The sequence below is a fragment of the Pyrus communis genome, chromosome 11 (assembly GCF_041283825.1).
Source record: "Pyrus communis isolate YQ-2024b chromosome 11, ASM4128382v1, whole genome shotgun sequence".
NCBI classification, from domain to species: domain Eukaryota; kingdom Viridiplantae; phylum Streptophyta; class Magnoliopsida; order Rosales; family Rosaceae; genus Pyrus; species Pyrus communis.
This window is the reverse complement of record NC_142575.1, coordinates 6247150-6306321: the sequence shown is the minus strand read 5'-3', so window position 1 is coordinate 6306321 and position 59172 is coordinate 6247150. Positions and strand designations below refer to the sequence as shown.

Genomic DNA, 59172 nt, shown 5'->3' with positions numbered 1-59172 from the left:
ATATTGCAGCCAGCTTCGTAATATGAGATGAGCTTGGCTAAGAGGCTAGAAAGATAAGTTGGCGCATAAAAAAAGTTGGGTTTTAGGCTAAATTGGTAGGGGAAAATGACTAAAACAAAATTGGCCAACTGCATGGTTTTTGGTGTATTTACTTACAAGGAATTCATTTGCAACGATTTAGTATGACTCATATTCATGTGTCTGCTAACAACCAAAGAAATTATAAAGAAAAGAAAAAGTGAGTCTAATTGGTTTTGGATATGACATACCCAACAAATAAAAGTACGAAGTAACAAAAGAGGGTTGTTGTAAAGTCTAGTTTTAAGTATTTGATTTTCCTCGTCAAATATTGTAATTAAACCTCACATGTGCTCAATCTAGCTATAGGATATACTCAAATTATGGGATGTTGCTGCTGGAGTAAAATGTTCAAAATGTGGCACTTTCACCTCAAAAGGTTTGTTCATGTAGGTGCACTTCATACCTATATTTGATTTGCATTTTGTCTAGTTTGATTGTCTAGTCAGTTATGCGCGCTGACTTCCAGTTGTCTAGGCACACAAATTAAGACAACTCATATGGGTTGACTAACACCTTTCTGCTAGTAGTCAGTTTTTGGCCATTGATCTGCCTAGATTTCTTTTGCAGCTGACAAGTGTCCTTGGGACAAGTTAGCTGATGAAAAATCTGATTTCCGTGGGTATATTTATTCTCTAGGGTTTCAGTTTGAATTTGGCGGTTTAGAATTTGTTTTTAGAGAGAAAGAGTTTCTTCAAGGCTTTGAGCTTGCATTTTCTCCATTTATGAAACCCTGACTGCCAAACCTTTCTCATGCATTAAACACCCAATCATTGTGTATTAGGGTTGCATTGTTTTAAGGTTTGCATTTATGTCTTGGTCTGGTTTTATGATTTAAATTTAGTTTTAGATCAAGCTTTTGGATTCAAGTTAGATTATTCTTTCAACTGTTTGACTAGAGAATCTGACTGGCCATTTGAATCTAGATTTCATATGCATATCATAAAATCATATCATATCATTGATTGTTTTGATCTCAGTGTCACAAGGTGATGAACTTAGGAGTAGCTGCCATTTCGTGAAGACCGAAGGAGTCCATCTCGTGTAAGGCAATGTTATACAAAGGTAAAGCTACTCCATAGATAGAGATTTAGGAATTCAGCTTGTGTGATCTTTGTATGAACTTTTGTTTACACTAGTGGTTTTTTAACTCAAAGGTGGGTTTTTACCAGCCAAAAATATCTTGTGTTCAAATTATTTTTATTGTGTCACACATCTCAAATACACATACATGATACATATATCTATTGATCATTTAAATGATATGTGCTCACAATCTTGCCCACTTGACACATTAATAACTTGCAACAAACTGCAACCTTGCTGACTAGGATAGTTTTTGGGAATTGAAATTGGTAATTGAATCTTCGACATATTGATTAACAAATCTATCTTAGTTGACTAGCAGGCTTGACTAATCAATCCAGTGGATTATCATTTTTATATACAAGATATTCTACCTGGTACCAATTTTAATTGTTTATCACATGCACATTCATTTTCATTCATATTTCTTCTTATCCCCATACTAACTAAGGAGATGTACAACGATTTGGTGATATTCATCTTTACTGGTAAGTGAGAGATCTTAGGTTCGAATTCTTGTGGATGGCAAATTCGATACCAAATTAGGTTGCCCATTGCGTGGCTTAGCCGAACTCCCTTTCCCCCTTAGTGTAAAATATATCGTTGTACTAAAAAATAAAAAAACTAAGCAGGTGTACTCATTTGAGGTTTTGAAGGTTTTTAAAAGAGTTACAAATCCATGAAGTATGATGGAGTTTCATAGACTCCATGTGAATTCATTCAAAAATCTTAGGGATAGGCCTGATTTCCTAAATAAATATAAATTCATTATAAATCCATCAAAGTCCTTAACTTTTTAAAATACTTTAAAATCAATTCCTAATTGAATACCCATGAAGCTTTATGAACTATTTTAAGATCCTAATTGATTACATTCTGATTTTTATGGAATTTTATGAACTTCTTTATAATTTTGATTGAATACCCATGACCTTCTATGAATTTATTTAAAATCTTGATTAGATCCCTTAAATTGTACTCTTTAAGATCTTCTAGAATCTTTTAATTGAATACAACCCCTAAATAAAACAATATAAACACACCGTAATAGTGTGGCGCACGATTGGATGCTTAAGCTATAAAATTGCTAGAAATTGAATTTCTGGACAAAAATGACAATAGGAGTGAATCACATGGGTAAATGTAATAATATTGAAACCACGGTACCTAAATTAACAATTAAACCGTGCACAATTACTACTTTTTATCTTATTTATCATATTGACTACTGAATTAGGATATATAAACACGTAATTAGTAGTACCATATATCCAAGAATAGATGGTGGATCACTCATAACACCTACCAGATTTTGTAGTTTTGACTTTCTATTGTGGCCAAGGCCCCTCCACTTCACATGCTACTCAATAATTATCACAAATACAATTAGAGTAAACTGCATTTTATCCCCTTAATTTTGCATCCGAATTCAATTCCATACACTCCTGGTTTCGTACCAATATCATACAATCATTAAAAAATCTAAATTAACTATTAAATGATGACGTTACATCAAATCTGACCATATAAATAAAAGGACAACAATTTTTGTACTAAAAAAAAATAAATAAAAACGAGTGAGCCCTACCCCTTCAATCATCCACTCAACGTCATGCCTTTCTGCCCTCACAAAAATTTGCACCATCTCCGTTAGAAAGAAAAAAAAATGTGACATAAAATCGATCCCAAAATCAAAACTATACATCTTCATCTAGTATGGGAAACAAAGTGTTTTTGGGTCATGTTTGGGTTTGCTGATTTATATTCATGTGAACACAATGTTGAACAACGCGCAAAATAATAATACAATAACTCATACTATTCTTAAGAAAAACAAGAATAATTATAGCTTACCAATATAATTTTAGTTGAACAATGTTAGTTGGTTACATATTGAGTCTTATATTTGTACCGACTTCAAATTGAGTAATGCGTTGCATGTTGAACTCTCTCTTACGTTTGAATACCTTAAATCTTGTTAAAATCCACAATGCCAACAGAATGTGATCCTTTGGTAAAGGGGTGTGTTTGTAAGTGTATTTTAAAACTAGAACCGCTTTTGATGAAAGTGTTTTTGGAACCAATCCTTAGTAATAATATAAATGATCCTAAAAAAGCACTTGAAGTGCTTATTGCAAAAAATGCATAATTAATACATCTTACAAATGCACTTCAATTGTTTTTGAAACCCAAAAACACTTTCATCAAACCGCGCTTTTAGTTTTTTTTAAAACACTTTCAAATAACCCTAAAACCGTTTGTCTTCATTTTGTTGAAAGAAATAATTAATGTTGGACTATAATTGTTGGATAATAAAAGAGAAACAAGTGAGATGCCCATTGCCCAACTACTCTTATAATTCACTAGCAACATTTGAAGAATTCTTGTTTTGGTCAACAATGCCATGGAGCAGCAAAGGAAAGAGCCAAGTAAAAGGCCAAAGCTGCTGCTTCGGCCCCAGCCGAGCAAAACCCCTGCAAAGCTACAAGCAAAATTGACAAAAACTTTTGTTTTGTTGTAACTTAGTGACAAATTGGTTCAATTCGGTGGCACGGTTTTGGATGAGCTAATTTATTTATATTTTGGTCAAGGATGAGCTAATTAAATATTAAAACAAAAACTATAACCTTCAGACAAAAAAAAAAAAAAAAAACAATTAAAAACCCAAGGACCAAAACTTTAACTGTGTAATGGTACCATTGCACACTAAATGCAAATAAGTACACACATTTATTAATAGGAGTTTTAGTTAGAAAAGTCGTTTTTTCAGTACATCAATGTATGACATGCATTATCATTTTAGAGAAATTTAATAATTGGTTTTGACGAAGTAGGTTCAACTGCCCATTTGCCGGTGTATGCAACGAGATCAAATCTTTTGCACCTAAAATAGATGTGGCCTCTCTATGGTTCAATCATTGTTTGACGTATATTAAGTTTACGACAATAAAGTTAAAAAATGTTAGGTTTATAAAGACGTCCTCAGTTAATAATTGAGGCTAGAGAGATGTCACACTCATTTTAGATGCAGAAGATTTGATCTCGTATGGAACACATCAATGTAGTTATTGTTGTAAATGGGTGTTTGGTTTAGAGTTAAAGTTGGTTAATTACAAATAAAACACTCTGCCTAAAAATTAATTGCACGAGGGGACCAATTTAAACAGTTTAATTAGAGTATTTATAATGGACATGTGTAAATTTGAGATGTAAAAAGGGATGTGCTATCCACACATCTTATTTTACTTCTCACACACCTTTGATAATTTCTTTCCGTTGACCTTCTTCAATGCATCCGATCCGACAGCCGAAAATTAAAAAAGTGTGTGAGAAGTAAAATGGGATGTGTAGATATCACATCCCATGTAAAAAATATATTTAGACCTCATAGTCCATACATCTTATTGATATTTCCAGAAAATAATTCTACTAGTTTAATTTGAGAACTCATTGGCTCTCTCTTTAACTTAGGGCCAAAATAAGTATTTTAATCATCTTTAAATTATCTGTTGGCGACTAACAAAAAATATAAATTACTCGTTTCACAGCATTTCGCATGGATGCTAATAGAATCTAATTGAAAAAAAAAAAAAAAAAAAAAAAAAATAAAACTCAAAGAGAAGAACACCAATCCTAGAAAACTAATGGAAGCTGCAAATCTAAATTACCATTTTGCACCCGAAGTTTGGGTGAAATTGCAACCACATACATTATTATTATTATTTTTTGAGTATATCGATATTTTTTACATTAAGGGGATGTGGAGTTTAGTTAAACCACACAATAGACAGCTTAATTTGGTATTGAATATGACATATATGAGATTCGAACATAAGATCTTTTACTTCTAAGTGAAGAGGAATACTACCAGACCGTAGTATTTTGGTTGTTAACCCACCCCACCCCACCCCAACCCCCCCCCCCCCCCCCCCCCCCCCCCCCCCCCCCCCCAGTTTCCCCTCCGTCGTCACCCCTTGACGGTCCTAGAATCCAACCCCCCACCGCCAGCCTTCCCCAATCACCATACCCGACCCTTAACACACTCTAACTCGCCCGCAGATCCCAACCATGATGCCAGAGCGAGCAACATCCAGTCAAGTTGTCTGCACCACTCCCACCCCTCACCAACGACAACTACAACACCGAACCAAAGTACCTACCAGATCATTGACCCTCCTATCTTTCTCTTTCCCTATATATATATTTTGTGTATATATATCTTCCTCCTCCACCTCTCTCCTTTCCTATTCCTTACTTCAAGGCTCGCCCTTTTACTTCGTCTTGACCAGACACCGACGAACCCAGATTTGAAACTGCATGAGAATAACCGTGTGCATGTGTAGAATCCAGATCTGACGGTGAAATAAAGAAAGGAAAAAAAAGAGACGAGAAAGAAGATAAGAGATAGATGAGGAGGATGGGGGACAAAGAAGGAGATGAGGGTCGATGATCTGGTGGGTACTTTGGTTTGGTGTTGGAGTTGCCGCGCGACGATGGGTGGTGGAGGTGTTCACATGGGCTGAGGCAGTGAGGTTTCAGATATATTTTTTTCCTTCTAAAATCTTGTTAAAAATTTAAATTTTAAAGTAAAGGGAATGGGAAATCACACATAATCTTAATTGGTTGTTTGTCCATGTAGCACTAATTGACAAGCACAACAACACAATAGTGAGACTCGCAGGTACTGCATCATCATTTAACAGTCAAATTGACAGTTTAACTAATATACATTTTAATTGAGAATAGTAATCATATATAATCTCTCATGGTGTAGGACGTTCTTTTTCCCTTCATCCGTGTTGAAATCCTCAACAAGGTTTTTATCGAAGCTCACTGTATGCACCCTATCTTGTTTGTACGTATTCAATTTCTTATCAATGAATATCGTACCTTCACTCAAAAAAAAAAAAAAAAAAAAACTAATAGATCTATGAAATTGCAACAAAATCTAAATTTATGTATAACATGGCAATATTTTAAAGATGATCAATGAGATTACAATTGCATCCAAAATTGAGACTGAAACATGTAATTTAACAAAAATCTAACTTATTTACCCAATAGATGTGCAATGATCTGCACTTCCCTTTTTAATAGAGGAGGATTCTCTTCCCTTTTCATCTTCTCTTTTTCTACTTGAACGTTATGATTAAATCATGTCAACATGTTATATTGATTTTTTTTTTTACAGAGATAATAAGCCACGTTAAAATCTTATATGGATTTCATACATAGGATTTCGTTTGAACCATAATAATTGTTCAACACTTTAACTCTTGATGTAAACATTTTTATTCGAATTTAATAAATTCCTTCTTTTCCAAAAAAAAAAAATCCAACTTATTTTCCCAAAAACAAGCAAGATAGATTTTTACTATTTAAGTCGAAATTTTAGCTGTGCAATGGACTGCACTTTGCCCTTTCTAACTGCCTACATATGGAAAAGGCAGCGAATCTAATAAGGTGACGTGGCAGTCAGAGATTCTTCTATTGGACTCGAGAAAAACTAAACCAACACGATTATCATTTATCATTATTTAATATTATTAATTGTGTTTCGCAATTAAAACATTAGTCAGTTATCACTTGGTCAATTACCCTATTTTTAGGCACATTAATTAAAAAAACCCTAAAAAAAGTAAGTAAAATTTTTTTTTTTTTTTTTTTAATGACAAATTTATTTTGCTTTTCATTTTTTTATTAGTTTGTTTCCTGCTTTTCTTTCTCTAACTCTCACTGTATTTAATCCGCCCCTTGAACTGCAGAAAAACCCTAACAAGGGTTCTTCTTGTAAGAACCAATCGGCGCCGTATTGATCTTAGCTGTCAGTTTCCGTCCATCTGTATCTGTGACTCTCTTCTGATCTCAGACCCCATTTCCTCTGTTTTCTCACTGTTTGTTGTCTCTTGTTTTTTTTTTTTTTTTGGTTCTTTTCATGTTCTTGTTGCTGTTTCTTGCAAAACTTGCTGGAAAATAAGCGGGTTCAATAGTTTTTGGGATTGAATTCCAGGGAAAGACAAGAACTTTATGAGCTCCGATTGTTGTTTTAGGTCGATCGTTTCTGGGTTTGTGGATTTTAGGTGAGTTATGAAGTCGTTGTTGGAAATTTTGGGTTTTGATTAGTTTATGGTTAGCAGCTTTAGAGGTTGTAAATATGGAGGTTCTAGGTTGAAGTTTTGATTTTGGGATTGTTTTTAGGGTTTAGGGTTAGGTTTGTGGTAGTGGGTAGCGATCAATTTGAGGTTTGGGAAGGGGGTTCATAATTAGAGGTTAGATTTTTTTGTCTTTTGAGAATGTTGTCGGAATTAGGAAGGAGGCCTGCGCTCGGAGGAAACGAGGGTTCCTTTGGGGATGAATTTGAGAACGAGATAGGGATGCTGCTGAGGGAACAGCGTAGGCAAGACGCCGATGATCGCGAAAGTGAGCTGAATATATATAGAAGCGGATCAGCACCTCCCACTGTGGAGGGTTCTTTGAATGCGGTTGGTGGGTTGTTTGCTGGTGTCGGTGGTGGCAGTGCTGGTGCCGCCTTTTCGGAGTTTCCTGGAGGTAAAAATGGAAATGGGTTTGCGTCCGAAGAGGAGCTTAGGTCTGATCCTGCTTATATTCAATACTATTACTCGAATGTGAACCTGAATCCGCGGCTTCCTCCTCCTTTGCTGTCGAAGGAGGATTGGAGGTCTGCACAAAGGATGAAAGGAGGAGGGAATTCGGTGTTGGGTGGGATAGGAGACAGGAGGAAAGTGAATAGGGTTGATGAGGCTAGCGGTAGATCGATGTTTTCAATGCCGCCAGGTTTCAACTCAAGGAAACAAGAGAGTGACGCCGAGTCGGACAAAGTGCATGGCTCAGCAGAGTGGGGTGTTGATGGACTGATTGGTTTGCCAGGTTTGGGACTTGGTAACAAACAAAAGAGCCTTGCCGAAATCTTTCAGGTGATTTGCTTCTATAGTTGTGTTCAATCTACGATGTTGTACTTCTGTAACTGAAGTTTCTGCTTTCTTAATGATCGCTTGTATTGGTTAACACATTTGGGTATCTCTTTATATTTGTTCCTTGAATTGTCTGTTCTGACATTTATTGCTTCCATTGATATTTGAGATTGACATAATGTAATGTTGGAGAATTTTGAGTCATGGAACTGAAAATATCACCACCTGCAATGACAATGGATATTTGTGCTTTGCCCCTTCTTGCCAAGATCGAAATGTTCTTATACTAAATGCTAACTTTTGCATTTATGTTAGTATCTTGATTGTGTACCGCGTATCCTCTGCGTATCTGTATCCCCGTGTGTCAGATACGGGATACGCTGGCTTTCCCCCATGTGCATGCATCGTAGCTTAGTTGTGATAGTGATCTTACTGACAGGTTCTAAATTTTTGTTTTCAACTGTTGTGCTGGTGCACAGTTTTTTTCTATTTTGATTGTGTGATATATTTCATTTTCTGACAAGTTAATGTTTGGTTGTTCAGGATGACTTGGGTCGTGCAGCTCCTGTTTCTGGGCATCCTTCTCGTCCAGCAAGCCGTAATGCATTTGATGAAAATGCAGAGTCTGTTGGTTCTGCTGAATCTGATCTAGCTCATTTGCGACGCGACTTGATGACTTCTGATACTCTACGATCAAGTGCAAATGGTCTGGGATCTTCTGCAGCCCAAAGTATGGGCCCACCTTCTTCATACTCGTATGCTGCAGCTCTGGGTGCTTCCTTATCTAGAAGCACCACTCCTGATCCCCAAGTTGTCGCTAGGGCTCCTAGTCCTTGCCTTACACCTATTGGAGGAGGAAGGGTTGGTGCTTCAGAAAAGAGAGGATTTAGTAGTCCAAGCTCCTTCAATGCTATCTCGTCTGGTATGAATGAGTCTGGGGATCTGGTGGGCACGTTTTCCAGCATGAACTTGTCTGCCAATGGTGTAAAAGATAATGAGAGCCATTTGCCATCACAGATTAAGCAAGATGTAGATGATCACCAGAATTATCTCTTTGGTCTTCAAGGTGGCGAGAATCATGCCAGGCAACTAGCATACCTGAAGAAGTCTGAATCTGGGCATATGCACATGTCCTCTGCCCCACACTCAGCAAAAGCTTCATATGCAGATTTGGGTAAGAGCAATGGTGGTGGGCCAGATTCCTCTGATAGGCATGTTGAACTGAAAAAGTCTGCTGTTTCTTCTGGTAACTTATACTCAAAAGGATCTCCCACATCCAATCTTAATGGCGGAGGTGGCTTGCATCATCAGTATCAGCAAGTGGATCATGCAAACTCATCATTTTCTAACTATGGTTTAAGTGGGTACTCTATGAATCCAGCATTGGCGTCCATGGTGGCTAGCCAACTTGGCACTGGTAATCTTCCACCCTTGTTTGAATCAGCTATGGGATCCCCTGGAATGGATTCAAGAGTGCTTGGAGGACGTATGGCTTCCGGACCAAACCTAGCAGCCGCTTCAAATGAATCACATAATCTCGCTGGATTAGGGAGTCCGATTGCAGGGAGTGGTCTTCAGGCTCCTTTTGTTGATCCTATGTATCTTCAGTACTTGAGGACATCTGAGTATGCTGCTGCACAGCTTGCTGCTCTTAATGATCCATCTGTGGATAGGAACTACTTGGGTAATTCATACATGAATTTAATTGAACTTCAAAAGGCATATCTTGGAGCCTTGCTGTCACCACAGAAGTCACAGTATGGTGTTCCGATGGGGGGAAAGTCTGGTGGTTCTAATCATCATGGGTATTATGGAAATCCTGCATTTGGTGTAGGCATGTCTTATCCTGGAAGTCCTCCTGTTATTCCCAACTCTCCAGTTGGACCAGGTAGTCCTATGAGGCACAACGAACTCAATATGTGTTATCCCTCTGGGATGAGGAATTTAGCTCCCTGGCACCTGGATGGTGGGTGTAACATAGATGAAAGTTTTGCTTCTTCACTCTTAGAAGAGTTCAAGAGCAACAAAGCCAAGTCTTTTGAACTTTCAGAAATTGGTGGACATGTTGTGGAGTTCAGGTATCAACTGCTAATAAATTTTCTTGTCATCTGTCTCTCTCTTTATGATTTCATCATAAAGTTGGTTATGATAATTTTGTATTTTTATGAGCAGTGCGGATCAGTATGGAAGTCGTTTTATTCAACAAAAACTTGAAACTGCCACTACAGAAGAGAAAAACATGGTTTATCAAGAAATCATGCCTCAAGCTCTTGCTCTAATGACTGATGTGTTTGGTAATTATGTGATTCAAAAGGTAAATGATCATGATCCTTGCACACATGCTTTAACTTTGGTGTACTTGTTAGTGTATAATTCGTGGTGATAATTGGTGTTTTTATTCAGTTTTTTGAGCATGGACTTCCACCTCAGAGAAGGGAATTGGCCAACAAGCTGTTTAGTCATGTACTGACACTTAGCCTTCAAATGTATGGTTGTCGGGTGATCCAGAAGGTACTGCTAATTTATGACTGGAATACTTATTTCTGCTACTTGATTGTGCCTGTATTTCTCCGAAGTATGGATCTATATCCTACAGCTTTTGACATATTGATGATTGATTGTTCAACCATTTGTTCTGGTAGTACCGCTAGAAACAACTACTTTTCTGTTATGTTTAACCATTAATTCCATTATTATGCTTTTGTTCAGCAAGGGAGGCTTGATAATAACTACATACCAACGCTCATGATCTGATTGATGTTAATGCTAGTAACTAAGATTCATGTGTTTATCCAAGGCTTGCTACAGTACATGCTAGAAGTAATGTACTATTATCGTGTTCAGGCAATAGAAGTTGTTGATCTGGACCAAAAGATCAAAATGGTTGAAGAACTTGATGGTCATGTAATGCGCTGCGTACGTGATCAGAATGGGAACCATGTCATCCAGAAGTGTATTGAATGTGTCCCTGAAAAGGCCATTCATTTTATTGTCTCAACATTTTTTGATCAAGTTGTGACCCTTTCAACCCATCCATATGGGTGTCGTGTGATACAGGTTGAGATACTTCATACATCCCTTTGTTTTTGTTCTTTGACCTGATAATTTCTTTTCAACAAAGAACTAATGTGTAATATGCGATACTATTGTCATTTGGCAGAGAGTTCTTGAGCACTGCGAAGATGAGAATACACAGAGTAAAGTTATGGATGAGATTCTAGGAGCTGTTAGCATGTTGGCACAAGATCAGTATGGCAATTATGTTGTTCAGGTCCATACTCTTTCTTGTTGATATACTCTTATTTGTGACTTCATATTGGTAATGTTTGTTTTTTTCCCTTGGGATATGAGCTTTTGTGTTGTTTTGTGGGATACTGATGTTCTTCACTTGTTGCTTTCAAGTTAATGTTTAAACATTGGTCTAAACATTAGTGCCACCCATGGAGCTAAATCCTGACATATCGATGTCTACTCCCTCTCAGCCTTTTGTTCTATTACCATGTCATTGTTAGCTTAGTAACAAGATTTATTTTCTTCTGGTACACATCTGTCATCACCCGTTCTGTTTATTGTTTTTATGTGTCCGGTCACACTCCTCTGTTTCTTGGAGTATAGTTTCATAGAACAAATAGCTGCAAGCCATCAACATATTTTGATTTTGTTTTCTTTGTCAACATGTTTTGATTTGTTTCATAATTTTTTGAGTTTGAATGACAACCAAAGTGGCTTGTTTTATCATGTACGTATGATTGGCACCAAGTCATATCTGTGATGCAATCCACAGCATTAGAAACCTTTTTGGCTTTAGCAGTTTTTCTTCTAGATGTTCATTTATCCAGCTATGCCATGAGCATGAAGAGTAACTATTTTATTGCAGTTAAATTGAGATGTTGGAGATTGAACCAAGACAATCTTTGCCTAGCTTGAACTTCTTTTAAGAAGCTCAAGTTTTCAGTTGAGTTTAAAGAGTGAATCTTTTCCTGAATATGAGCTGAGCTTGAGTTTTACTCATGCTCAAAAGATAATTGTTTATGCTTATTATGGACGATTATTTAACTTGTTTTAATGGGAAAACTTGAGCAAGGCATACTAAGTCAAGTTTTGAACTGCTTGCAGAGCATTTGAGCTCTTTTTATTGTCAGTTTTTGATATTTTATTGTTATACGCAAGATTTTTTTGGGTGCTGCGTTAATACTTCTGAACAGTGTTCTTCATTATCTATATCTACATGTAGATGGTCTTCAATGCTTCTTTTGTAAACTGCTTGATTTCTTTTGTAAACAGCATGTCCTGGAGCATGGAAAACCGCATGAGCGCTCTGCTATCATAAAAGAATTAGCTGGGAAGATAGTCCAAATGAGTCAGCAGAAGTTCGCCTCCAATGTAGTAGAGAAGTGTTTAACTTTTGGCGGTCCTGCTGAACGTGAATTGCTAGTGAATGAGATGCTTGGTACTACTGATGAAAATGAGCCTCTTCAGGTTTGTCATTATTACGTACTTTAATCTGTTGAAATAAGGTCATGGGCTCATTGTTTCTCTGTTAAGTGTAATCCTAAGAAGTGTACATTATCATCACAGCCCTCGATTCAATCTATTGAATTTTGGGAAGCAAGGTTAAAATATGTTACTGCCATTTGAGATTTAGTTCTTAAACCTTTTTGGGTTTCTTACCATTCTACTGCAAGAACATTGTCATTAGTTGTGTGCATATTTGTGCATGTTAGTAACTGTCGGCAATATTGCATAAACCTGTGTGCAACGGCTGATATATTCAATATGTATTTTCTCATCCTCCGCATATTGCCCTTTTTTTTTTTTTTTTAATAATTTGACCCAACTGGTATATGCAGGCAATGATGAAGGATCAATTTGCAAATTATGTTGTACAAAAAGTGTTGGAGACTTGTGACGACCAGCAACGTGAACTGATTCTTTCCCGAATTAAAGTTCATTTGAATGCATTAAAGAAATACACTTACGGAAAGCATATTGTTGCTCGTGTAGAAAAACTTGTTGCTGCTGGGGGTAATCATTCTTCTTTTTGCCTTTTTATTTTTATGTCTGCAGACTGCATATATTTGTATGACATACATGTACATTCATGTAGTATATACCTTGTAAGAGATCATGTGAGTACAGTTTAATGTGCCATCAAGATGCATACTGATGTTTGTCTCTTACCAGAGATTGGGGTGTTGTTCTTGGCTTTTTTATTTCTTGTTTCTTTTGTCTAGCTTGTTGCCATATCCGGAAGTACAAGTTTTAGCTGTGTAACACATTTTGTTAAATGAATGTGCAACCTGACTTGATTTTTCCCCACGGCTCATATACCTTGGCAAAGACATCAAATACATGATGTGGTTGCGATCATGCATTCATTTATTCAATGCTGACAAGAACATGGTACAATCTGTACTGTTGTCTTGACTATGCCATAATTCCACTCTACATACCCTTTGCTGATGACATGGAACAATATCTTAACTATTGTCTTAACTATGGTCCGATTAATTCTTTGCAACTTTCTTACGGTAGCCTCAATGGTTGCAGAAAGGAGAGCCGCTCAGTCTGCTCAGCACCCTGCTTAGGCGGTGTAGGAAAAGAAAGTTGTATGTACAGCTAACTGAGGCTAGTGTGTGTTTTCCCTCCCTTGGTTGTCATCTCTCTCCATTGTATCTAGAGCTACGACCGACTCTGCCTATCTTTCCAATGACAGGTACGAGGCGGTTTGAAAATAAAGTTGTTGCTTGTACTGGAAAACTGTACATTGTGTAGTTTTAAAGTTCATACGTAGAGTCGAAGCTAGCTGTGGTTCAGATGTTGCACACACCTGATCCCCCCCCCGCGCAGAGGAGATAAATGACGATACAAGTTTTTTAAGGGTGTAAAAATGATAAATGGTGAGGTAGTTTATGTCGACGTGACTGTACAAATGTTGCCATGTGGAGAGCTGTTCATGATTAGGCGAGGCGAGGCCGCTGTTTTTCTAAGTGTATGGTAATGACTTTGTTTTTTCCTTAATCACATAAAGTACAGTTTTTCTATGGAAGTATAATGTTCATTGCTATATATATCTCAAGTACTTGCTGTTTAATCGTATTTTCGCACTACCGCAAGCTCGTCCTCACGGCGTTGTTGTGAATTTTGGGTGTTTCTGCCCGGTCTAGATTCGCTTCGATGTTTTTTTCTGGATGTTCACTGGAAACTTGTAATTTTTGAAAAATTGCTTTCAAGTTAATGAAAGATTTCAGGTTTTGGGAAGATTTATATTTTATTTAAAAAAAAAAAATGGGTTGGGGAGAGACCTCTGCAACATTACTACATTTTGATTTGATGGAAATCCTTGGGAATTTTAAAAGTTCAACTTAGTACCATATTATCTTTTGTTTACAAAACTTTTATCAATATTATAATACTATATTCAATTGTCGTCTTTAATTAAAAATAAAAAATAAAAACGTGGTGGATGATTATTTTAGAGCGCTGATAGTAACGTCTTATTATAAAATTGATGCGTTTATTCGGTTTTTTGTTTTCTATATTTTTGTTGGGCATATCCAAAAGTATGTTCTCACTTTTCTATGCACGCACTCGAAGGCTCACTTAAACTATGATTTTCGTGTTTCCCGTGTCAATAAATTAGAACAACATCAATGAATAAGCAAGTCAACCCTCCATATGTAGGGATTCTCTTTTGACTTTGTTCTTGCAACGTTCATCTGTCTTACTCGAAATGTTGAAAAATCGAAACCGAGATGTTGCGGAAAAATTTAGTTGCGATTTTGGTACGGAGCTGTTATTATCACTCTAAAAAAGTCATGCACTGCAAATTACAAAGTGGAATCTTACAAGTTGATACAATTTGGTAACATATCTGCTGTCTTGTGCAATGTATGGAAGGTATATTTCAGGTCATTGCTATGATGAGCAATCAAACGAAAACCCTTGGTATAATGCATATAAATGCTAAGAATGTGGATGATCGTGAGTCGTAAATGCATACAGACTCCACTAAAGGATCCATGCGCCTTTGCGATTGGTAGTCACTCACGTTACAAACTTGCAGGCATTTGTCTTTAGTATTACGAATGTGTCAGTTTAGGGAGAAGATGCTTGCACTAAAGATGCCACTTTGGTGATATTTCAAATTACTCGAAAAATGACTTAAATCCACACCAAGCAGTTTGACAAATTTGTACCACAACTAAGGTTTTGCCAACAACTGTGAAACCTACATTCATGGGAATAAAAATGCCTCTTTTCTCATTACTCAAACTATTTTTAAGTGCAAGAAAGTCGGCAACAAAACAACTCAAAATTTCATAAACTTACAAATTTGGAGGGCGAGCCTTAAGGCAACCAAAGGTTGCTCCTTTGTGACTGACGTTGAAACCACCTCTTTGCAAAACAAGGATAAGGCTGCATATAAGAGACGTTCTCCCCCTCCCCCCTCCCCCGCTCTCCCTCCCCCGACCCTCGCAAAGTGGGAAGCCCTATTGGCTTGGGGTCACCATTACAAATTTGAGACTTACTAAAGAAAAGAAAATGAAAATCTTTCAAATCAGAGAGATTGAAGTTCAGTCATCATCTTGTTCATCAATAGTAATCTTTTGGCCAAATCCCTTAGGCCCAGCTCTTGCTCTCACCCTCTTCTTCTTCCCACCCTTCTTCTTGTTATCTGCCTCATCCTTCTCCAGCTTCTCTCTCTCCCTCTTCTGCAGATAATCTGTCACACCTAGGTAGATCACCTGCATTCAAAACCCACCCAAATTTAAAAAATTCAAGTTTCAAAACCAATGATTTAGTTTTATTTCTTTGACAAACGATAGATAATTTAAGCTAAATTCATCTAAATTAATTGGACAATGATTCTAACTCGGGTGCAGAGCAGGGAGCAGACTTCTCTAGTCAACCTGACCAAGCCCAGGAAGGCCAAAACCATAAATTTAGTTACTTAAAACAATTTGGAACTAACAAAATGGACATGGTTTCTTGAGTTTACCACAACGGTGACCATTAAACAATTCAAATTTAGTAAAACCCTGTTTCCAAAACTATACATTTAGTCACTTAAGCAAATTGGAATCACAAAATGAACATGGTTTTTTTTGAAATTACCCCAAATCCCAATGGTGATCCACCAAAACCATAAATTTAGTAGCTTAAACAAATGGGAAAATTGGAGCAATCTTCCTAACTTTTGTCCAATTCGAGTTTTGCTCTTGAACTAAAAATCCGTGAGTATTAGTCTCTGAACTTGTTATAATGTGGAGTGATGATTATTTTTGAAGAAGAAAAACTAGATGAAAGTTCTAACAGACTTAGTTAAAAGGACCAATACTTACGAATTTTTAGTTTAAGGATAACTCCAATTGAAGTAAGGTTGAGGTATGAGCTAAAATTGAGGGAGGATTGATATAATTATCTCTAAACAAATAGGTATTGAAAAAGAAAACATTGTTTCTTGAGCTTATCCCAATTGTGATCCAAAACAACCAAAACTGAGGACGTCCCAGTTGCCAAAACTATAAATTTAGTCACTTCAACAAATTTGAATTGAAAAAAAGAATAAAAAAACCTTGGTTTCTTGAGTTTATATATTACCCCAATGGTGAGAATGGACAGGCCAACAAAGGCAACGAAGAGAAGGGCAGAAATGGCGACAGACACTCCTTCGTCACTAGAGGCCACTATCTCCTGGGCAGTCTCGAGTGGGACGGCGGCGGCTTCTGCAGGCACAGATTCAGCAGAGGTGGCACTGATTTGCCAAGTTGGGGTGCTTCTTTGGGTGAGATTATCATCTGGGGTGTTGAAAATTAAGGTCCGTTTGGTTGTGGTGGTTGGGGAGGATAAAGGGAAGGATGGTTTCTGGGTTGTTCTGAGGAATTGGGAATGGTTTGGCCTGGGAAAATGGAAGAAAGTTGATGGTGGTCGGGATAGAGTTATGGATGTGGTAGCCATGGATATTTGCTACCACCTCTCTCGCTGTTTCAGGGGCACAAACAGCCCTCTCATCAAATGTGGGAGAGGGGCACAATTGTAAATGTGCTGCTGAAAAATTTCTATTGGAAATTGGGTCATAGATTCATATAGCTTAAAACTCTAAATTTTTCGATAGGTCGAAAATATGATTGGGTATTCCTAGTATCATAATTCAAGTGATTGATTTTTTTTAAATATTCGATTATTTGTATTATAATTTAGTGTACCGGATCATGTTCCTAGCATATTAAAAAATCTTTCTATCCTAAGACAATGGACCAACACAATGTTATCAAATAAAAATTTGAGTTTTACATAACTCGCTTACTGAAATAGTTGTTTTATACCGTTAACTAGCTAATTCAAATCAATAAAAATTTAAGGGGCTTTTGGAGATTCTCTTAGGAGTGTAATATAAGTGTTCAAGTGCTTAATCACGCGCTCATAAATAACTGAACTGTGATGTATACAAGTTGATATGCATAAATAGCTCACAATCATCTATACTCAAGAGCAACTTAACATATTCTGAACGAGGATTAGTCTTAACTTTGCCAAAATTCAACCCAAACTTGGATTACAAATGAACGAGTTTTGTTTAAGTTGACCAATTATCAATATAACCAAATTCAGGGGTTCACCCAGTCAAATTTTGCTCGAATCCACTCTAGTTGTCAAGTTAGAACTAAAACTTGTATCTCCGACTTAAATTTAATCAAAACCTCGGATGCATGAGTAAAAGGTCTTAAATGTATTTTGGGATTAGTTTCCTTATTAGTAGGGGTGGGCATAGTTTGGTTTGGTATGGTTTTGAGTGAAATCAAAACTGAAATCGAATTTTTTTGTGGTTTGGTTTGGTGCGGTTTTGAAGAAACTGTTTGGTTCAGTTCGGTGCGGTTTCAAACAGTTTTGGTTTGGTTTTTAAGAAAGAAATGTACATTTTAAAATATACACCTATCTGCGCATAAGTCGATTTCATTTTCTACACATTACATTAATTAATGAACACATATTAACTATGAGTACATTGAGTCATGTTGTTTTGATTATCTAATTCAATCTAAAATTAGGACAATACATGCACAAACAAACTTGAGCAACTATATATGCAGCAAGCAAACATGCAGCAAATGATGCATGATGATATTCTAGTGTGGTTGAGTAATACTAAATGTATGAAACTCTAACAAACAACCAATTAAAACATGACATCTCATATGGACATCTAATTAAATGTTTATTAGTATTTGCGGTGCGGTTTTCAAAACCAAAATCGAAATCAAACCGCTTTCTATATTGCGGTTTGGTTTCAAAATTGTAAAATCAAACTGTTCGATGCGATCTGTTTTGATTTATGTTTCGATTTTGATTTTTTATTCCAAATGCCCACCCCTACTTATTATAAGTTTTATTCCGGCCGTACGATTAAGCATTGAAATCGTGTGCTTGTAAAGTTATGCCGTCATCACCATCAACCTCCACACTTACCACAAGGTACAGGTGTTCACCAATATCTCTCGTTTCCCATTGGTCCACCGGATTTTATAAAGATACAAAAAGGACGCAATTGCAAAGGTGGTTCTTTTCAAATTGTTCATACTCAATTACCAAAATGGCCCAATAAAAGCATTGCTTGCTTGGCCTTATCACACGTCACAGCTCTCATTTCCTCAACGCCAAGGCCATTCCAGTCATTTCAGTTTCGGATAAACCACACCGTTCGATTGCCAATCATGACACGTGTCAAGAAATCAAGCGAGCAGGGATTGATGAATGTGTGTTTTTATAGTATCATCAAGGTATTTTGTGATAAAATATCTAAAGAAACAGAAAATATCAATAAAGTTATTCCACCTAGCAAAAGGTTGATATGTTAGGATAATACCAGTAATGTTGGTGAACTATGTTGGGTTATACTTCTAAAAGTTGGACTTTTGAAAATATGCGTTAGCTTCAACTTAAAGCTATTGAATGACTAGGGGTTTCGAAAAGATTGGTGTTGCTCTAGATATTAAATGCTAACCGACGACCAGGCTCTCGAAAAAATGGGCGTTAGCTCTGATATAATAACTTGATCAGTTTCAAAAGTGAGAAATGTTTTCCCTTTGCAACCCTTGTGTAAGGTCATTTGTAAGAGACGTGTTGGAGTATAGATTTCACACTTAACATATGACAAAAATATAATATAACTCATGTAAAGGATATTCTAACCTTAATATTATTGAGTCTCTTTGTGATAAAACACAATATATAATAGTAATTGATTAAATTGAAATTATATTTATGATGTTGGCGGTAGATCATGCTGAATTTATAAAGTTATGAATAAGTCAAAGAAGTAAAAGAAAAGGAAGAGATATTTAGAAGATCTAAAATATCTGGCTAAGTCGTCCACGTCGGCGTGAGATGGAATCAGATATTGCACTTTTTCTACCACAAAGCGCAGAAAAAAATAAAAAGAAAAAGAAAAGGATAGGAAAAAGGAGAAGAAAACTTTCTATAATTTTCCCCCGTTTTCTGACTTGCCAAACAGTCCTCCGAATCTCCCGAATTCTCCAATCTACTTCTTCTTCTTCTCAATTGGTCGTCGTTTTTCTCCTGATTTTTCTCCCAATCCGATCCGATCCCGACACGAACAATTCGATGACAAAAATCCAAAAAAAGCAACCAAAAAAAATGAAAAATTAAAAAAAGAGAAAGAGAGAGAGCTTGAGCTGTTTGCAATGGGTGAGGAGGTGAGGATGAGTGAGTACGAAGGCGGTGGCAGCGGTGGCGACGACGGAGACGACGAGGCACGAGTTTCGGAGTGGGAGGCGGGGCTACCGAGCGCCGACGACCTGACTCCCTTATCTCAGCCGTTGATTCCGATCGAATTAGCCTCGGCCTTCAGCATCTCGCCGGAGCCCTCCCGTACGGCGGTCGACGTCAACCGCGCGTCGCAGAAGACGGTCTCGACGCTCCGCGGCGGCGCCCTCTCCCAGGGCTTCTCGTCGAACTACAAGTCGTTCGACGAGAACCGCAGCGACGACGTGGAGCCGATGATCGTGGAGGTGGACGAGAGCGGCGAGCGGTACGGATCCGATTCGAGAAAGTCGCGGAAGGTCGATTGTAGTACGGAGGAGGCGGATTCGACTCTGAGGACCGATAATTTATCGCCGGATGACACGTCAGCGCGGACGCTGAAGCGGCCGCGGCTGGTGTGGACCCCGCAGCTGCACAAGCGGTTCGTGGACGTGGTGGCCCACCTGGGGATCAAGAACGCCGTGCCCAAGACGATTATGCAGCTGATGAACGTCGAGGGATTGACCCGCGAAAATGTCGCCAGCCACTTGCAGAAGTACCGCCTCTACTTGAAGAGGATGCAAGGATTATCCGGCGACGTGGGGCCCTCCTCGTCGGACCAGCTTTTCGCCACCACGCCTGTCCCGCAGAGCTTGCACCACGAGTCTGGCGGCGGCGGGGGGTCAGGTCCGGCGGGTTCGGGGCAGAGCCACGGGCACGGAAATGGGCAGTTTTCGTTTCCGATGCCGTACCCGCCTCCCGGGATGATGCAGATGCCGGTTCTTGGGTTGAGCCAGGGGCACGGGCACATGGGCATGCCCGGCGGTGCGGGGGGTCACGGCGGTGGGTACCATGGGTTCGAGTCGCACCATTACAACATGGGTTCGATGGTTTCGTACCAACATGCTGCTTCGAATGACAAATGAGAAATCTTTACACATTAAAGTTGAGGTGAGTGACTTTCTTGAGCTTATGCACTGAATTTTGTTCACTTTGCGGATTTGATTGTATCATTTGCTTATCTTATTTGGCTGGTTGTTGTTTGCCTTATTATATTAGGCCTCATTAATTGAAACCTACGGGTTTTGATTAAAAGAAAAATGATTTTCGCACTCCCCTTTTCTCCCTCTAGGTCGATTGAATAAATCAAGGGGAATCAGGGGACAAAAACATAAGGAGGAGTGTAAAAGTAGAAACAGTAGTGCGGAAATCATTTCCCTTCTTAAAAATACATCGTGAATTTGCTGCTATAAACCCAAAATTGCTGGTCATATTTGGAACTAGGCGCTCCCTAACTAGTTTTTGCCCCCGAAGTTACAATCTTCAGGTGCAGAATGGAGACAGTACCTTTTTTTGTTTGTCATCACAAGTTTTGAATGGCGATAGAGTTTCCTTAATGAAGCTCTAAATCCATTTCCACACCATCGTGGACTTAGAATGTCATCTCATGGCAATTAAGTTTATGCCTCTCAGAAGAGGAGGATTGAAGTAATACCTTGCACTTCATTGTGCTTGAAATGGTGGTTTTCATTTGAAATATCATTTGGCGTGCTTTGGTCTCATCCATTTCATTTGTCACTTGTTTGAGAAACAAGCGTCTATCCCATACGTATTATGATTGTATAAGTAATGGAGTTACAGCTTCAAAGCTTGTATATCTTTAGCGAGGCATTATAGCAGCCTTGGGGTTTGTTGTCGATACCATTACTTTGCATATATATGATGCAGTTTACTATTGATAACTGCTGCGGAATTTCCAATTATTTAATGTATGTTTTTGTGTAGATTCAGAAGTTTCAGCAAGTTGGTTAAAGCTAACTCTTCGAACTCAACCTGTAAGCTTGCTTGATTGGTAATCCCGAACCTGACAGGCACGGGAAGGGTTCTTAGGAATAATGTGGAGACATTTTAGAGGCATATGGGTTTTGAATCAATAGCCAATGTAGCCAAACTTCCCTCATTACATGTATACTCCGTTCCTAGTCTACATTGTTGACACCGAGGCATCGAGTACATGCCTGACCTGTTCTTACTTTATATATTCTTTTTGTATCAATAAGGTGTTAAGCCTTTTCTTTCCAGATTCAATGGAAAGAAGTCAATAAAGATATAACAATTATCTGTTACCTGTCCTTCAATCCTGGGTTGAATGCTTTTATCACCCTTTCGCCTCCTTTGTCACGTATGCATATACCCTCGTGTTTACGACTTACGTGACTACAAATTTCATTTGGTATAACATTAAATTTTGTAACTACGATTTCCCTGTACAGATTGTTGTGGGAACAAGCCCCTTTGTAAGGTTCGTTTCTGATCAACAAGAGCTATTTGTGCGTTCTTAAGTATTGCTAGAGCAAATTGATTGCCATTTTTTGTAGCTAGAGGATGAACAGGGATGGATGTAGATGATCTAAGGAACATGGGCAAACACTTGGTGAAAATATCTTTTACCTCAGTGGATCAGATACATTCTACCTTCCTCTCTTTTGCTATAGTAGTGTCGTAATTGTTGTTTTGTAATACCTTTTGTTTCTCTCAGTTAAAGCTCGGGTATCTATCGTGTACCAGTACTTAGTTCATTCGGGGTACATGGATTCTTTGTATTGTACGTGTAGGTTATGATCTTTTTTCTTCTTGGACTTGAAATTGATGTCATTGTACGATTATACTCATCGTTTGCAGATTGTTCAAAGATAACTACAGAGAGACTTCACCAGATAAAGCGGGCGGCCTTTACACCGGCAGCTAAATGGCGGATACCTACCAACGGTGGCGTAGAGCGATTATAACTATTCCTTGTTAAAGTTATGTTGTCGACTGAAATAATTCGTACTGTACCTCTCTACATATTGTAGTTGAGATCTTTTGTATTTCTTCATATATTCTGGCTTTGTTCTTAAAATCCTATCAGGCTGAAACCTATTTGATACTGTGAACAAACATGGGTGAGAACATGTATTTGTTTTGATGATCAATAGTATTTATTTGAACTCTCTAACATGACCTAAACTAGGAAGACAGTCACCAGCGTAGTTCGGTTCACTGAAGAAAAATGGCGTTTTAGTGAGAACGAAAAGCGGAGGAAGATTTGTCTCTATAAAGTTCATAGCCTCGGCAACAATAACTTCTTTTGCCAAGATTGGAAGTGAAGCCTGCAATCCAATTCCCGGAAGAATCCTTAAAACGACCTCCGGCGGAAATGGAGGCCGCATACCTAGACGAGAGCCATCTACATTCAGATTTAGAAAGCGACAAGGAGGAAGTTATCATTCTCACTATTATCCGGCTTCCCTCCATCCTCGGGAACAGAAAATTTCAACGTAGCTCCGGCGAAGAAAGTGTGATGAAAGGACTCCGGAATTAGTTTCGATGACTTGCCTTAGAATTTCGTCAAAATCTTCCTTCAAAGGCCTCCTCGTGTATCAGGCAGTTTCCATCCAACTGCATCCCGGAAGTTTCCCTAACTTGTTTCTCTTCATTATTTTCTTCAACCTTGCAACATTCCCCCAATTGCCAGAACCAGCATATAGACTTGACAGTAGCAGACTGTTTCCTGTGCTCTCCGGCTCTACCTCTGACAAATGCTTTGCAGCTACTTCAGCTAGATCTATATTCCCATGATTCCGACATGCTCCTAATAACGCTCCCCATACGAACAAATCTGGCTCCATCGGCATTGCCTTAATCATATCATAAGCCTCGGTGAGTTTCCCTGCTCGACCTAGAAGATCGACCATACATGCATAATGTTCTAGTCTTGGCACAATCCCATACTCTTCCTGCATCAGATTGAACAAGCTTTCTCCAAGTTCAATCATTCCAGCATGACAACAAGCTGTGAGAACTGCTATGAAAGTCAGGTAATCGAGTTTCTTATCGTCTTCCAGCTTCATCTGGTTGAAAAGCTCAATTGCTTCGTTGCAATATCCATGATTCGCGTATCCAAAAATCATCGAATTCCATGTTACTGTGTTCCTTTCAGACATCTTACGAAACAAAGCCTTCGCTTCAAATATGAATCCGCATTTTGCATACATGTCAACAAGAGCACTCCGAACATACACATCTTGTTCGACTCCTATCACCAAGGCGTAAGCATGAATCTCCTTTCCGGACTTCACATTTGTCACACCCGCACATGCAGGCAAGAGGCTACTAATTGTATTCGAAGTTGGATACAATCCATGACCCAACATTTGCTTAAATGTTCGAAAAGCCTTATCGTTCTGAAAATTCTGCACACACCCGGATATAATTGAAGTCCAAGATACCACATCAGGATCAATTCCATTATCGCGCATCATCTTAAAAAGCTTAGACGCCATTGCTCCGTCACCCTTCTGTGAAAACCCAGCAACCAAACTGTTCCAAGTTATCAAATTAGGCTTTATCCCCTCCAGCTGCATTTTCTCCACCAAACACAATGCTTCTCTAGCCAACCCGTGTTGAGCAAACCCTGAAACCATAGCATTCAAAGCCACCAAATCTTTCTCCACCATCGTATCAAACACCCAATGCGCCTTCTCTACACACCCGTTCTTTGCGTACATATCAACGAGAGCACTACTAACGAAAACATCAAATTCAAACGAGAACCGGAGGACCACAGCGTGAAGTTTCTCACCGGTTTTAACATCCGAGAGGTGCCCACAGGCTTTCAAAACACTGGGAATAACAATCTTGTTCGGCCTTAAACCCTCTCTCTGCATCTCACAGAACACACCCATTGCCTGCTGATAAAACCCACAACGAGCACAGGCCCCGATGAGAGCAAACCAGCGGCGGATATTCGTCTGGGGAATTTTGTCGAACAGTTTGCGGGCATGGACTATTTGGCCACAAGAAACATACAAAGCTATGAGCTTGGAGGCAAAACGGGTCAAACTGGCCAACCCATTGGTGATCAAATGGGCGTGGAGTGCTCTTGCAGAGTGCAACTGTCGGTCACGAGCGTAGATTTCGAACAGATTTGTGTAGAAATCGGGTGAGGATTGAAATGGACGGTGGAAGATGCGGTTGCTCAGCTGAGCCGATGGGAGTGCTTGGACTTTGAACCTGCGCATTAACATTGGAGCAGCAACTGTTAAGCGCGGGAAAGAACCCAACCACCGTTATATCATAAGATTGAAGTGAACGCTACATCCGTACATGTACATGTACATGTTAAGTAATTTTTGGCCAAAGTTTAAGATTGAAGTGAACACTACATCAGCTTAATTTCTAGTTTTTATGAGCTTGTCTCAAATATAGACTTTTATGCCCCTTTCTTCTTCCGTTGCTTTTACCTGTCATCATTCCTCCACCGTCAACCTTTGCCACTCGGTCAATTGCGTGTCTCTTCTCGGCAACGCACTTTGGTGTTAGGTGGTTGTTAAAGTGTTTTTTGCACTTTTTGGTAGATTGGTAGGATTATGGGAACGCTTTTTGCGCGGATGGCTTGCTCATCCTCATTTTTTGTTCATCTAGCTTGTTCGTGGTTCTTCCTCTTGATGGCAGTGGTGGATTGGCGATGATAGCGTAGCTACTGTGGGCTTGCTCCTTCTAGGCTTTTTTGTTGTGTGTATATATATTTTTTTTGAAAACTAGAAATATATTTTCTTTTTTGTTGTAGTTTCTTATAAACTACGCTTGTATTTGAATTCCCTTGAACTTTATATTTCGTGTAAGCGATTTTTAAATTAATGAAAGTTTCTATTTGACAAAAAAAAAGAAAAAAGAAAAAAAAAGAACTAACTGTCACCCAAAAAGATAAGAAGACAAGTACTAACCTACGCTGAGTAAAGCCGAAAAATACTACAAATGTTAGGATTTGGATCCTCTTTGGATCCCTTCCTTAGGGATCTCGAGGATCAATGCACGAGGATTGTTCATAAAAAATCATGCGGTCATAATTAAATGTTTTTCACGTAAAATGAATCTGTTTTATTTTTAAAAATATAAAAAAATATTTAATCGTAACTGCACGATTTTTTATGAACGATCCTCGTGGATTGATCTAAAGAGGGTATTCGGAGAGGATCCAAATCTCAAATGTTACTCATTTCAACTTTTTCGAGGGCAACGCGTTTATCTAGTTTGTAATAAACCATCCCCAAAATAGAAAGAGTCGGTCCCACATGAAATCAAACTTTCCAAACAAAAGATCCAAAATCTTGGCCGTCGATTTACTTTCCATCCATTTCTCTCCAGAACGTTGGCTGCTCAAACAGAGCCACCAACGAACGCGCACACACCAAGCCAAAATAATCACAACCCAACTTCCAGAGCTTCGCATTTTCTCAACCGCAATCTTCTCAGTGAAGTGAAAGTAATTACCAAAATTTTCACAAATTAATCCCCGACGAACAATGCATGGTATGGCTCTTTTTTCTCTAACTCCTCCACATACCTTCTGTTTCTTCAACCTCTCTCCTCCTTCCGTTTCTTCTTCTTCTTCTTCTTCTTCTTCAAGATCTCTGCTTTTCTTGCAAACCCGACCCGAATCTTCAAAACCCATTTTCAGACACGCATCGAAACCCGTAACCAGTTTCTTGAATTTGAAACCGAAACGGCGGCGTTTTGTTACCGTCTTGAGAGCGAGTCGCAGTGAGTCTCCTTACCAGGTTCTGGGCGTGTCTCCTTCCGCAACGGATGTCGAGATCAAAGGGGCTTACCGGAAACTTGCTCTTAAGTATCACCCCGATGTTAATAAAGAGGTAATTAACAGCTTATGCATTCAAACCCATAATTTACTTTTTTGTCTACTTGTGGAATTGCTACTGCTTTAGCTGCAAATGAAAGGTTTTCAATTTCCGGGTAGTTTTCTTTTTCCCTAATTTATTTATCTGATATTATAATTTGTTGGTGTTTAATTTGATTTTGTGTTCTTTAAATCTTTGCTTACCAAGTTTAAAGGATGCCAATTCATTGGAGGATTCATTTCCAATTTTTGTTGGAGTTTTGTTATAAACTATGTTGTTGTTTAGTTACCCAATTGCAGAAAACAGTTAAGTACGTTATTTTTTAGTTACCCAATTGGAGAAATTAAGGATCTTTCATAACTGAGTATTGTGATGTTTCTAGATTACAGAAAATTTATGCAGAATACACATTCTGTGTGTATCACCCTTGTTGCCTTGTCGGGGCGAAAACCGCAGGCTTATTGTGAGAGGAACGACTCCTTGAACCCTTGGACCGATTTTTAGCTGATACCATGAACAATAACTAGGGAGAAGATTCTGGAGTTAAGGATTCTATTCTAACAGACTGTGTAGACAACAATCTCGAAATGATTCCACCTAACTTTAAACAGATGATCCTAGGATATGCTGCTACCCGAATCGTATTTTGTGATTTGTGGCACCAAGTCAACTGTGTAGGCACATTATGTTGTGTGCTAAACTGGGAAGTGCGATTTACGCTCTTCCAAATCTCCAATCGCCCCCTTTTGTAGTTTGCATTGCCTGGTGGTGTAGTGGATATGTTTTGAATCTGTTTTTTAGCTCATCCCTTCTATCTAGAGTGCTTAGCAATGGTTTCACTAGTCCTAACTTTTGTGTTTGTACAGGCAAATGCGCAGGAGAAATTTATGCGGATTAAGCATGCCTACAATACATTGCTGAGTTCTAAATCTCGGGGAAAATACGACTCTAATTTCGGATCTGACTATTCCTATTCCTCTTCTCAAAGAAACCAGAGCAAGAAGTCTCAAGATGAAGAAGAGTTTTACGGATTTGGTAAGAACCTAGTAAACTTGCACATGGACTCCCTACTGTTTTACAGAACTTCTTTCACTATGAATCAATATAATCCAATGCTAATCCATAGGACGATGTCATGCTGCCTGTGACACGGCAGTATCAGCCATCAAAATTTTGTTTTACTCTTTTGACAAGTAAGAATGCAACATGCAGTTAATCGGGCCTTCACTCGAAGGATATTTTGGTCCTGTTCACCGTTCAAATTTCAACTGATTATCCGTATAACTGTTGTCTACGGACACTGCTGAGTAGTGTGTCTAAGATAGACCAAAAGATAAGATTGGACCAATCTATATTTAGGTATATTTTAGCATGTTCTTATTCTTAAGCCCTTCATTGTGCAGGTCTTTTTTTGAGGGATGTTCAAATAACAATAGGTAGATTTGTCCTCTCTGTGAGACATCATACAGGCCATAATGTTTGCGTTGCATTGTCCTCAAATCTCAGCGAGCATCTGTTTTTGTATCCGTTTTATCGCAGTTGTTATTATAGCGGTGTCATAAGTCTTTTTCGGTATTGCAGAGGACTTCTTTAAAGATATCCAAGAAGAATTCAAGAACTGGGAAGCAAGTGCTTCGTCACAGGGAAAGCCAAAGAGTCTATGGGAGGAATTGGGGGTGAGAATACTTTAAGTTCCCACTACCTGCCTGAAAATGCAATTCAGTTAAACCATCTTCACCGCCATTTAGAATTATGGCTCACAGATACTAGTAATTCAATGAGAATGTTTACCAAGGAAACCTCACTCATCATCTGTATTTACACTTTGCAGGAGATTGGAGAAGAATTTGTGGAATTTCTCGAGAAAGAACTAAACATAATGGATCCAGAAGATGGAGCAAATAACAATGATGAAGGCAATCCTTTCAGAAGCTCCGGGAAACAGAGAACAGAAAATGTTGGTCAAGACGAAGCTGTTAAGGAGAGCAGCATCAAGGATAATATCGATGATATAGAAGCTACTCTTGCTCAGTTAAAAAAGGAATTGGGATTGTAGCACAGAAACACGGCTTCACCACGTCAATGCTTTGTTGGAAGCATCGAAGGTGAAGCCTCGTTCATATTATTGCACTTTAGTAGAAAGCAAAAGTTGAGAGAAGGAAAAGGAGAGATCGATCGATGGGGTGTTTGTTGTATGGTAGAGGGAGACTGGAAGTGTAAAGGCGGAATTGAAGATGCGCTCGCTGAACCACACCGATGAAGGATCGTGATTCCCAACTCAAACTTTGGGAAATTACTTCGTTTTTCTTTTTCGAAGTCAAGTTACTTAATCAAAGGGTATAGTTGATATAGAGTACGATTCGAGTCTTCAGTGTTTAGAGACTTTTGGGCTTCTGTTTGGAGCTTGTGATGAGATTATATCTTGTAAAACAATCAACAAAGATGGATCAGAATCAAGAGGAGTTGAGATTATTATGTTTGTGTTTCTTTCCAACCTTAATCCGCTTTTCGCTTGCAACACCATTTGAACAATAAGTGTTTCTTGTGCTACAAGCATACTTGGCGCGAATGTATTAAATGCAGCTGTTCGTGCGAGCCGGTATAGGGAACTGGTAGGGAAAACAAAACCGATAAGGGTGGCGGCATTGAAACACGACTTCACTTCAATGCATTGTTGGAAGCATCAAAGATGAAGCCCTGTTCATATTTCCGCGGAAATCAAGCATCCAGAGAAGGTAAAAGGGAGAGATTGGAGTGTATCGTTCCGGAGAGGGAGACCGGAAGCGTAAAGGCGAAAAATGGAGAGAGAGAGAGAGTAATGAAAATCAAGTGGTTGTATTGCAATCAGATTTAGATTACTGAAAATAGTAATCTTGAATCTCCAGTGCCTCTTATTAGTTGCAACTGCGTCAGATACAAGCATAACGACAGAACAATTCTCACTCAACTTGAATTTACGTTTCTCAAACCATTCGAAATGAATCCCGACATAAATATAAAATTGTTGCTTCGAAAAAGTAAAGGCCAAATCAACAAAACTGATAAAAACTAGTCGCATCTCAAAACCTCTCGCCAAAACGGAAGAATAATGCACCTGTGCCGGAGTTATGGTCGACGGCATACTCAGCTCTCACTAAACCTAACTTTACGCCAACACCATAAGCTGACCCGTGACCCAATCGCCTGTATACCTCTGTTGGGTTACCCTTGACTTCCTTGGAAGTTCCTAGGTCATTTCCGTGTTCTGCAAATGCATATACATGTGTACCTTTCACAGGTATCCGTAGCTCAGCAGCAAGCTGGAGATAATAATGGGAAAAGAAATCAGCTAATCATAAACCGGAACTTACGTGTATATGGAGCAACATCATATCAAGGACTGAGTTACAAGTTTCAAAAGTAGTTCTTACCTCAAGGATGTTTCTAGCTGCGCCTATCTCGCCCATGTTGTAACCCCTCACAGAATATGGACCGCCAAGGGTAAATGTATCATAACTTGGAAGGTCTCCTATACAGCCACCATAGTGTCCGTGAAGTACAAGGACAGGCGGTGGTGGTTTACCAGCACCTTCCTCGACTTCCTTCAGCTGGAAAAATCTGGTTAATGTTAGCTGGTGACGGTTGAAGAATGGAAAGTTGCTGCCCACGCCAACACCTTGGTCAACCTGCAATTCATACAAAGAGTATGCAAGTTAGCAAAGTCTCTCAAACATGTTGCGTTAAAAGGTAAAAAGAAAAACACCCGTATATTTCAAAACACTGAACAAAATCCACATACCCTTGTACTATAGTGGTTTCAAAAGGATGATTAAATGATAAACTTCACTTTGTATGCAACAGTCATCCGACATATCATCAAGGTGAAAATACATACAAGGCACCCACATATACAAACATGATTCAACCCCGATGCACGTATGAAAACCCTCCTGCCCAGGTTCAGTGTGGCTTTCTTCAATTTATCACTAATTATATCCAGGCCAGGACCAAAAGATCCTGAAACTAATAATTCTAGAAAGATCTAATAAAGCTGATGAGGATGGCTTTCCCTTACAAATATTTTTCTTTCTAATCCCCGCTTATTCTAAAAACTATACAGATGTTAGAATCAAGTGTATAATGCAAGGTATATGGCACAAGAAAATCAGGTTACCTGAAAAACATTCCTCTGACCAACTATAGCTCCATTCACAAATTTAGTGTTATCACGAGTGATATTTGATTGTAAAAATGCCACGCGGTCAATGCCTGTACCACTGAGAGTTGTTGGAGGTCCATCTTCACTTACTCCTCCATTTGGCAACACTCTTTGACCATTAGAACAGACATGACTGCGTTCATCACGCGTGGTTATCTCTTCCACCACAAGTCCATAGGTGAATTTGCTCTGACGGGTGAAATTCTGGTAGGCACAGACAATCAAGTTAGGTAAAGCAATGAAAACGTAAAGACGAAAAGTACCTCTGTTGAATAAATTATAAAGGACTACATGAACTAAACATTAAGAAAAATGATCAGAAGCACCTCTGTTATATTAGCCTTAACTCCAGCTCGATCAACCCAAATAGGTGGTACTTCATCGGCCCCTGGCCCACCAGTAAAGACTGGACTTAGTTTTCGGCTGTTGAAGCAGCTTACACGGAGAGCACGATTGCGGGGATTGTATACACCATCCAGATATGGATGCACATACTCAAGCTTGAAAGCAAGATCATCCTGAGAAAATATAACCACAGAAAATACATGGTACCAGAATTTATGCAAAGGTATTAAAACCATCAATTAACTTACATACAGGGATGGGTATACTCCTGGCAAGGCAAGATTACCTGAGGATTCAAGAAGTTGCTGGTGGTTATTGACCCGAGAATAGATCTATTCAGGCCACCGAGATTCCGATGTTCAAATGTAACAGTGCCACCAGGCTCTAGTGAAGCCTATACACACAACATACAATATCATACAATCAGAATTACATAATTCAAACCTCCAAAATTTTCATGGTAGACGAGCAGAGCAAAGAGATAACTTTACACATACAAGCGTCGGATAACCTCCACGTCCAGGAACAATGTTCCATTCCGTGTTAAGTTCAGCTGTCTTCTGTTCTAGTTCTTTAAGCTTTATTTCAACAATTATACCTCCTTCGTTCTTCTCGTCAGGCCGTGGGTTCACTTCAATGTTTGAAAACAAAGCTAGGGAATTTATGTTCCTCAGAGCTTGTTTCCCTGCTTCTATGTTGAAAACATAACCCGGTCGAAGCTAACATTCACCAAGGAGTTCAACGAGTCAATAAAATCACCCCATTGCAAGTTGGCAAACATGCATAGAACTTAAGAATCAAACAATATATATCTTTAGTCACTAATCCAATAACTAAATCATGTAACCCAAAATGCAACTCAACAAACAACCAAAAACCCATTAAAGATATAAGCAAGTCATTTCGTTTAACGGATGATATAAGTACCTGTCTAGGCAATTCCCTCTTCACCACGGGGATCTGCGTGTTCCCTTCGACAAAGTTCCCCAGCTTATCCTGGAACTGAATAAGCAGCTGAGTGATATCCCCTTCCACAACCTCACAAACCACCTCCTTGGTATTCAAATTCCCAAAATTCACCACCTGTGCACAAGCATACCCTTCATCCTGGTACCACTTCTGAACCCGGTCTCGAATCTTCTGCAACAGCCTTGCGCTCACCTTCCCTTGTTCTCTCAACATCAGCAATACCTCCCTCTGCACAGGCGCCGGCAACAAACACGGCCTCGCCCTATCAATCCTTCTCTTGTAATCCTTCTCCTGGTTCCGAAAATACTCGAGCTTTTCCTTCTCGGTCATATCCGGGTCCATTTCGATTGGCTTCGACTGCGCCATCAGACCCACATTGATGCATCGGAACTTGTCGGCCGACTGCCATGTGCTCTCTGTAAACGAAATCGTCACTCCCAGAGTCCCATCTGGGTTCGTCTTACCTTCCAAATCGACCTTCTCGAACATCCCGCAATTGGCTAAGGTCTCGAGCTCCTTCTGCAACTGGGCTTTGGTATAAACGCCGCCGGGTCTCAGGGATACCATTTCGAAGAATGAGTCTTCGGTGCCGACGGTGCTCCACCGCCGCCGATCGAAGAACAAGATCTCGGAGACCTTGTATTTCTTGAACCCACTGAGCTTGTTGAGCTGGACAACAATGTTGGCCGGTAACCCATGCGAATCCCACTCTTGAGACTGTGGCTCGTCCGCCATGGCCGTCTGCGACCCAAACAACAGCCTCTTCAAAAACCCACCAAACCCATCTTCCCCGCCGCGGAACCCATCTCCCCCTCCACCTCCGCCGCCAAACCCACCTCCGCCACCGCCGGAATTACCATTCCCAGCAAAAGATTGCAAATTGAAGATGAGGGTGACGGTGGAGCCGGCGGCGAGGGCTTTGGAGAGGGTTTTGAGGGGAGTGGAGGAGGGTTTAGGGTTTTGGGAAAGGGGAGAGGGGGAATTCGAAGACAGGTGGCATTTGACGACTGGTCGGCGGCTGTTAGAGGCAGTGGCGGTGGCGGCTGTGAGGGGCGGGGATAGCGTGCGAGGGGAGGAGGGGAGGATGGTGGGCTTGGGGTTGAGGTAGGCGGAGGAGGGCGCCGCTGCGAACATTGTGTTGCGGGATGCAGCAGCGGAAGAAAGACGAGAAGAGATAAGGCCACTCTCTCTCGTAAGGAAAAAGGGGTTTATTGGGTTTGGACTTTTGGACTTCTGCGTGGTGGGGGTCGAGTTGACGCAGTCACTAGTTCCCGAGTTAGTGACTGAATCGGTTGATAAAAAAAAAAAATAAAATAGTTATCAAATGGCTCAAAGTAAGCAAAAAAATTTGGAAGCTTTGCACATTTTTTTTCCTCATGTGTGAACGGTTAAGATTTAACTAAATTTCAATTAGTTAAATCTCAACCATTCACTTATGAAAACTCATGTGCTAGAGAATTTTCAATAATTTTGATTTTGGTTGGTTTTTTTTTTCTTTTGGATCAAATTAGAGCTGGGACGAGATCTCCAATGCTTGGTTTGGCTTGTTTTTACTTGTTTGTTTATATATGTTATTCTTCCACATTTTCCTCTTAATTTGATCTAAAATCATGATTGATATTGAGTGGGAAAATCCCTATTCGTACTATTGATGTAGTGTCACGTGAAAAATACATATAAAAACGTAAATTTTAAATATTTTATTAAAAAACTTGTCAAAATAACGTTTATTAAACGTAAAAAGTACGTACATGAGAATTTTGAAATTATAGAAAACATGCAATTTAACAAAATATTAAAATATATGAAAATTAGAAATATATTATTAATAAGAAATATGTGTAAGATATGTATATTTTATGCGAATTTACCAAATAATCAAGCAAGGGCAAATTGATACTTTTGTATAGTTAATTATAATTAATTTCTTCTCAAATTACACAATTGCAGGAACTGGTTCATGGCTAAACACAAAAAACGATGGGAAAATCCCTTGGCTACTTCCCCTACCGCGGTTCACCCCAAAGAGAGCAATAAACGCAGCCATTGGAGTAGTTTCCCGGGGGTATGACGACCCAACATCTCCGCCATGACAGTGACCCAGAAGCTTGCAAAGCCATTTGGTTTGGAGCTGCTGGCTCAGTTGCAACAGGGTGGGTCTTCACTCTCCCCTCAAACCCTTAACAAAATCGTATCTTCTTGCGCAAAGTCGGCTTCTTTGGATTCGGGCATTAAGATTCACGCATTTGCTATCAAGTTGGGTTTTTGCTCAAATGTCTATATATCCAGTGCTCTCGTTGATTTGTATGGCAAATGCGGTTCGTTGCGGAATGCTCAGATACTGTTTGATGAAATGCCCGAGAGAAATGTTGTGACTTGGAATTCCCTGATTTCTGGTTATTTGCAAGCTGAGTTGCCAAAAAGGGCAGTTGGGTTGTTTCTGGAGATGTTGAAGGTGGGGATACTGCCAACGCCGTTCAGTCTTTCGGGCGTCTTGGTGGGTTGCTCACAGCTAGAAGCTGAAGAGCTTGGGGCTCAGGTGCATGGTTTGAGCATGAAAATGGGGATTTGCTGCAATGTTGTTTTGGGAACTGGATTGATAGATATGTATTCGAAGTGTTGTAGTGTTAACGAATCAAAGCGTGTGTTTAATGAAATGCCAGATAAGAATGTTATAACTTGGACTTCCATGGTTACTGGCTATGCGCAGAATGGACAATCCAACAAGGCGATGATTTTAGCGAGGGAAATGTTGCGTTTGGGTCACAAACCAAATTGTGTAACTTATAATAGCTTGTTGAGTTCATTTTCGAGCCCGGACTTTTGGAATCATTGCAGGCAAATCCATTGCCGGATAATGAAAGAAGGTTTTGAGTTTAATGCATATATTTTGGTTACACTTATGACGGTATATTCAGAATGTAGCAATAGCTTGGAAGACTTTCAAAAGCTTTGCTCGTGCGTTGCAGTATGGGATCAAATCTCATGGAATGCAGTAATCGCTGGTTTTTCTAATATTGGAAATAGTGAGGAAGCTCTGCAGTGTTTCTCTGAAATGAGGCAGGCTGGAGTTTCTATGAACTTCTTCACATTTGCAAGCATTTTAAGCGCGGTAGGAAGTCTTTCAGCCCTTGAAGAGGGACGGAAAATCCATGCTCTCGTTTTCAAGAGTGGGCATGCTTCAAATTTATGTGTTCAGAATGGGCTTGTTTCCATGTATGCAAGATGCGGTGCCATCCATGATTCAAAGCGAGTGTTTAATTTGATGAAAGAACATGATGACGTATCCTGGAATTCATTATTATCAGGTTATGCTCATCATGGGTTTGGGTTGGAGGCTGTTGAACTGTTTGAGGAAATGAGAAGGACAGAGGTCAAACCGGATAGTACCACCTTCCTCATTGTACTAACTGCTTGTAGTCATGTTGGTTTAGTGGACAAAGGATTTGAGTATTTCAATCTGATGAGAAATGATGATTTTTGTGCACCCCCGAAAATGGAGCATTATGCAACAGTTGTTGACCTTTTTGGTCGAGCTGGAAATCTTCATGAAGCACAAGCCTTTGTTGATAACATGGCAATCAAGGCGGGACCATCAGTGTACAAAGCCCTGCTCAGTGCTTGCCAAGTTCATGGAAATAAGGAAATCGCTCTTCGTTCTGCACACAAGCTTCAGGAACTGTCCCCAAATGATCCTGCAACTTACATACTCCTGTCGAATGTGTTGCTGACGAGAGGCTACTGGGATGATGCAGCAGGAGTAAGGAAGCTCATGTATGATAGAGGAGTAAGAAAAACTCCCGGTTACAGTTGGATTTGAGTCAACAAAGTAAGATAGGTCTTTCTTTTTCTTTTTTTGGTGAACAAGGCGTGCTAAGGAATCACAATCCACATCAATGCCTTGGCATCAAACTCCCATGCCATTTTCAACCCCTTAATTTTAGAAAATACAGAGTATTTGGAGTTAACGGAAGACTTGGCACAAAACCGATCGCAGAGGCATTCTAGGATTCATACAGCCGACCCCACTTAGTGGGAAAAGGCTTTGTTGTTGGTCTTTTTAATTCATTTTATCTAACGGCCAAAGACTAAGAAGGGTGCGAGAAGTAAAATTGGATGTGCGGATAGCACTACCGTTATTACACTTAGTTTGACAAAAGGAGACCGATAAATTTTTATTTTTTTATTTGTTTATTTTTTAAACATCCTAAAAGAAGAAAATCCATGTATTGTGGAAAGCAGTTACAGGTTTCTCTTCCAAGACCAATACTGTCGCAAGACACAAGGCAGAGGAAGAGGAAGATGGTTGCTGCTGGTGGCCTAGTCAACTGCTATTTCAGGAAATAACCATTCCTGAGCTGCAAGTAGGAAGCTAAACTTAGAAGCTTCTCATGCCACGTGTCGAAACGGAACCCACAAACAAATTAACCAAATTGACCTGTGGATCGCGTTCGTTGTGAAGTCAAGAACCCCGGAAGAAAATGCAATAAATCCATACAAATATCCGAGTTGTCTCAACAAAGGAGGTAAGTCTAAGGACCCTGAATTGTGAATCGGAAAGCAGCAATGGCTCAACTTGAACGCCCCCAACGACACGGTGACTCGGAATCTACTATCATCCACGAGCCGAGAAAACTTACGGCCACTCAAAGCCCAACTATGGAACAATATCTTCGAGGTATCTGATGCCATCTTACTATTAACTTCCGCCACCACCCGTCAACCTCATAACCGGTTGTATGCAATCATATTTCTATCTCCCACATCGCATGGCTAGTCATGTGATGTGAGAGACAAGACACCGTTCAGCCGGTGAGGGAAGTTAGGTAAAGAGACTCCCAAAGGCATGGAAGTTGTATGCCTTGATTATACATTTACTTCTAACTGATGTTTTATTTTTTATTTTTTTATGTCCAGGGGGTGAAGTTTTGAGGTCGACATCCTCACCCTCGTCAACATCATCCTCATCTCCGGTCGGGCACCATGATGGAGAAGAAGATCATGGACACCATCACAAGAAATCTGTTCTCACCAAGGTGAAAGAGAAGGCCAAGAAGCTGAAGCACTCACTCAGCAACAAGAAAAAGCACAGTGAAGGCGATAACTCTACACCCACTTGGGGTGCAAGCCCAGTCGAGCACGAAGATGAAGAGCAAGATGCTGAATATCTAGGAGCCCCAAGTAATAATAAGTTTCTTCAAGATTCCATTATGCATAGCATCTTTGTACCAAAAATTTATATGCTTGTTTTCCCTTTGAAGAGTTAGTGCAAACCTCTTTGTGCCTTCCAAATGTTCAGTTTGTTTTCTTTAATAGTTTCATTTTATTTACAGTGTACGAATCAGAGATGGCACCTGAAAGATACAAGGAAACTGCAAAGCTGCAACCCCGAGCAGTTCCTGTGATTTCTGAGAAGCATGTTTTGCCAAGTAGTGTCACTCCGGGATTTGAACACGATAAGGAGAAGCCTCCTAGTCCTAACAAGACAGTGACCAAAACTGCAGGTACGAAGCCTCTTAGTCCTAGAGAGGTAATCACGGGAACTGTAGCCACGAAGCCTTGTAGCCCTAAAGAGGCAGTCACTGGAACTGTGGCCGCGAAACCTGCAGATAGTCCTAGCAAGTCAACTGAAATTGCAAAGACTTCAAGTCCTAACAAGACAATAGCTGAAACTGTGACTGAGAAGTTGGGACCGGCCTATGCCACGGTATCAGATACAACATACGCAATTGCCTCAAAGATAGAAGGGCTCACTGTTTCAGCCCCTGCTGCTGTATCCAATGCAACCCATGCCATTGCCTCAAAGGTAGGCCTTGCTGTTGCGGCCCCAACTCCTTCAGATAAATCCCCAGAAGCTCCACACACTGTTTCAGCATCATCAGCTCTGCAGAACTCTTCATCCCGGGCAACTCCACAAATCTTGGCAGCCTCTGAGGGTCCACAACCTTTGTCAGCCCCTGCAGCTCCACAATCCGGTAAGCACAGTGATCAAATATGGGATAAGGGTGTTTCTGTAAAGGAGTATTTGATTCAAAAATTTGAGCCAGGGGAAGATGAAAGAGCACTTTCGCAAGTGATATCCGATGCAATGAGTCCAAAGAAAGCTTCTGGTGGTGGTGATGTTGGCATGGTGGGGAAGGTGAAAGGGGCTATAAATTCCATGCTTTGGAACGAGGAGCCATCCGAAACCACTACCGCGCAATCAGCCATGGCCACATCACCAAACTCGTCAGCCATGATGACTTCATCACCGCGCATTCCAGTCTCGACAAATGCTCATGAAGGTGCATTCCATGACCCTTCCTTCTTTATTATCTCTACAAAGTGCTAAGTTATAGATTAGTTATATGTTAATGTTCTCTTTGACATGTTATATATGTTGTTGAATCAAACTGTTATTCTAGCTTCATATATTAAAATAAATAAAAATCGATCGATCTGTTCAATGGTCCAAATTGACAGTCTGCTGCATAATACACTGCACTATCTGGTAAGAACATTTCCCTAACTTATAACAATTAGATTGATGAATAAACGGTGATTCGGTTCAAATTCTTACGTGACAAGGGTATGTATTTCATCTTGTGTTTTCGGTTAAATGATACGTCCTCACGCAGATCTTTTATGTATTGCAGCTATTGAGGAAGAAAAGAAGGGAAGAATACTGCAGACTAATTGAAAAGCGGAGTTCAACTGTTGATATAAAAAAATAATCCTCTAAATATTTTTGTACAAGTTTCTATGTATCAATAAGTGTTTCCCAAAATTCATTTTACAATGTTCGTGTAAGCTTTGTATTTTTGCCAATAAAACCAAATTTGCAGCTCCAGAAATTGAATTTTTTTTTAATGAAATAATTGCACAGAATATCTGTGAACAATCTTAAATAGTAATATGTATTCACAAATTCCCCCAATAATCTCGTCAAAATATTCTCACAAAAGAGCAAAGTGAAGTATAAACAAGGGAATTGAATTCCGCACTTTTTTTTTCTCCTCGCGCACTCTTCTATTTGATTTTTGTACATTGATGAATTGTTGATTGCAGAAAACATTTCCCTAGGACTGCCCTGGATTCCATCGGATTGGCCTAAGTTGGATTAAGTACTGCCCTGCATTTGGTACTCTATCGAACGAAAAAGTTGGACTGTAAAAATAGTGATGATGTGTATTTGGTGCTAGATCAACGGAGGGGGCATAAAAATTAGGGCGCCTTTACTAAACCTAGGTTACAAGTTCCTAAGTTCAGTGTGGCCAACCAAACGAGTTCTTAAGTTGTATTTGCAGGAATAAACGTCCATCAATATTGTCTCAATCCTGTCGCGAATGTAATGATAACATGTTGTGAAGTTTTGTTTGCGACAATGACGACATATTATCAACAACATAACATTCAGTTCTTGTTGACTTTTCAATAGCCGGAGTATCAATAGCTAGTTGAATAATTAAAACGAAATAATTGCAAGAATCTCCATAGAAATACAAGCATAAATTACAAAGAAAACATCAATAACCCAGCAAACAGAATATTTATTTTCTTCAGCTCCAATTACTCGTACTGACAGCTACCATCGTCACTCCTTGCTGCTGGGTTAAAGTTTGCAGCTGTTCGATCAGTGCAGCCTTCTGGGACTGGTACATTAACTTGTTGGGCTGCCTTTCCTGCATGCAGTGGTTAAGCAACACTTCAACAAAACTACTCCAATCGAGATAGCTTAAGACGAGTAGTTCTAACTGCGAGTACCAACTATTATCCCAACTGATGTGGCACAAAACGGTAGTTACTTACTGGTTGTAAATAAATGGGGTTCAAAGTGACTCCAAATATTAACGAACAAAATGTTGCCACATCAGTTGAGATTTTAAAAAAGTTCGGATATGAGTTGGTGCTTCAAGGGTTATTTTCTTATCAAGACAAGGAGTGCTTACCATAGAATTCTCCTCGGTTAATGGAGTCCTGGTTTGCATCTCCAAGGGCTGCATCGGCCAAGTACTTGTCAGCCAGTTGGACTCTCTTCACATTGTCCTGCTCCTGGACAAGCATTTGTCCGTAGTGAAGGAGCTTCTCCAGAGTCATCTTAGGTTGATCGAAAGTCGGGGGACCTTCTTTTGAGTTCACAAGCTTCTTCCCAATGCCGTCAATTCCAACACCGGAAATCCAATTCCTCACTTCATCGTCATAAACTCGAGCCCTTAGGGCACCGAAGAAATCTGCAGTGTGCAATATAACAAGTTAGCATGATCCCATTTTTGACTAGTTTTTAACGGAGTAACGTTATATGTATCCCATTTACTGATCACATCACACTATTCAAGAAATATAAATTACATGGCAAATTATATGCCAAATTACTACAACAAAAGTATACTTACCAATGGATTGACCGGGGAATGTGTCAACAATCTTGACAACATCTTCCTGGGACACATTGTCAGGCTTGAAAATTCCGGTGCAAACACCGATCCGGTCTTCCCTAGTGGGAGCCCAGTAGAACTTCTCCATACGACCGTCACGAATGAGAGGGGCATACAATGTGGAGAAATCGTTACCAGTGACAATGATGGGGACTCTAGGATTCTCCTCTTTGTTGTACATACCGGGAAGTTGCACGTTTGTCGGGTTATCAGCAATGTTCATAAGGGTAGCATTCACCATCTGGTTGTTCACAGTGTACTGTGTGGTTCCACCCATCCTACCGGCACCTGCATCGAGATCATTGATGAAGAGGGCACACATTTTTCCTTTCCTGATGATATCTGCAGCCTCGCGGTACCTTTGCCTGATCAGTTTCGCGGGCTCTCCTGCATTCCCGCTTTCTAATTCTCCAGCACTCATCATGATGGGGCTGAAATTTGATCACAAGGGTAGCTAAAATAAAATGATGGAAGCAATATGGATGCAAAATATTGCTTTATTTCTATGTGATTCTTCATTAAAAAAAGAAAACTTTCGTAAAGTTCACGGACTCACGTAATTCCCATCTTGGCAAACACAAGCTCACACTGGAAGGATTTTCCCTGACCTTTTCCTCCCCATATACCAAGAATGAGAGGAATCTGATACAAATTCAAATGAAACCATCTGAGCTATCAAAACCAACAATCAAAGAATAACGTTTAACTGCGAAAGTTAACCTAATTATACTACTAGAAATCAACAAAAAATTTCTCTAATTTTTGTCACCGCATGGTGGATGACATATCTTATTTCTTACTCGTTAGGAAAACATGAGAAAGTTAAGTTAATAATAATACTACTAGAAGCAACAAAAAATTTAACAAATTTTAGTCACTCCTGTGAATTGCATGGCAGATGACATGACAATATCTTACTTCATACTCATTAGAAAATAAATAAGCTTCAAAATGTCTCAAATACGAACAAATAAGACATGTCATATCAATCAAAATCCGAAGTTTCAAAATTTGCTTTTCGTGTTTGTAGCGCTACGCGTACCTTAATGTTAGGCAGGCTCATGAAGTTTTTGGTTATGTGAACCACAAGCTTGTCCATGAAAGCTGGAGCGATGTAAAACCCATCCATGTTGTTGTCAAAGTTGTATCTGAAACACAAGTCAAAACTCTATTACAAAACAAATTCAACCTCCAAGCATAGGAATTAGTTTCAACATTTTCTTGCTTACTCTCGAAGTCCGGTACTGATGTATTCGTATGAGCTCATGACAGCATAGTGAGTTCCAGTCCCCTGGGGAGCTTGGAACACAGAATCAACCAAACCCTTTCCTCTTGTTATGTCTTGTTGGTCATCGGAATCATCGTAGGCAAGGCCTTTCCATTTGTCCTTGTTGGTTTGCTTATCCTCATCAATTTCCGCATTGATTTTTAACTTGCCTGCAGATGCAATCTTCTGGTAGGGGACTCTTGAGGTCACTTTCTTCAAAGTGGTGCCCAAGAAGGCTGAGCTTCCGGAACCGGAGCCGTTCAAGCTCACCTGGATCAAATATAACATTACTTTAGGACCAAGAAACTTGGAAGTTCATCAAAATAGAATCACAAACTTCACTGCTTTACATTTAGATTAACCTTCGAGCAAAACCCGTGTAAAAAAATATAAAATTAGTGAAAAAGAGATGATTTTGTTCACTTATTTTCTCTTTCTGTACACTTAAGTTTATTTATTTCTCTATATTCTTGAGTTAACATACTAAAAATAAACATGGATGTGCGAGAAGAAAAGGGTTGCACAAAAATCACCTCCAATGAAGGATGCTTGAGTTTTAGGCATCACATGGACAAACAAACTAACCATTTTGGTGTTCTGGTCCCTCTGGAATAGGTTAAAGAAAAACAATATGGATATGGCGACTTTTGTACAATCCTTTTATACTTATCCCTCGATTTTAGCCGGAGCGAATAAATTAAAGAAGAATCAACAGACAAAAACAAGCGGGGAAGTACAAAAAGTAGAAACCGTGAGTGTAAAATCACTACCCGAAAAACTGTTTTTATGTTAAAAAATGTGACACAGAAACTTAAACAGATGAGAATAGAACTTGGCAGGATAACAACGTACCGGCGTCCGGTTAACAGTTCCGACGCTCGAGACTGTGTGCATGGCGGTCATGGATCAAAGTGGTGTCCTGAGAGTGAGCTGCGACTACAAGTGAATGCAATAAAGCAGCAGATACTGTAGTGATTGGTGTATATAAGATATTAAAGATTAAATGTGAGAGCAATGTGTAATAAAACGTGTGGTGTGGTTGTGAAAATCCTGAAGGCCACACAATCGGGATTGGCTGAGTGACAGGTGGCTCTCTGTGGACAATAGAGGATAATCCTACTTGGCCACATCCTACTTTTCAAAGATGGCAGAATATACACAAAAGTTGAGAGGATCAGGTTTAAGCTTTTGCTTCTTCACCTCTTAAAATGGATTGGGTTGTGAACTTATGAGACCCTTGTCTTGGAAAATTAAGCAAAATTCAAGGTCATGAAAAATAATGCACTTTATAAAGTTAAAACCTTGACGGTGTACTCACTTGGAAGAATTAAGCAAACTTCATGTCAGCGATGTTCAACCATACAAAATGATAGGTTTTAGAGTTTAGAAAGGAGAAATGATTATCTGATAATCATTTTCTTCTCCTATATCTTTGTTTATTTATGTCATTTTTTTTTTAAATAAGGATGATAATGGATTAGGCGAGTCGAGCTACGCATAAGGCTTAGTCGTCGGACTACAATAGTAGAAACCTTACTCTCTAAACCCACACAATGCGGAAAGAAAGAACCAAACCCCAGGATTAGCCGTCAACTACAAGTAGGTTACTTTCTTCCCGCTCAAAGTGATGAGAAAGGGTTAACTCCTTGATAGAACGACCCCCCCGTCCCCTATCTCTGAATTTATTAAATAAGGAAAAGTAAACAATACAAGTGGGGGACGGAGCCAAAACCCGCTAAGGGAAAAACAAAGAAACATCAATGAAAACAAACAAGAAGATGAAACTCAAAGTCACGTCCATGGCGGCAGGCGCAAAATCCAACACGAACCGCCTCAATGAAAGTTAATACTTCTATAACCATCAAGGACCAAACTAGCAAAACCTAAAATTAGGTCTTGAATAAAGGTTATGAATGTAAGCAGAAGTTGCACAAGGAGGACAAGAGTCCCAATATAAGCTCCCAGAATGATCCACATTGAAGTTAGCCAAACAATCGGCAACTGCATTACCCTCTCGAAAAATATGAGTGACACGAACATGCATACGGGAAAGAAGAGCAAGGCAATTAATCCAACGAACACGTAGACGCCAAGGAATCTTGTGAGAAGTAGAAGAAAGAAAAAGGACCACTAAAGAAGTATCACATTCGATCCACAAATAATTCCAACCATTAACCCAAGCCAAATCCACGACATGAATAACCGCATGCAACTATGCTTCTAAAGAATAAGCAATTCCAATGGAAGCTGCAAAACAGCCTAAACAACTGCCAAAATGATCTCGAAAAATACCCCCAATACCCGCTAAACCAGGAGCACCACGAGCCGCACCATCAATGTTCACTTTAATCCAAGAAATAGGAGGTGGCAACCATAGAACCTCATGAATATGAGGAGCTTTAGCTAGACGACCTTTAACTCCAATGGCATGAAGAATACAAAGATTAGACACAGAGTTTCACATGGTACCAGTGCTCAAAGAATCAATCTCAATCAACTGCAACTTAATATCACGAACACTATTGGAAACCTGAGGAGATAATTCCTCAAAAAGCATTGCATTGCGGGCCTCCCAAATAGAATAACAACCCACGCCAATCATCCCCCTCCACAAAACTTGAACTTGAGAGCCAAAACCATGGTCAAGAGGATAGGAACGCAAACATGAAGACCAAACATTTCTCCTTTCTAAACATGAAACAAACGCAAACATGAAGACCAAATTTGTCGAGAATAATTACAACCGAAAAAGAAGTGAGAAGGTGTTTCAATTGCCGAGCGATAGAGTGAGCATATAGACGCCAAAGAAAATCCTCGATCTTGCAAAAGATTATATATGACAAGCTTACCATGCATATACTTCCATAAAATAATTGAATTACGAGGACAGTAGCAAGAACGCCAAACCCAATTACCCCAGGTAACCAGAGGTTGTTTACTTCTTTTGAAATCATAAGCCCGAGTAAGTGTTACATGACCATCAGTAGCATCATTCCAAACCAATAGGTCATCCACTCCAGGATCCATAGGCAAAGTAATAGAGAGAAAATGATTCCATATCAAGTGCATCCGATTATGGAGGAAAGCAGGTTGACACCAGTGTGTAAACCAAGAAGAAGTTCATAGTCAGAGTTTATAGAGAAAGAAGTCGAGAGAGAAATGCAGAGTGAGAGAGAAAGATATTTCTGATTACTTTTCTTAAATGAATACAGTATTACACTTAAAGAGTATTTATACAAGAACCTTCTTACACTTGCATATTCTTGATAACTATAACTAACTCTCTTAATCTGATTACAAGTGTCACAATCCTATTTGTACATTTATCTCTATCATCTCCCCTCAAACTCATGATTGGGAGAAATACCAAGCATGAGATTGCTACAGTCAGTTCGAAAGAATGGTGCACTGAGACCTTTGGTGAGGATGTCTGCAAACTGTTCACAAGAAGATACAAACTACACAAACAACTGCTTTTTAGCAACCCTTTCACGAACAAAATGAACATCAACTTCAATATGCTTGGTCTTTTGATGTTGAACCGGATTAAATGAAAGAGCAATTACAGACAAGTTATCACAGAAAAGCACAGAAGCACACGACATTTGAATTTTCAGGAATGTAAGAAGTTGTTGAATCCAATCAAGTTCAGCTACAATGGATGACATGGCTCGATATTCTGCTTCGGTGGACGATTGAGAGACCGTTTGTTGTTTCTTAGAGGACCATGATATTAGATTTGAGCCCAAGAAAACAACTAACCTGGTGGTAGATCTTCTGTCATTAGGATCGCCAGCCCAGTCAGCATCACTAAAGGCCTTTAAACCAACTTCACCAGCAGCATACGTAATACCATAAGACAATGTGCCTTTCAAATAACGCAGAATGCGTTTGACAGCAGTGTAGTGAGAGACCATAGGTTGTTGCATAAATTGGGACACTTGATAGACTGAGAATGCAATGTCTGGGCGAGTAAAAGTGAGGTACTGCAGAGCACCAACTATACTTCTGTATGTACCTGGTTCTAAAAACGGAACCCCATCATTCTTCAACAATCGATTATAGGGCAAACATGGAGTATCACAAGGTTTACAATCACTCATTTATGTCTTGTGCAACAGGTCTTGAATGTACTTGGTTTGTGACAAAAATAACCCAGTGGCTGTGCGAGATATTTGGATGCCCAAAAAATAATGAAGTGTCCCCAAATCCTTGATATCAAATTCAGTAGTAAGAGACTGAATTACATGTTGTATAGTAGCTGTAGCATTCCTAGTTAAGATTATGTCATCCACATAAAGAAGTAAGATCACGATCTCAAAACCAACATGTTTCACAAATAGAGATGAATCAGAATATGTTGTGTGGAACCCTAGAGAAGGAAGGAAAGTTGTGAATCTCTCATTCCAGGCCCGTGGGGCTTGCTTTAAGCCGTACAAAGATTTATGTAACTTGCAAATGAAATGAGGATGCACAGGGTCTGTAAATCCAGGTGGTTGTGCCATGTAAACTTCTTCCTACAGAATTCCATGCAAAAATGCATTTTTCACATCAAGTTGCCTTAAAGGCCAATGAAATTGAGCAGCTAAGGCCAAGACTAGTCTCACTGTGGTAGGCTTAGCCACAGGACTGAAAGTCTCTCCATAATCCAATCTTTCCTCTTGACTGAATCCCTTTGCAACTAACCGAGCTTTGTGTCGTGCAATAGACCCATCAGAATTCTTCTTGATTTTAAAGATCCATTTACAACCTACTAAGTTTTTTTGAGATGGAAGTGAGACGAGAGACCAAGTACCTTGAGAATGAAGGGCATCAATCTCTTCCTTCATAGCAGTCAACCACACAGAAGATTTCATAGCAGACTTATAGGTAACCGGTTCAATGAGGGACAAATCAACTTCTCCAGATGTCTCCAAAGCACTCAAGAAAGCCTTGTGTTTGACTATACCACTCTTACTTCTGGTCTGCATAGGATGCATATTCAAGGGTGCAATAGGTAACACCACTTGTAAACTCACTGGACTAAACTCAGGATCCACAGGGAGTTAAAAAGTATCACTGGTTGTAGCAGTAATGGATGGAGAGTGAACAACTGGACTAGAGACAGAAACACTAGACTCGGGGTTTTGAATAACAGGTGGAGAAATTGAGGAAGGAGCCTGAGGGATAGGCAACACCAAAATATTCTGATTATTAGACACCAGTGTGAGAGATGAAGACTGAAAAGAGATATGTGAAGAACTGGAATGTTTTGACAGTTGAAGAAGACTGAGATAAGGAAACTCAGTCTCATCAAAGACAACATGACGGGAGACAAAAAATCTCTCTTTTAACACTTCATAACAAATATACCCCTTAAATTTGGAAGCATACCCCAGAAAAACACATTTGGTTGTCTTAGCTTGAAGCTTGGATGTGTTGTAGGGTCGAAGTAAAGGATAACAAGAACAACCAAATACTCTTAGATGAGTAATGACAGGATTATGGCCATATAATGCTTGAAACGTAGATTGATTTTGTAAGACTGGTGTTGGCATCCTATTAATTAAGTAAATGCATGTTTGACAAGCAAAGGTCCAGAATTGAGAAGGAAGGTTGGCATATTGTAACAATGTGATAGTAGTTTCAATGATATGTCTATGTTTCCTCTCAGCTAACCCATTCTGTTCAGGTGTATATGGACAAGATTTACGATGTACAATACCTTTAGATTGCATAAAGGTTTGGACCTTAGTACTAATGTACTCACCCTTCCCCCCCTTCCCCATCAGTTTGAAGTATTTTCACAAAAGATGAGAACTGAGTGGAGACAAATGCAAGAATGTAACAAAGACATCATGGAAATCAGATTTATTGTATAAGGGAAACAACCAACAAAACCGAGTGCACTCATCAATGAGAGTAACATAGTATTTATAACCATCAATGGAATTACATGGTGCAGGACCCCAAAGGTCACTGTGAACAATTTCAAATGGTATGACAGACTTAACATGAGTGGAAGGAAATGGTAACTTTGTAAATTTGCCCTCGAGACAGCTTTGACAGACAGTGGAAACAGCATCCTTATTACATGGAATATTGGCTTGTTTAAGTAGTATGGAAACTATAGTATTGGATGGATGTCCTAACCGAGTATGCCACAAGCTGGAACTAACAAGTTGTCCAAGATAAGCAACAGTGGAAGATTTAGAAGGTGGACAGAGAAATGAACTAGGAGAGAGTGAGTGGATAGGATATAGTCCATTACTGCAAGGGCCCTTGTACATGATTCTCCCTATGACCTTGTCCTGAATCCAGAAGTAAAGTGCATCAAAGATTAGCCAGCAATTGTTATCCAAACAGATTTTATGAACTGACAATAAATTCTGTGTCAATTTAGGGACATAAAGAATAGAATTTAATTTGATAGGATTGTGAGAAGTGGTAAGTATAGAACTGCCAATGTGAGAAACTCTCAAACCTTCACCATTGGCAGTTTGAACAACTTCATTGTTGGGATATGGAGAAGCTATGGACAGATTGTTAAGAGCAGCGGTCATATGAGTAGTAGCTCCGGAATCTGTCAACCATACTTATGGTAACTGGGAGGTAGATGCTACAGACCCCATGTGTGAATGCTGAGATGTTAGAGAAAAGACAGTATTCATTGCCTGTAATGAAGAAGGTTGAGAGCCATTCAACACATGAAGAACATTGTATGAGTAACCCTGCAGATGAGCACATGCCCGTTGAGAAAACTGAGGTCCCATAAAAGAAGGCCCTTTTTCATTGTAAAAACAATACCAAGTTGTATGATTGAACTTGCCACAAATTTGACATTGTTGTCTATCAGACGACTTATTGTAACAATAAGGTGCAATGTGACCTTTAGCATTACATAATAGACACGTCTGCAAAGGGGGTGCTGATGGATTCCCAAATTGACTAGGAAATGAACCAAGGACACCAGGAGTAGGTGTAGGCAAGACATGGGTTTGTGTATGATACATTGGCCAAGAAGTGTAGTATCTCTGTCCTCCATTGAACTTGCCTTTACCTTTGTTCTTGTTGGCATACGGCTTGAAGCCTCCAGATACACCATATTGCTGACCCCCAATATGACTATATGAATGACCACCACCAGAGCCTTTGTTCATAGCAGATGAATTAGTGACAACCATCGCAGAAAGAAAAGAAACATTAGAATGACTGTCTACAATGGCTTCTTCAGCAAGGAGTTGAGACTGAAATTCTTTAATGGTCATAACATTTTCTCTGCCTCGAACAACCGTTCTAAATGTATTATACTCTGGAGGTAAACCATTTAGAGCCAGAATAATAATATCTTCATTAGCAAGAAACACACCAGCAGCAGACAAATAATCCCTAGCTTCTTTGATTTTCTGCAAATATTGAGTTACAGAGTCTGACCCCTTCTTAATTGTGTGAAGATTGGACTTCATCTGAAAAATGCTGGTCTTAGAAACAGTAGAGAATTGTTCCTTAAGTCTATTCCACAAGTCCCGAGAACTAGAACTACCAATAGCACAAGACAGGGCTACTGGAGACAATGTGGCGGTGACAAGCTGCATAAGTGCACGATCATGTAATTTCCAAACAATATATTCATCTGTTTCTGTACCAAAGTTGCCATAACTAGATGCAAATCGAGCAGGACAGGGTGTTGATCCGTCAACAAACCCCATAATGCCATTACTTTCTAGCAATAATTGCATTTGAAAGTGCCAATTGAGATAATTCGAATCATCAAGCTTAACATTGACAGATGTGGAAAGTGTCGAAATAAGAGTAGTAATAGGCGACTAGAGAATTTGTAATTGAGATGCAGTAACCATATTGGCAGAATTAAGATGGAAATTCAAGAGAGGAAATATCACAAACACCTGGTGTGCACAAGCTTGTAGCACAGATACAAGAAGATCAAGAAATCCCAAAACCCTAAAAACAAATCACAGAAGAAGAAACAGAATACCAGAATCCATCAAAGAACACATCAATGATCTGCCGTCGAGGAATAGAAAGAATCACAGGTTGAGAAGATGAGCAGAAGCAACCAAAGAATCGAAGAAAACAGCTGAAGCAACCATGGTGATTGATACCATGTAAACCAAGAAGAAGTTCATAGTCAGAGTTTATAGAGAGAGAAGTCGAGAGAGAAATGTAGAGTGAGAGAGAAAGATATTTCTGATTAATTTTCTTAAATGAATACATTATTACACTTAGAGAGTATTTATACAAGAACCTTCTTACACTTGCATATTCTTGATAACTATAACTAACTCTCTTAATCTGATTACAAGTGTCACAATCCTATTTGTACATTTATCTCTATCACAGTGGCCATTATATATAAAATCAGAAACTTTAGATTTCAATGACTTTCACATACAAAGTTTACTATATTTCTAAGATCTGCGACGTTCAGATTTAGCGCATATTTTTTACTGCTTTTGTAAGAAATACTTATGTCCATAGGTTCTTTTGCCAGATATATTTTTTAGAATGATTACAAGATAGAATGGATCTCCTTGAATTCATCCATTACGTTTTTAATGTGGATAACGAGGCGCTACTGCAGGTGGCAGATCCACAACATACAGGCAACGCACCGACTGAAGTTGTCCACCCCGCTCCTGATCAGAACGAGCATGCAACACTTCTAAGACACATTCACACTTTGATTCGGGATCATAAAAAATCTAAGTACTTTCTAGAAAAACAGTTGGAATGCTTTCCTAAAGAAACTCCTTAGTTCTTCAAAATACGCCCCTTGATTCTTAAAACTCAAACACGAAGTTTGAATTTGGAGTTTTGAACGTCAAATTTGGGATCTAACCAAATGCATCAAGCTTAAAACATGCGTCCAAGCTTCAATCATCTTAATAACACACTGGAATGCTCAACATTTCAGTTCCAGGCGTTCTGGACCAGCGAGTCCAAGTAGCAACCGCCCTTCATCAAGGCATTGGCTCTTCCGCCGCAAAGCCCTCGGGAAGTTTTCAAGCCATATCATAAGCCACTTGCTCTTCAAATGAAATGTCATTTGTGAGCTATCACTCAATAGTTGCAACTCACCTTATGCTTGAGTTTCATCAAAATGGGAGCATGTAGTAATGTACATGGTTTTAGATCAGATTTACATGATTTTGTGAACATCCAGGCGACGCTAACAACCGAGGTCAGACTCGCCAATACATGTTTAGTTGGGAACTTACAACGGTAGTTTTCGCCATCGGGTGAGCATCTATTTCGAGAGTTTGGATTCTATTTCTTCCAAACTCAAGCCTTTGGTTTCCGGGACAATTAGTACGACGAAGATAAGAGACAACAAGGCGATAGCACCAAAGAGGATGAAAAGGTTATCTGCTCCTAGCGCCTCCTGCAGAATTCGCAAATGTTAACGAACCACTTCTACACCAGTCAGTTTAAAGACTTTGCGAGATATCAGAAAACCTGCCTGAACTATGAAAGAAATAGATGAGCATCATAATGAGGAAATAATGTGGGGAGGAGGCATATGTATACCTTCAGCGGTGAGAATGCAAATGTCACAATCGCATTTGAAGCAAAGTTGGTAAGAACTGCAAGACTAATCCCCTTTCCTCTTGTGCGAAGCGGGAAGATTTCTGACACCATGAGCCAACTTATAGGACCAAACGATATCTGAAATGACATTTGAGCACAATATTCCATGTCAGACAAGAAAAATATGTCATTAGGGATAGCAAACGCCGTCCTGTTTCTATAAGTGAAGTTCACAGATCGTATTTGAAGGCTTGTATTTTCTGTATGATGAAAACAACATTATTGTGCTATTTGAGAGATTCATTTATATTTTGAAAAAGAAGATTGAGCAGTGAATACCAATAACCCAAAAAAGATATTGTTACCTGGTAGCAACCGACATAGAGAAGAAGAGAAGCTACAGCAATAAGTGGGAATCCTCCGAGAAATTTGTAGTAAGCAGAAAGGAGAAATAAGGAAAGAGCCTGTGGTAAACCGAAGAAAGAAAGATAAAGCCATCCACCCTCTTCTTTATCAACCAACATTTCACAAAGTACAAAATACGAATGAAATTGAATGAGTAAATTTTTGAATAGTTAGGATGCATACAAGTCCACTGACTCCTACGATCAGCAAAGGTCTTCTTCCGAGATCATCAACTTTCAGGACGGCTACTCCCGTCATCAGAAACTGCAATAACATTCAGAAGCAAAGGACGGTCACACCAGAAAGAGGATTACCTCTAGTCAAAATTAAAGATGAAAAACACCATGCAACATACGCACCTTAAACAATCCGATTACAACTGATACTCTGGTAGCATCAGAGGCAGCAGAGAATCCTGCAGTCTTTAGTAACAAAGTTACAAAGAATGTCACGTCATTGGGAAAATTAACATGAAAAATGAAATAAAGAAAAAGAAGTTGATTGTCAATTACCTGAAGAATTGGGCCAGCATAATACAGTACACTTGGTTGTCCGGTTATCTGCAATGTAAGGTAGTAAATTGGCTTACTTATTCTTAGTATTCTCTCAAGCACATGTTTTGAAAATATAAAAGCAAAAGAAACAAAAGACAGGTTCAATTCATAGGAACAAGGAGGAAAACACCTGTTGAAAAAGGACCAAACCACCACCGATTATGAAGGCTTTCAAACTCGTGCCTTGAAAGACCTCCAACAAACTCCCCTCGGCTTCCTGATCTGCATAGGAAGACTTCAAAGAAACATATGTCTCTTCTATTTGCCTTTCAGACACTTTGTCACCAGGAGGCCGGCCTCTCAACTTGCTCAAGGCAACAATGGCTTTTTCTTTGTATTCTTGTACAGCCCCTTTACCTTGAGCCGCCCTGAGAAGCAACCAGCGGGGAGAAGGTGGGAGAACCCACATGCCTATTCCCATAAGTAAAGCAACGAAAGCACTTATTCCATACATGTAACGCCAACCCCCAACTGCATTAATCTCAAAGCTTCCCACAAAATAACCCAACTGCAGAAGAGTGCATATGTCAGAACATCTCACTTCACTGAGATAGTGAATGACAAAATGACTAACATAAAGATGTTATTTGAACAATACCAGAATCCCCAGAACTATGAAGAGCTCCTTCAAAGATATTAGAGTTCCACGAATTTGAGACGGACACGTTTCAGCAATATAGAGAGGAGCCCCATGCATGGCCTGCCAAAAGAAATGTTTTAAAAAGTGACTAGAGCATCATCACTCAATCATGATATTATCTAGCTCGACCAAAACGAATGCTGGGAAGATTCTCCTTTGGTTTGCAGCTAGCTTCTTTTTTTTCGGTTGGAGCAACTTCACAGAACCTTACCAATCCAATACCAAGCCCATATAAAACACGCCCAACTAATAGAACACTAAGGCCTGGAGCAGTTGCAGTGATCAGGGCCCCAAGGAGATAAAGTACAGCTGCCGTGATAAGTTCCCTCCTCCTCCCTTCATAAGCCAATTAAAATTTAAGACTAACAAAAATAATGATCAAGCTCAAAACCTCATGATGAAGTGCAAAAGCAAAGCAAGTACACACCAAGGAAATCAGCAATTGGGTAGACAAGGAGGGAACCAAAAAGAGCTCCATATAGGGAACCGCTAACCTGCATCGAAACAATGCAATTTAGGATTGTTGATGTATTGTCGGTGATTTTTGGCAGACAGATCACAAGTCTGGAAATGACTCAAAACCAAATTGACTAAGATTCGATAAATCATACCACAAGACCAAGCTGGACGGCTGAAAAATTAAACCAAGCTGTGCCACTAAGCTCAGGCGACTGTGACAAATCAAAACATAAAAGTTGATCATATTAAATTACTAATCATCAAAACAAAAACGAAAAACATAAAGCTGAAGGTATACCTGTAAAGAGAGGGTAGCACCAGAAGTAGCACCAATGTCGTATCCGAACAACAAACCTCCCAAAGCCGGAAACACAAAGCTAAAATTCCAAGAGCTTAGTTATTAAAAAAATAATAATAAAATAGAGAAATACCAATAAAAGAGATATTTTCAAAAGTAAACTTCGAAACTTGCAATTTAACCACTATTCATTGCTTGATCTACACTTTGAAAAGCACTCAACTTTTCATATGCTTGATTAAAGGCCAATTCAGGTCCTCCAAACATGTACTAAAAAAACCCAACTTCTACCATACAATGTGGCTTTACAAAATCGAAATGCAAACCCCATTTCATAATTATCAACTATGAAGAATTAAAGCTAAAAAAAGATCGCATATGCGGGTTAAGCCAGTTGGCGAGGGCAAGTGGACTCAACCCCTTGCACCCAAGTTCGACCCGTAACTGGAAATGTTTACAATATCGTTTCATCAGAAAAACAAAGAAAGCTAAAACAAGATTACACATTTACATTACTCAAAGCATAAGAAAAACACACAGAGGTATAGAAAATTTGATCGAGAGACGTACGGAAGAATCACAGACGTCCAAGAAAATTCCTCCTGTTGGGTTGCTTCAGGAATAAACGACTGAGCATCATCATCCCCTGAAGAATAATCTGGCTGTGATCCAACCTGCAAACAAAAAAACCCAACAAAAAATTGCATAAAAAAATTAAAATCAATTCCACTACTCAAAAACGCAAAGAGAAGCAAAAATCTGAAAAGGGTTTGTTCAGTTTGTATGCCTTGACACTGAATCCATGCCTGGGGGTAGAAGGGTTTGAGAAAGTGACAGAATTGGCCCTGAAGCATTGGTTACAAGATGAGAGAAGGGGCGGGGCAAAACGGGGATTGAGGAAAAGGGTCACCGGTTTCTTCTTTGGCTGATGGAGTGGTGGTGCAGTTTCGCCGGAGAGTTTGAGGTTGAAGAAAGAGCGAGTTGAAGTGCAGAAAGCCATTGGGGGTGAACAAAATGCCACAAAAAAAAAAAAAAGGGAGAAATCGGACGGTTGGTAGTTGGAGTTCCTGTTTCAGTATCTCTGTGTTTATGTGTGACTGTCGGTGAGTTTCCGTGTTCTTTTCTTATTTTTTGTTTCGGACTCTGATTTTTTTGGTGTTCAATAATTCAGAAAAAAATCTCTGGTCCATCCAGCACAATTAGAAGTGTGTATGAAAGGATGTGCGTGTAATTTACTTGCGTCGACAAGGATAACAAAATTCTGTAATGAGTTTCCGCTCCTTGTTTCTTCTCACGCACATTCGTCTTTATTTTTTATATTTCTGGAAGCTTCTTGTTTCTTCTCTCGCACATTCGTCTTTATTTTTTGTATTTCATTTTCATAGCATGTGTGACTTAACCAAACTATTCTTTTTAATATAAAATATATTGTTTCGTTGTACTCAAACAAAAAAAACATGTTGCTTTGTTTTTACTATTTAGATTGAATAAAAAAAAAAAAATTCAATGAACAAAATATATATAGTGGTTTTGCATAAGCAGAAGAAAAAAAGTGTGCATAAACTTTTACTTTTACAATGAAATTTCAATTTTTAGGGCAAAATATATTTTCGGTTAGCGTGGTTGTACTCGTATGGTTCTATTTTTTTTTTGTTTTTTTATATATTTATGTATTTTTATAGATCAAATAGGAATGATGGAACTAAACTCGATACTTCTTCCAACATTGAGAATAAAACTACCATTAGAAATTTAGACTAGTCAGTTTTAAAATTTTCTTTGATTGGAGTCGATGTGCTCAGACAAGTGAATCCGTCTGATGCCGGTGCATATTAAGCCGTAACGGGACGAAAAAGACTAGAATTTCAAGTAGCAAAATTGAAACTTCAAATGAAACTTGTTTACCTTTTTGTAATCATTGATGCCTACACAACCAGATGTCAGTTCAACGACAGAACTCATTGAAAACTCACTTGCCCACTAGTTTTCGAAAATTAAAACTTCTTTGTTTTCGTAGTCTTCCAAGATCAATTGGAAAAGCCTTTTGTTTTTAGGATAGCAGAATCGCACGCCTGACACTATGATCCGCCACGCCCCAAAATGATCTTCAATCCTCTAAGTAATTCTCCAAATAGTCACATTTTACCAAAAGAGAACTAGAAACCGTGAATTCAAAGGTTAATTAGATTATAAACTCAAAATTGGGGACATCTCGAAACCAGCTCAATATGTAGAATAACTTACTTCAATCCGTAGAGCTCGATCTCACGAACGCTTATTCATAAACGGTGTGTCGTACCAACCCTCTGAACTGAGATAAATTTTACAAGAGTAAGAGGAGAATGCCACCTTCTTGACTTCCGACCTCCGCCGAGGAGAAGATGGGATTCAGGTTTGTTTTTGCCCGTTACAACTCAGAACACAATAGGATTGCACCATGTCACAAGGGGAAGCAGAAGTAGTGTGATACGTGTCCGGGAGCTGGCAAGTCTTATTGCTGCCACGTGGTAGTGGGGTCCACAAAATTTCCAGTAAAATACTACGAACTGGTAATTACATATTTTAGAAGATTAAACTCATTTATCCAAATCACAAACGGGTCCAACATTTCAAAATAAATCTACAAAATTCAAACAATTATTCTCCAAATACTGTGAAACTATGTGGGTTATATGGGCCTTTTGCTCGTGGTGTCTCTTAATCTTGTTGTTTCTTGACAATGTTAATGTAATGTTAACCTTTTATCTATTAACCTTTTTGAAAAAAAAAAAACCATTTCTTTCTTTTATCTTTGTTTCTCTTCAATAAACCTGTGTATGAAACAGCATGGTAATGATGTCATTTACTATTAAGATTTAATGATATTTCTCTTTACTTTAATTGTAAGTGAGACGTCTTAAGTTTAACTTTAGTTGATAGCGAATTTTAACCAATTGATAATGATACACAGCAAATTGCTACATGCAAGTTTGTTTTTCAACAAACGACAGTGTTGGTATGTTAGATAGTTAAATGTGAAGAAGGAAGGAAATCAGTGAAGATCGAACTCGCACCAAGATAAATTGACAATATTATTTTCAATCATTGTGAAAAAGCGTCATCTACCTTACCGCGGCAAGTTTTTAAAAGTAATTGTTCTGAGTATTTCACAAATTATGTGGATACAAAGCACTTCAAGAAAGCATCAAGGACTAAAAAGCTTAAAAGTAAAAAAACAGAGAACAAATCCACATTCTCCTTTTTCTTCACACTTTACATGCCAATATCATGATTCTCATTCCGTCTCACTTTTTACTTCAATATTACTTTTCAATAAAAATGCCAATGGTGTACTATGATTATTAACTTTGTAGAGGAATGTACCATTCTTTTCATACACACACACATACATATAGCTATTTTTTTATGTGGTGATAAAGCATTTTTAATGCGACTCTTGTAATAAAAAAGTTGTTAATTAAACACTTGTAGTGAATTCCATCGACAATTACAGTTCATATAAAAAATTTCCACTAGTCCTAAAGAGGTTAAAATCGTCATTTAAACAATTGATTTAATGCGAAGCCTAGAACATGAGGATATATGGGGTTCGTCGGCCTGATATAATCAATCACAACTAAGGAGCTTTTGAATCGAATAGATTTGTTTATATGCTCCAGGTCGAGCCAGTGTTTGCATGATTAATCACCTTAAGCATAATTCTAATGGGTTCTGCAAGATGAGTAAATATTGAAGAAGTTTTGAAGGTAGGTTTTGGGATGTGGTTGTCTAGCCCTCCTCAATGATCCATGGTAATTTTGTATGTGCATGCTGCTGTTATCAAGAGATCTAAACTAGGCAATGGTTCCAGTAAAAGGAATTCAAAGGAGCTAGCTAGGGACGTCGTCAATTTGAGTTTCAAGCTTCTTAGTTTCCGTCGAATCCCAATTTCTCTCCAACCCCATAAGTCATACCCACAGTTAAGTTTGACATAACGATTTTTACCCTTTACTTAACGGGGAGCTAACGAAAATTTTCAATTTGGATCGTAATTGTGGACATTGTTCACTGCAAATGTTTAATTAACAACTTGTTTACCACACGAGTCACATTAAAAATGTTCGGATATATATAAATGACAAAATAACTAACTTCTAGGTGTTGTTGAAGTAAAGGGTCACCATAAAGTAGCCTTGCACAGTGCGTGACATCTTCACTTTATGCAGTGGATCTGACTCAGCTTCACATGGTTGAACAACAAAATGAAAGGCTCTTGTTTAATGCATCAAACCAATGCACATGGCTACAGTAAAGTAGCCAATTATTCAAAAAATAGAATAATTCTTTACTTATCTTGATATCAGACATCATTTCATTCTTTAACGGATATTATCATCTTCTTTCTTTTCATAAGAAAAGCATTATATATTGATATACTTTACTATCTTCAGCAATTTTAGATGTGTTCGACCAAAAAACAAATCAAAAATTGAACACAAAAATTTAAAATATGTACACAAATGCATACACATACACATCTCTTGATAACAGCAGTTAATAGTTAAAATAATTTTGTATGTGTATAGACATACACAAAAGTTTTCAGTCTATTTTTATTTATGAGGAAGAAAATTTAAATTTGAGTGCAAACAACAGCTATGCATTGTCATAGCCGTTTATAGTAACCAACAAATACACGTCCTCATCTGGATGTAATCTTGTGTTGCTTCGCTCATAATCTATAAATGGGGGAAGAGTTTTCGGGGTACAGTATCATCGAATAATTTCTTGTATACGTGTGAGTAGATATTACTCTTAAACAGATAAAGTTAATTTCAACACAAATTTGACACTGTACAATAGGTCAATTATCATCCCTATTCTTTGGTCAATTGCTCCACCAAGCTTGGGGCACAAGCCAACGCCACAGTGCACATGACCGTTAAACGAAATTTCCGTTTTTCCAACCGTGCGTCCACCTCCATAACCGAACCCTTAGTTTTTGCGAAGAGAGAATTAGTCATGATTAAGCACCATTACTATCTATATCTTTTGGGTTAAATTTCATACCCTTTTATAAACCTCTACATGCAGTAACCCTAATTGTCAAGTCATCAGAGAGACAGACCTGATTTTGTAAGTAAATTTCGAACAAGAACCTTGAAAAAGTTCGTAGAATCACCCGAAACAATGGAGATTTACAATGCTTGCAACACCAAAGCCGATACAGGGAAGGCTCCAACTAGGTTACAACAGCGTGCCCCGGTGTCTCTTCAGCTTGATCAAATCGCAAGCACTGCCTCCACCAACACTTTATACGAGGATGCTTCAATGACGATCCCATTACTGTCTCCGGTAGTCATTCCATCTCCAAATCCAGTGGCAGTGGTGATAGAAAAAGGCGGTGATCAGAACGTGAGAAGTAGTATTGCACCACCCTTTCCGGCTGCAAGCGGGTGGCAACACCCGGCTGCAGGCGGCTGGCATCACCCGGCTCTGGCTCCTTTTGTGGATCCCTCAACGTTGTTTACCGTGTTTCAAACCCAGTGCATGATCGTGAACCAGCGCAGTACTGAC

General features: G+C 39.1%; 9 protein-coding genes and 2 pseudogenes across 17 annotated transcripts; 5 read left to right on the top strand and 6 right to left on the bottom strand.

The window, feature by feature from the left end:
• The first annotated feature begins 6775 nt into the window (after positions 1–6775).
• Positions 6776–14145, top strand: LOC137741636 (pumilio homolog 1). Of its 2 annotated transcripts, XM_068481330.2 has the most exons (10): positions 6872–8099; positions 8640–10174; positions 10269–10410; positions 10500–10607; positions 10941–11153; positions 11257–11367; positions 12381–12575; positions 12947–13121; positions 13647–13705; positions 13813–14145. In XM_068481330.2, the coding sequence occupies exons 1-9, from the start codon at positions 7458–7460 to the stop codon at positions 13682–13684; spliced, it is 3159 nt and encodes a 1052-aa protein (XP_068337431.2). In that variant the 5' UTR covers positions 6872–7457; the 3' UTR covers positions 13685–13705; positions 13813–14145. The 2 variants fall into 2 exon arrangements, with proteins under 2 accessions (XP_068337430.2, XP_068337431.2); XM_068481329.2 differs by having other exon boundaries at positions 6776–8099; positions 13647–14145.
• A 1187-nt stretch (positions 14146–15332) lies between these two features.
• Positions 15333–17140, bottom strand: LOC137743790 (uncharacterized). Its single transcript, XM_068483728.2, has 2 exons — positions 16701–17140; positions 15333–15844 (listed from the first exon to the last, which is right to left on the bottom strand). The coding sequence occupies exons 1-2, from the start codon at positions 17055–17057 to the stop codon at positions 15674–15676; spliced, it is 528 nt and encodes a 175-aa protein (XP_068339829.1). The 5' UTR covers positions 17058–17140; the 3' UTR covers positions 15333–15673.
• A 2348-nt stretch (positions 17141–19488) lies between these two features.
• Positions 19489–22857, top strand: LOC137743710 (transcription factor BOA). 3 transcript variants are annotated; one of them, XM_068483644.2, is made up of 2 exons: positions 19489–20810; positions 22542–22857. In XM_068483644.2, the coding sequence occupies exon 1, from the start codon at positions 19802–19804 to the stop codon at positions 20783–20785; it is 984 nt and encodes a 327-aa protein (XP_068339745.1). In that variant the 5' UTR covers positions 19489–19801; the 3' UTR covers positions 20786–20810; positions 22542–22857. The 3 variants fall into 3 exon arrangements, with proteins under 3 accessions (XP_068339745.1, XP_068339744.1, XP_068339746.1); XM_068483643.2 differs by lacking the exon at positions 22542–22857 and adding an exon at positions 21645–21985 and having other exon boundaries at positions 19516–20810; XM_068483645.2 differs by lacking the exon at positions 22542–22857 and adding an exon at positions 21651–21985 and having other exon boundaries at positions 19517–20810.
• Positions 22858–22902: 45 nt separating this feature from the next.
• On the bottom strand, positions 22903–25381 carry LOC137743709 (Tetratricopeptide repeat (TPR)-like superfamily protein). The gene has a single exon (XM_068483641.2). It carries the CDS (start codon positions 24926–24928, stop codon positions 23282–23284), a length of 1647 nt encoding a protein of 548 aa, XP_068339742.1. The 5' UTR covers positions 24929–25381; the 3' UTR covers positions 22903–23281.
• Positions 25382–25957: 576 nt separating this feature from the next.
• LOC137743514 (uncharacterized) lies at positions 25958–29011 on the top strand. 2 transcript variants are annotated; one of them, XM_088679212.1, is made up of 5 exons: positions 26070–26554; positions 27406–27574; positions 27943–27975; positions 28121–28215; positions 28371–29011. In XM_088679212.1, exons 1-5 carry the CDS (start codon positions 26207–26209, stop codon positions 28593–28595), a joined length of 870 nt encoding a protein of 289 aa, XP_088535338.1. In that variant the 5' UTR covers positions 26070–26206; the 3' UTR covers positions 28596–29011. The 2 variants fall into 2 exon arrangements, with proteins under 2 accessions (XP_088535339.1, XP_088535338.1); XM_088679213.1 differs by lacking the exon at positions 27943–27975 and having other exon boundaries at positions 25958–26554.
• Positions 29012–29355: 344 nt separating this feature from the next.
• Positions 29356–33335, bottom strand: LOC137741743 (protein TOC75-3, chloroplastic). Its single transcript, XM_068481464.2, has 7 exons — positions 32010–33335; positions 31580–31801; positions 31369–31476; positions 31064–31255; positions 30693–30941; positions 29950–30204; positions 29356–29838 (listed from the first exon to the last, which is right to left on the bottom strand). The coding sequence occupies exons 1-7, from the start codon at positions 33183–33185 to the stop codon at positions 29599–29601; spliced, it is 2442 nt and encodes an 813-aa protein (XP_068337565.2). The 5' UTR covers positions 33186–33335; the 3' UTR covers positions 29356–29598.
• Positions 33336–33947: 612 nt separating this feature from the next.
• Positions 33948–36210, top strand: LOC137743400 (pentatricopeptide repeat-containing protein At3g09040, mitochondrial pseudogene; annotated as a pseudogene). Its single transcript, XR_015953390.1, has one exon. The product of XR_015953390.1 is annotated as a pentatricopeptide repeat-containing protein At3g09040, mitochondrial pseudogene (transcript).
• A 138-nt stretch (positions 36211–36348) lies between these two features.
• LOC137743401 (low-temperature-induced protein) lies at positions 36349–38884 on the top strand. Of its 3 annotated transcripts, none has more exons than XM_088679896.1 (5): positions 36349–36729; positions 36969–37232; positions 37385–38026; positions 38105–38335; positions 38687–38884. In XM_088679896.1, the coding sequence occupies exons 1-5, from the start codon at positions 36618–36620 to the stop codon at positions 38728–38730; spliced, it is 1293 nt and encodes a 430-aa protein (XP_088536022.1). In that variant the 5' UTR covers positions 36349–36617; the 3' UTR covers positions 38731–38884. The 3 variants fall into 3 exon arrangements, with proteins under 3 accessions (XP_088536022.1, XP_068339386.1, XP_068339385.1); XM_068483285.2 differs by having other exon boundaries at positions 38099–38335; XM_068483284.2 differs by having other exon boundaries at positions 37385–38335.
• A 516-nt stretch (positions 38885–39400) lies between these two features.
• Positions 39401–43083, bottom strand: LOC137741437 (ribulose bisphosphate carboxylase/oxygenase activase, chloroplastic). Its single transcript, XM_068481154.2, has 7 exons — positions 42585–43083; positions 41695–42002; positions 41508–41613; positions 41022–41107; positions 40424–40896; positions 39980–40261; positions 39401–39712 (listed from the first exon to the last, which is right to left on the bottom strand). Exons 1-7 carry the CDS (start codon positions 42633–42635, stop codon positions 39600–39602), a joined length of 1419 nt encoding a protein of 472 aa, XP_068337255.1. The 5' UTR covers positions 42636–43083; the 3' UTR covers positions 39401–39599.
• Positions 43084–47863: 4780 nt separating this feature from the next.
• Positions 47864–49570, bottom strand: LOC148692781 (uncharacterized; annotated as a pseudogene).
• A 1226-nt stretch (positions 49571–50796) lies between these two features.
• Positions 50797–55002, bottom strand: LOC137742583 (Major facilitator superfamily protein). Of its 2 annotated transcripts, XM_068482493.2 has the most exons (14): positions 54404–55002; positions 54187–54290; positions 53617–53695; positions 53471–53530; positions 53287–53353; positions 53071–53195; positions 52818–52919; positions 52350–52727; positions 52178–52225; positions 52025–52087; positions 51849–51929; positions 51626–51724; positions 51261–51398; positions 50797–51114 (listed from the first exon to the last, which is right to left on the bottom strand). In XM_068482493.2, exons 1-14 carry the CDS (start codon positions 54614–54616, stop codon positions 50980–50982), a joined length of 1692 nt encoding a protein of 563 aa, XP_068338594.1. In that variant the 5' UTR covers positions 54617–55002; the 3' UTR covers positions 50797–50979. The 2 variants fall into 2 exon arrangements, with proteins under 2 accessions (XP_068338594.1, XP_088536580.1); XM_088680454.1 differs by having other exon boundaries at positions 52025–52225; positions 54404–54947.
• Between the last annotated feature and the right edge of the window lie 4170 nt (positions 55003–59172).

What these genes read in the sequence shown, in the direction of transcription:
- LOC137743709 (XM_068483641.2), bottom strand. Translation starts at nt 24,928, where the DNA reads ATGTTAATGCGCAGGTTCAAAGTCCAAGCACTCCCATCGGCTCAGCTG.
- LOC137742583 (XM_088680454.1), bottom strand. Translation starts at nt 54,616, where the DNA reads ATGGCTTTCTGCACTTCAACTCGCTCTTTCTTCAACCTCAAACTCTCC. An exon ending in ATGGGCTTGGTATTGGATTG is followed by an intron (nt 52,920 to 53,070) that starts GTAAGGTTCTGT and finishes TTCTTTTGGCAG; the next exon opens with GCCATGCATGGGGCTCCTCT. An exon ending in TCATAGTTCTGGGGATTCTG is followed by an intron (nt 52,728 to 52,817) that starts GTATTGTTCAAA and finishes ACTCTTCTGCAG; the next exon opens with TTGGGTTATTTTGTGGGAAG.
- LOC137741636 (XM_068481329.2), top strand. Translation starts at nt 7,458, where the DNA reads ATGTTGTCGGAATTAGGAAGGAGGCCTGCGCTCGGAGGAAACGAGGGT. An exon ending in GGACATGTTGTGGAGTTCAG is followed by an intron (nt 10,175 to 10,268) that starts GTATCAACTGCT and finishes TTTTATGAGCAG; the next exon opens with TGCGGATCAGTATGGAAGTC. An exon ending in ATGGGTGTCGTGTGATACAG is followed by an intron (nt 11,154 to 11,256) that starts GTTGAGATACTT and finishes GTCATTTGGCAG; the next exon opens with AGAGTTCTTGAGCACTGCGA.
- LOC137743790 (XM_068483728.2), bottom strand. Translation starts at nt 17,057, where the DNA reads ATGGCTACCACATCCATAACTCTATCCCGACCACCATCAACTTTCTTC. An exon ending in TGTCCATTCTCACCATTGGG is followed by an intron (nt 15,845 to 16,700) that starts GTAATATATAAA and finishes TTTTGAATGCAG; the next exon opens with GTGATCTACCTAGGTGTGAC.
- LOC137743401 (XM_068483284.2), top strand. Translation starts at nt 36,618, where the DNA reads ATGGCTCAACTTGAACGCCCCCAACGACACGGTGACTCGGAATCTACT. An exon ending in TGAATATCTAGGAGCCCCAA is followed by an intron (nt 37,233 to 37,384) that starts GTAATAATAAGT and finishes TTTTATTTACAG; the next exon opens with TGTACGAATCAGAGATGGCA. An exon ending in CTCGACAAATGCTCATGAAG is followed by an intron (nt 38,336 to 38,686) that starts GTGCATTCCATG and finishes TATGTATTGCAG; the next exon opens with CTATTGAGGAAGAAAAGAAG.
- LOC137741743 (XM_068481464.2), bottom strand. Translation starts at nt 33,185, where the DNA reads ATGTTCGCAGCGGCGCCCTCCTCCGCCTACCTCAACCCCAAGCCCACC. An exon ending in GTGGAGGTTATCCGACGCTT is followed by an intron (nt 31,477 to 31,579) that starts GTATGTGTAAAG and finishes TTGTGTGTATAG; the next exon opens with GCTTCACTAGAGCCTGGTGG. An exon ending in CAGCTAGAAACATCCTTGAG is followed by an intron (nt 29,839 to 29,949) that starts GTAAGAACTACT and finishes TATTATCTCCAG; the next exon opens with CTTGCTGCTGAGCTACGGAT.
- LOC137741437 (XM_068481154.2), bottom strand. Translation starts at nt 42,635, where the DNA reads ATGACCGCCATGCACACAGTCTCGAGCGTCGGAACTGTTAACCGGACG. An exon ending in TGAGCCTGCCTAACATTAAG is followed by an intron (nt 41,108 to 41,507) that starts GTACGCGTAGCG and finishes AATTTGTATCAG; the next exon opens with ATTCCTCTCATTCTTGGTAT. An exon ending in ATTCCCCGGTCAATCCATTG is followed by an intron (nt 40,262 to 40,423) that starts GTAAGTATACTT and finishes TGCACACTGCAG; the next exon opens with ATTTCTTCGGTGCCCTAAGG.
- LOC137743514 (XM_088679212.1), top strand. Translation starts at nt 26,207, where the DNA reads ATGCATGGTATGGCTCTTTTTTCTCTAACTCCTCCACATACCTTCTGT. An exon ending in AGAAGAGTTTTACGGATTTG is followed by an intron (nt 27,575 to 27,942) that starts GTAAGAACCTAG and finishes TTCATTGTGCAG; the next exon opens with GTCTTTTTTTGAGGGATGTT. An exon ending in GGATGTTCAAATAACAATAG is followed by an intron (nt 27,976 to 28,120) that starts GTAGATTTGTCC and finishes TCGGTATTGCAG; the next exon opens with AGGACTTCTTTAAAGATATC.
- LOC137743710 (XM_068483644.2), top strand. Translation starts at nt 19,802, where the DNA reads ATGGGTGAGGAGGTGAGGATGAGTGAGTACGAAGGCGGTGGCAGCGGT.